A 72,089-nucleotide genomic window follows, 5' to 3' on the forward strand; every position below is an offset into this window, starting at 1 on the left:
TGCCAAAATAAGGGAGCAAAGAAAAACAGGAGCAGTATACAGGATACAAAAGAAGAGAGAAGCAGAGGGAATTCTCAGGATGAAAATGGTTAAATATGCTTAGTGAGCAAGTCATAAAGGTTAGAACAAAAAGATGGAGGTCCAGTATGGATTCTTCCAGGAAAAGAATAAAGAACCAATAAATTGTTTAATAGTTTTGACTGTGTGGAAATATTATGTGCAGAATATTTACAAAGTTATTATATGGTGTGGAAAAACAGCTGTAAGTTCAAAGAAAACAAAGAAAATGGAAAAAATAAGGTAATATTAACTTCAGGAACAGCAGAATGTTGATCAAGCAAGAAAATAAAATCAAAATACTCTACTCAGCACAAGAATGATCAATATTCACATAGTCATAATAAGAAAAGCACAGAAAAAGGATTTTTAAAGTTTTATTACAAAAATGTCAGACAGACACAAAATTACAAAGAATGGTATAATAAATCTCCATGTACATTTTACTCAACTTTCAACAATTATTAATCCTTTTAAAATTATAACGTCTTTAAAAAATAACCACATTCTCATCATTCTATTTCCCCAAATCAACAATAATTTCTTAATGTCAGTAGTTGCCCATTCAATATACACACTTCTCTCATTTTCCTAGAAGAGTTTTTTCTTTTTCTTTTTTTTATAATATTTTTGTTTGGGTCAGGACCCAAATGATCATTCATTGCAACTTACATTTCCCCTCCACGTCTTTTTTTTGTTTGTTTTTAATTTTTCTTTCCTTGCAATTTTTTAAAAATAGAAAACAGATTTTTTTTCCATAGAGTGACTCGCAGTTTAAATTTCACTAATTGCATCCCATGGCATTCCTGAACCTACTTGAAATACATAAAATATGTTTAAATCTATGCTTTCATAATGATATCTGCTGGAAGTACATTACCTAGGAGATCATCTTCCTATAAAAACAGTCCAACCTGAATCTGATTAAGCCTTAAAAATGTAGGGGCACTTGGGTGGCTCAGTCGGTTAAGTGGCTGACTTCCACTCAGGGCATGATCTTACCATTTGTGAGTTCAAGCCTCGCACCAGGCTCTCTGATGTCAGCACAGCTGCTGCTTCAGATCCCCTGTCTCCCCCTCACTCTGCCCTTTCCTTGCTCATGCACACTGTCTCTCAAAAATAAATAAACATTAAAAAAGTTGAAAGAAATCTATCTATAGATATATAAAATAATATATAAAGTATGTAAGGGAAAAGGACTAGAATTTTAATGTAACCAAATATGATAAAACCATATATGGAGAATAGAGGGGGCCATAGGACAGGGTTAAAAATCCTTGTTGGCCTGATTAAAAGCAATGGATAACATCAAGCTATGCAATGTAGGATACATATATCATTTAGACATTGGAAGATAAATATTAACCACTAAAATAGTTTAAAGGTACTGCCCCTGGTGACTAGGTAAAGCAGGGAGATGTCAGAGGTCAGAGTATCATGGGTTTTTGTTTTTTGGTTTTTGGGGTATTTTTCTTTTGCTTTGTAGCATTATTTGATTTTTTTAAAACCACATACCGCTTTGATGAAATAATTTTAAAATTAAAGAAATGAAGAACAAAACGGTAGAAACATCTAAATTGAGTGCCTTCTCCCAAAATTAGACATCTCCTCCCAACATAGTCAACAGATATTACTCACCATTTATCCTGTATACATTTTATGTGTGTCGCTGTTGTTATTTAGTAGATACTTTCTTTTTGTTTTCTAGTGTCTCCAACCTTTTGCGTGCAACGTTTATCTCATTACATCACTCCATTGCCCTGCAGACCTTAACTTCTCGAGAGTGTCCAGGCTTGGACAATGAATTTTAGAGTTACTCTCTAAATAACTTTTTTTTTTTCCTACTTGGACTTGTTCCAAATAGCTTCAGCTCCTTAGACATTTCGGAATAGAATTGGAAAAAAGCTCTTAAAATTCTTTTTTTTTTTTTAATTTATTTACGTTAAGAGGGAGAGAGTGCATGCTTGTGAACATACGCACACTTGGGAGGAGCAGAGAGAATCCCAAGCAGATTTTGCCTCCATCCCATGAACTCGTGAGATCATGACCTGAGTCAAAATCAAGAGTCAGTCACTTAACCGACTGGCCACACAGGCGCCCCAAGAATTGGAAACAGGCTCTTAACCATCAGTTATTGGAGAGGTTCACAGGTTATTGGAGAGAAGACAGCTGTTTTGTAATTTTAACTCAGTACTTCACCTCAAAATGATTAGCTTGGGGGTAGAGGGAATGGGTGGAGATTTCTCTAAATGAAGGTCATGTTTCATACTTGATCTCCTAGGCTAGCAGAAAAGTAAAATGGTCATAAAGGTATAAACTTTATTTTTAATATCTTTTCCAATTACATCTCATGAAAGTTCTTTTTCCATAATTATCAGAGATTCTTGGAAATCAAGTTACTGCTTTACATCAGTTCCTTCTTGATTGACTTATGAGGCCCAGAATCACAGTAAACGCTCATCTGCATAAAGCCAAAATGACTATGTAACCCACTCCTAACTCCTTTCAATTTTCACATAGAGATTCCCTCTTTTTCCTTCTGAACTTTTTAAACAGACAGAGCAGTCCCTTTTATTTACATTAAATATGTATAAACATTCTTCTAAAACTTGGGAAGCTATAAAGAAAGGTAAGTTATTATTTTATTATTTCCTCTCAAACACATATAATAAACACAGAAAACAAAGGTGGCATTTCATCATGCACTTTCCATGACCTATGCAAAAGGTTCATAGAGATTTTAGGGTGATCCATGTATTGAGAAATTTGTTAAAGATTAGATAATATTTTAATCATTTACTGTTATTAACTTTGTATTATTTATATCAATTTTGTATCTTTGCCATTTTGTAAAAAGTGTTAGAAAAAGAAGTTTATAGTTCAAGATGGAGAAAGAAAAAATATGCAACTTAGTCCCAGAAGATGTCATAAGTTGATGAGTTAATTCAGTGGAAATCTGATGTAGAACAGGATTTTTAGCAAACTGTGACTTTAAGAAAATTATTATGATCAAATAGCCAATAAAAATGGTAATGGATGGAATGTTTTTATTTGAAAATCTCCCTCTCACTCTCTCTGTGTTTATCAGGTACGTTTCGAGTTTATTTTTACGTATGTGGTTCCTGTTTACCAGCCATTTAAGAACTTGAGCTATAATTGTCCTACAAATGAAATGTGAATTTTATTTTTGTAAATTTTATTGTGCTGGCAATCTGATTTTTATTTTTAAAGTTCAAAAAATGTTCTTGTTTTATTTGAAAGGCCTTTACAGAACTTCTGTGCTTCTCTGAAAATGTAACCCTGTTCCTGTCACTTGGTTTAATGTTCCACACATGTTTTCTCACTTAAACTTTGCCTCATTTGGCTGTGGGTTTTTTTTTTTTTTGCTTTTTTTTTAATGTAGCCTTTGAAACCATCTCTAATGGAAAAATGCAGCTGTGAGCAAGATTTCCTAAAATGTACATGGAATTAATTTTCCAGGCATTTCTTGCAAGGGCCGTGATGTATCTACAGGAGAGATTTTTGCCAAAAGGAGTTTTAATGTAACTAAATGAAAGAAGGAAACCGCCAGAAAAGAGGTTAAAGAGGCAAGCAAAACCCTAATGCAGAAAGGAGAGGAGAAAAGTCATGGAGAAAAAGAGGAGGATTAGAAAAGCATGTGAATGATGGAGCAAGGAAGGAAAAAACTAACACTTCCTACAGGAGGGAAGAAGAAAAAGGAAGGAGAGTGGAAGAAAGTGGGGGTCTGGGGGGAACCTGGCTACAGAAGAGAAATGTTATCTCCTGGTTTCCATTAAAGCATTTGCTTCAGTGAATCAGTGTCTCAACTCTGCCACCAAAATCATTATTTTACATCAGATCAGTGATTTTATAGTCTATGAATTTCAACAAAATAATTTCAGCTTCACTGAAATTAAAAAATAACACTATTTATTAAATACTATTTAACATAATATTAAATATTATTAAAATAACAACATTTTAAGTATCACTGTTGAGATTTTTTTTTCACCAATAGCATCCCCTGGCAACATATTGTGTTTTTATTGACAGTATAAGGCTAAAACCTGAAACCACAATGTTTGAGTTTACTAATGCACAGCTGGTGAGCTTTTCGTGCACAGGGGATTGTAAAAATATAGAATTGTGTGGCTGACTTCAGACCATAAACACAAAGACTTTATTTTGTCGATTCTTTCTATCTCTGTTTTTTTTTGCCTTTTATTTACTCTAAGCTCTTAAGATAAATGGCAAAAATCTGAAAGTCACAGAAGAAACAAAATGTATTTTTAATATGCATGTGAGGGTAAAGTGATGTATTTTCCAGCATTGCTCCCAGGGAGACTATAAACTTCAAATGTATGTGTAGCACATTTTCCATAGTATAAAATATTTAACATATTAATATAATACAAAGAAATTAATAATTTGTAACTATGTGGGACTACTGGGTTCATTTATACAAGTTTATGATCACTTCACATAATACTCTGCTAATAGAGATGGTTTTACAAATGACCAAATTAACACAATTCCTTGGATGCAGTCTGAGCAAAGAAATTACCTATGTGCGTGGAAACTACATAATGGTTCCAGAAGGCATTATTTCAATATTGAAGGATTGGTCATATGGAACAGAGAATAAAGCAAGCAGTGTGACATGACCTGTTTAATGTTAGGCGAACACAAAATATTACATTTCTCAAATACTCCAAGTTTTTAAAAATCATCATAAAAGCCTGAAGAAAAAAAGATGAGAAAAAAGTTGAAAATTTGACTAAAATACAGCAGTATATGTTAATGTCAAAAGTAAAGCTACGATTCCATTATCTACACAGTGCAGATGAAATATACCCTTAATAATCCTAATGTAATTAAATTACTGTAAAATGTAATAATCTGCCACCCTTTACACTGTGAAAAAAATGTAGAGATTCTAAAATCAGTCTGATGACTTCATATAAAATAGTCAGGCTTGAAAACAACATTTCCTCTTCTTCTTTTCTGTTACCATGTTCTTCTTGAAACTTGACCCTGCAATTATATCTTTATGAGGTGAATCTGTGTGTGTGTGTGTGTGTGTGTGTGTGTGTTGTTTTTGTTTGACTAGTGTTTGGTTTAGTTGGTTGGTTAGCTTTTTTTTTTTTTCTATGACACACTAATTTTTATAATCTTATCAAAATGTGTGAAATATTCGTGGACGTGACTGAACCTTCTGAAGAAGATCTGATACTACAGATGAATTTACACTATAACCTGAGAAAACATTGAGGCACTAAACACTGTGCAGGGTCCTTTTAAAATATTTTTACATGGTAGAGAGAGTATAAGGGCCAGCACTTTGTCCACTATGTTGCTAACAGTCCTTGGAATCCTAGAACTGATTTGTCAGCCACTCTGTGTATCTTGAGACAATGTGAGCTAATAGAACTCTCTATTGGAAGACAGAACACAGGCTTTAATCTACCTCTGCCATGGCGGTTAATTCGTTTTCTTAGGAAAAGCAATAGGAATTTTTTTCCCCTTAAAAATAGTGGACAGATCAAGGAAAAAGAAAAGAGGAAAAGCGCTACTTGCATTAGAACCACATTTAGGGGCGCCTGGGTGGCTCGGTCGCTTAAGCACCGGACTCTTGATTTCGGCTCAAGGTCATGGTCTCATGGGTTCCTGAGTTCAAGCCCCGTGTTGGGCTCCCCTCTGCCAGTGCGGAGCCTGCTTGGGATTCTCTCTCTCTCCCTCTCTTTCTGCCCCTTCCTCACCTGCACTTGCTTTCTCTCTCAAAATAAACAAACAAACAAACATTAAAAAAAGAGAGACAACTGTATTTAATTTTCACTAGCTCATGGCAAGATTGGTGGTACTAAAATGCACCTTTTAATTGTAAAAGAAAATATCTTCTATTAAAAAAATATTTGAATGTCTTCAACAATGGGTTCCCTCCCCTCTGAGCACCCTCTGAATTCCTTAGTACTTGCCTCATGATACAGGAGCAACTTCATTCATTAGCTCATCTAATCATTCATTCTATTTCTCATTGAACTTGGAACCCTTCCCATGGCCTACAAGGTGGCACAGGACCTGTCCCCCCGCCCTTGCCTCTCTGACCTCCTCTCCCCATGGCTCACTTTACAATGAGTGAGGGAGCTCGCTGTTACTAGTGTGGGGGGCACACTCCTGCCTTACTCCCTTTGCCCTAGCTCCCGAGTGTCCCGAGTGTCCACTAGACTCACCTTCTCACAGTCCTTGCACAAATGCCACCTTCGCAAAGGGGCCTGTTCTGGCGCCTGAATTAGTAATACAGCTGGCCGTCCTACTTCATTACGTTTATTGTTTATTGCCCGTGGTCTCCCCTTCCCTCTTCCTGCGTGTAAACTGCTCGAAAATGGGAAATTGTGTCTAGAACGACGTCCGGCCCGTAGAAAGCGCTTAAATATTTGTGGGACGACTGAAGTTAATAAATAGGTGTCATGTGTCTGCTCTGTCTCAAGATGTGTGCTTAGTGCTGGGAATAAACTGAAGAACATGACACAGCCTCCAGCCCACAAGAAGTGGGATAATTCCCAGGACCGTCACCACAGATTCTGATTCAGTAGATTTGGGGGGCAGCCTAGACATTTGCCATTCTGCCAGCTACACCAGAGCTTTCAAACGTCCCCTGTTCTCACTGCGACCTCCTGGCAGGCAATGAAGTTGTCTTGTCATTGGCTCTTGGGCACCTAGTACAAAGCCGGCAACATGCTGGGTTGGAGTAAGTCTCCCTCAGTGATGAAAGGAACATTGTGATAAATAAGATGTACCGTCTGCCTTCCAGAAACTCATAACACTGATGGAATTTTCACCTGGCAATTGCTTACGCTCTTTTTCCCAAAAAGCACTTCTAACACGATGAGAAATGAGTGCTCTGCACACAGCACAGTTAAATGATGAAACAAGGAAGTGTGTGAATATGGAAATTCAGAGGAGGGAACACAGCTCAGACACATTCCGCTAAGACTTCCACTGCTCTGATCTTAAAAGCCATAGTTTAAAATCAGTATCAATGCTGTCTTTAAATATTATTTAAGAAGTCAATAAATGCAGTGCTTAGTACATGTGGAAAAAATGACGTTTTTGATAGCATTTCACTTTGATGAGGGGGGTGGGGCAGCAGTGGTTATACTGCAGACACAAGCAGTAAATGGACAGGCTGTTATTACCAGGTTCACAATACGCATATATGTCACTCCCAGATTCACCCCTGTCTGTCCGAGGTAATGTGCAGACGAGACTGCTCACAAGTGCTTGAATTGTCACCCAATGAGAACTCAAATTTCCCCTTTTATCACTTGATACCTGGGCCAGGAATTGTGTTGCTTTGCTTCAAAGTCACTTGGGCTATAGTTCAGAGAGGGAAAGGTTTCATGCACCACAATAAAATGTTACTCTAACACAACTTGTCATGGCAGTGCCTTCAGAACAAAGCCTGTGTTTATTATTGGCAGTGACAAGAAAGCCTTATTATTACGTAGCACAGATTCATTTAGCACATGGTTGATGAGCATAATACGCCGCCCAAAGACCAAGATCACGCAAGAATAGTATTATAAGCTAGATTCTGAGACACATAGCCATTCTCAGACGAAAAGTTAAGATAAGTAAAGCTAACTTTCAGTGGATTCAGGTCTCCTCCTATCCCTATCCATTCCTTTCTGACTTTAGACATCCAGTGCTCCCATCACTCACTCTCTCTCCTTTTTTCTGATCAACCCCTATTTTCTGGAAAGAGATTTGTATCGATAAATTATACCTCACTGTGACTTTGTCTATGGGTTGCTTATCCCAAGCATAACTTACCCCAACTGTATTTGCCTTGCAGGGTGTCTCCCTAATTGTGCAACTGGGAGTATTTTCCCTAAATTACGTGAATTTCAATATCTGGGCTTGGGAACGATGCAGGTTTTGAAGAGAATGGAAGAGTGAGTTATACTGTGTGCCCTGTGCTAGATATTTGGTATTCATTATTCACTTTAGTCATCATGGAGAATCCTATCAGATGGGTAATATTACCTTCTTTTTACAGAAGAGACCACTGAGACTTAATGAGGTTAATTTATTTGTCTAAGTCCACGGGACTCAACCCAGTTCTTTCTGGTTTCAGAAACTCATAAGCTCCTGCCACGTACCACTACAGCCACAGGGACATAAAGCTGTGGGTGACATATTCTGGTGGGAATCGGGAGAGAAAGCAAGAATAAAGAGGAAAAGGGAAACAGTGAAATGCATTACTGTGCACACCTGTAGCTAGAGTTATGAGATCAGAGTTATTAGATCATTTGGAAGTACTATTCTGAATGAAGTTGTTAAAGAGTGTCTGGAATTTATGATGGAAAAATGAGTATTTATCATGTATTAATTTCCTACTCCGGGCCTGGCACTTTTCATACACTATCTCTAATCCTGATAATAAGAGTTGTATTATTATCTTCATTTTGTCTTTTCAACTCACTGATTCCTTCTTCAGCCATAGCCATCTTACTCTTATCCCACATATTGTGAACTTTATTTCAACTGTTATATTTGGAATAGCTAATATTTCCCCCTTGTTCTTTTTTTTATAATATCGTGTGTTCTTATGCTTCAGATGGCATATACTGTTGAGCTGTTGAATTTCTTTTAGATAATTATATTCCTCAAGTGTTGAGTTATTTCTGCCTATGAATACATGTACATGAGGCTGTCAGCTCCTGTTGGTAGGTCAGATATATTTGGAAAAGGCCAATAGCCAGGGCCAAGTATAAGTTCTAGGGTGAGAACCTCAATCAGCTTTGGTAACTTCTACTGACTAATAAGTTTTTTTTAAGAAAAATGTTTTTATTAAGGCAAAGTCTACCAGTATACAATTATTAGAATGCCTAGTATTAAAAAAAAATAAAACATGAAAATATCAGTGCTGATGAAGATGCAGAGATTTGAACTTTTCATACATTCTTGAAGGAATACAACTGGTAGAATTACTTTGGAGGTTGGTTTGGCACTCTCTTATCAAGTTAAAAATGCTTTTATCATTTGACCCAGCAATTTCGCATTTAGTAATTTAGCCAAGGGAATTGAAAACTCATTTTACACAAATGCATATATTCAAATATTATAACAGTGTTGTTCATAATTGCACCAAACTGGAAATAACCCATTCTTCAACCAGGAAATGGATAAACAGCCTGTGATAGATGAACACAATGGAATGTTACTCAACAATACAAAGGAATATACTATGTGATATAATACCATGAATCGCAAATGAATTATGCTCTGCGAATGAGCTGGACCCCCAAAACTACATACTGAATAAGTACATGTCCATTTCATTCTTTAAGAAAATAAAAGGGAGCCTGGGTGGCTCAGTTGGTTGAGTTGCTGACTCTTGATTTCAGCTCAGGTCATGCATGATCTCACAAACTGTGAGATCAAGCCTTGCATCAGGGTCTGTACTGACAGCTTGTATGTACACATGCTCTCTCTCAAAAATAAATAAACTTTAAAATAAATGAACTTTAAAAAGGGTAAAAAAAAGAGATGGTTGCAGTGAGTTGGGGGTGAGAAAAGGGGTAGACTACACAATGCTGTTATGGGTTTGGGTTGATACCAAATCGCACTGAAATGTACATCAGAAAAGCGAATTTTACTGCATTTAAGTTAAAAATAAATACAAGTCCTTTTAAAAAGCAAAATCTACTGGAGCCCCTGGCTGGCTGAATTGGTAGAGATTGTGACTCTTGATGTCAGGGTCATGAGCTCAAGCCCCACATTAGGAGTGAAGGCTACTTACACACTATTTTTTTTTTTTAAAAAGGAAAAGTCTACTTTATTTGGATGACTATTACACTTACTTTTCAGATAATAAAAATGGGCTTAAAAATACTTTGAAATATTTTGTGTTTTAAATTTAAGAAAACGTCTCTTGGTTTTGCCAAAGTCACACCTGAACTATTTTCATTGGATTTATTTTAAATGTTTAATAAGCTACTAGTTTTATTCAGTTTTATGATTTTTTTGTATTGTGCCAAATCATGCTTGCGTGTGTGTGTGTGTGTGTGTGTGTTTTATGATCACTTTGTTTTCTTAACAAGTTCCTTTTGAAGAGAAAACTTTCAGTGCCATTAATGGATTCTTCCTTTCCCTCAGCTTATTAAATTTGATGGAGATGAATGAGCTCGAGTGCAGGTGGCCATAAAAAAGGTCAATTCCCACCCACCTGGGGTTGGCTGGCCCTTTATTCAAAATTACGGGCAGAAAATGTGAAGGTGATCTCATGCTCATAAAGGTGGGCCAGCATTCTCTAACACAGGTGTTAAAAAATAATTCAGACAATCAGAGAACTATTGAAACCACATCTGTCACCTTTAGTGTGCACAGCTGTACGAATATATATTGAAACTCTCAGGCCTTTTTTTGCAGTAACTTGCTTGAAATGATGGATGAACAAACCACGTTTAGAATTTTGGGTTCTAATAAACCTGCTGAAATGGACATTAAAATCCAGAAAGCAGATCCTTCTCTCACCTCAGTAGCCCGGGCCTTGCATAGCCCTTGGTAATTACTGGGTATCTAGTAAATACTTGAAAAAGGAATTAAATAAAACTTTCTAGGTCTACTAAATATGTGACTTTTCCCAGATCAATCACTTTTTTGTGTATCTTCTATAGTATAAAAATAATACCTGACGTCACAGGACATGGAGTATAAAAAATAAGCTGGTTGCTAATAGAAAAGCATGCTGAGATAATACAGAGGTTTTAAAAAACAAAATTGAATCTGTGGTGAAGAATTCTAACATTATAACTGACTTACTTTGGGGTTGTCACATTCTCTGAGTCCTTCATTTTATTTAAATGTATTTTCATAAGTTTTCAAAATGGTATTGTTACTTTGGATCTCAATGCATCCAACAGGTGATTCTTACAACATCTGTTTACAGAGCCATAACGTGTTTCAAAGAAAATGAAATAAGGCGCCATGAGATCTTGGGCTCTTTCTTTCACAACTCTCAAACTTCTCTTGGTAATGGAATCCTTGTTTCAACTTGGGTGGGAGGTAGAGAAAAGGAGAAGAAAGAGGCAGACAAAGAACAATAAGTTAATTATTTATAAATGTCTAAGTCTAAGCAATTCTCCGTATGGTGACTATTTCTCAACATCCTGATCCACCCACTGTCTATGCACTACTTGATTTTTTTCCTTTTGAGGGTTAGCTGACTTCTCGAAATATCCTAAATGTTCCAGGCTTAAAAGTAAAAATAAAAAGAATGACCACAGTGCATCTTGGGTGGAATCCACTTCAGTGCACGATGGCTGCCATGGCCATTGAGACATTGTTTATTATTTTTGTCTTGGGCTAGTAGAGTTTGGAGGAGGAGGGAGCTGCATATTATTTACAATCTTCAAGCCCATTGGTAAATGCTTCTCTTTTGCTTATATAAACATTACCTGGAAAATTAGAAAATCAATAATTTCAACTGGTAGATCCAACTGGGAATAACCGGGATGGCGGTTGGAACATTGTTCTTCATGAGGGTAGATGGTGATGGTGATGATGATAGAAATAATAATAATTATTGTAGCTCTCCTTTCTTGAGTACTTTTTATAAGCCAGGTACTCACTAGCATAATATATGCATTATAAAACTCATACTCAAAAGTTGCAAGAGTCAGGTATTTGAATGGGTCTCCCCAAACTCTGTGATGCTAGCTTTATGATCAGATCACTGTTCTTATCACCATGGCAGCCCCAAGCAGTGTCTCCCCTACCCCACAGCAGTCAGCCAACCCATTCAACCCTGGTGTGCCAAGGGACCTACAGCTTCCAAGGTTGAAGCAAACTGGCACAGGAGCCTTCCTTGGGGAACACCTCATGCAGTGGCGACCGTGGAAGCATACTGGTAACACTTAGATGCTATAGTTACCCAAAATAGTCAGAAAGCTTTGTCAGATAATTCACTTGAGCTCACCTACTCTTCATTTCTACTGATTCCTCCAGCTCCTTCCCTACAGGCAGGGGAAGTTCTCAAAAGGAACCTGACTGAGCATCACAGGTTTGTCCTTAGATGCATATGTTGTGTTCTGCTTCCTCCAGTTCCTCACTAGGGACACAGCCGCAATGGGGGTTGCTTAGTGCAAGGGAGGCACTGACACTAATGTCAAATCTCTCTGGCCCTAGAGCTGGTTTTCTTTTTATCCCCTATTTGCAGCATGATCCCTAAAGGGACTGAAAGAAGACTCAAAAAAGAGAAGAGGAGGAAGTCTAGGAAAGAAAAACTGTGGTAATTTCCATGGTCAATATATTCTTTTAAAACAGTGTCTAAATGAGGAACTCTTACTATGTTTTATTTGTAGTGCCTCGTGAACAGTCGGGCCCTCAGCACATGTTTGTTGAATGAATTATACCAGTTCTGAATGACCCAGTAACCAATTTTGAAGCCTATGGGTTTTCTGGATAGCTGCTTCTCGTAGTTGTCAATTTATATACATTATTCTACCATTTAGTGTATTTCACTGAGTCTAAAAGAAACTAAAGAGGATATAAATCCAATTTGATAAACTAATAAAAAATATAGTCCTCTTGCATTATTTGTCACTTTGAGTATTTTGGGGACGGGGCTGACATCTAGATAATAAGAATTTTTGCTTCAGGTGCTAATTTTCAGAAATATTAAGTTTGGTTTAAAAAGCATTTTCAAGCTAGTGCTTAATATTATGACCTAGTATTCAAAGATGAATAAGCCGTGTCCCCACCTGCTGGTGAGGTGAATAATCTGATGTGTGGAGGACACAAGGGTTAGATGGCCATTTCTGCCCATCTACCATATTTTATAAATTTCCTGTCTAGTTTCCCCTTCTTTTAGTTAGATCCAAATTGGGATTACTAACTGGACATTAGATCTTTAGTTTTGAGGCTAGAGTGATTTTTTAAGTGAAAATATGATTGTATTCCTTTTTACTTAAAAACTTTCCCAGCCCTACCTACTCTCCTTCAAAGCCCCAAACCTTCAGAGAAAACTCTCAGATACTTTCTCATCCCGTAAAGAGCCTCTGTGTTGGCACCTACCAAAATATATTAGCTATTTGTCAGCCTTTCCATTTAGATATTACCTTGTTAAAGGAAGGCATCGTATCTTTTATCCTTGTATTGTCAGCACCACGCTGGCAGGTAGAAGATACTTAAAAATGTTTGTCGAATAAAACATGGAATAAATAAAGAAAATATAACCCAGTGTGGATTATGAAAAGTCAGCCAAAGCAAAATGTTGATGTGAGCAGTTAATGTTGGTACATGCAAGTGGTAATTGATGAGGCAGAAGTATTTTTATTTTGGCAAAAGCTTTTTGGAAAATACTTGCCAGGGGTGTAGGATACTTTGAGAAAACTGCTTTATAGACTGAGTTGAAATATCAGTTATCAGGGAATAAAGTAATAGTCTGTGGTTAGGCTGAGTATATTCAGAGCCCAGTGGAAATGCATTGTAAGGCACATGTGTTTATTTCCCCATCAAATAAATTCTGGCTATTTTGATGGCAAGAGTATTACTGGCAATTCCTAATAGGCTTTTACAGATATTTAGAGGTATTAAACAATAGCATAGCTACATTTAATTTGCCATAAGAACACACGTTCAGCAAAATAATATCTACTATTATGGAGACTTCTCAAGTGTTTTTGTGCAGTTTAATTCACATATGAAATATTTTTACCCAGAGAAATATATCTTTAAAATATAATGTATTTAAAAATTTTTTGTTTTAAAACTAAAAAACAAATCAAGAAAATAGAATTTGCATAATTGGCCTGACTTAGTAGTTGCTTAAATTATACCTTTAGCAAGTATTTGATCTTATTAAAACTCATTAATTTGTTACTGGATGATGATTTTCACAACTATGATTCTATCAGTGTAATTAAGAGATTAAAGTATAAAATTTTAGAAGGATACAAAAAGTATAGCATAGAATAAACATTTGTGCTTTTTTTTGTCCTACAGAAACTTGGAGAAAACCTATTGTTGGCAAGATAGTTATAAAACCAGCAGTTGGTTCTTAGTTATTCTGAATTTTTCCCAGTGTGGGGCTGGAACTCATGACCTCAAGATCAAAAGTCTTGTGCTGTACTAACTGAGCCGGCCAGGCACCCCTATTCTGAATTTTTAAAAGAGATTTGGAGTGGGGTATTTTTATCAACAAGAAACATCAACCCACTGAGGCTCATAAAACAACACAAAACCAAAAAAAAAAAAAAAAAGAAATGGAAAGGGTAATATTTGAAATGTCTCAATTCAAGGACTACTAAGAACCAGACATATATCTACAGCAATGGATCAAATAATACCAAAGTTTGTTATGGCTCAGCCATCTTCTTTGACATTTTCCAAAATAAAAACTCTAGAATATTTTATCAAATATAATAGAAATTTAAGATGAGTTTTCTGGTGAAGACATTTAGTGGCAGTTTTTCAACTCTGGAGACATCTGAAAGCTGCTGGAAAAAACAAAGACTTACTATTGAAATTTCTAGATTTATAGTGAATTGGGATTTTTATGAATCTCTGCCAAACTTATAATTATTTCCCATCCATCACTATCCATTATTTCAAAATCTCTTTTTAGTTCAGCATCAATCTTTCCAGGAATGAGAAAGCAGGCCAAGAAAGATTCCTTTATTTTTTTATCGTCTTCAATGTGGACATATCCTTTCACTTGGGCGTGTGAAACATCGTGAATGCTGTTGGGAAGAAGGAATTACAGAGGCTGGGCTCAGCTCCATTTCCTCCCTTAGTACGAATGAAGCACTCCTGTAGAAGCAAGAAAAGACTCCTTGTCAACTGGACCTCCAGGTAAATAAACTAATGATGTTTACCAGGAGGAGGAAGTCTGATCGACAGGCTGTCTCTGGCTAAAAAATTATTTATAATAAATGAACCCATAACCAATGAGGCATGACTCCTTAGAGAAATTCACCTAAGCTATATACCACATCCTGAGGTATAACATGGAAATATTTCATGAATTTAATGTTCTTTGCAGTGTGAAGAACCCCACAAAGCCTCATGGTGGACCTTGTCTTTTGTTTTTATGTCCAGTGTGGTAAAACAGAACCATGGAGACACGTGAGAGGCTCCAGACCTCTCTGCTCAATCTGAGTCTCTTGATTGTCTCTTTCCTAAAACGCTATTAGTAAACGGTCTCCTGTGTGGCTCAGTTGGCTGAGCATCGGACTCTTGATTTCAGCTTGTGGGAATGAACCCCATGTTGGGCTCTTGCACTGACAGCACAGAACAGCTTGAGATTCTTGCTGTCTCTCTGCCCTTCCCCCCTCTCAAAATAAATTTTTAAAAGTTGTTATAAAGATTGATACTGGCTAAAAACCTCTGACTCTTGAGAGTGGGATCGACAAACTATCCTTTGCATTATTAGCTCAGCCATCACAAATAATTCCAACATACGTATTTTTTAATACCCACTACTATATTTTCATTGATGTGATTTTCCAGAAGATGATATTTGGTGACAAATATGAAATTATTTTCCCTTCAGAAGGAATAATATGTTAATTTTAACAAGATGTTTCTTCAAAATTGGGTTGCAATTTGAGAGTACATCTATCAACTCCAAAAATGTCCTCTGTTTGTAGATGACATCCACTCTGTGGCCACAGAAGGGAAGGTGCTATGTAACTGAAAACAGAATTATGTCAAAAAGATGATATGAAATGCCCCCTCATTTTTTGTCTCTTTATTCATTTCCTTATGATGGGTTTTAGCGACAACTGTTTTGGAGTTATCAGTACCATTGCTGTTGTTTTCCATTTTTGTAAGTGACGGAAGTGTTCATATACCTCAAATTCAGGGATTTGAGACTTTAATTTCCAGTGTGTTTTAAAGCTAATTATAAAGCTAGATGTTCCAGCTTTCTCTCAATATCTTCAAACAGTCTGTAATAAAAACAAAGCAAATAAATTTTTGATTTTGAATAAACCAAGTCCTCAATATACATTTTTTTGCCATTTGATAAAGATCTATATAGCCATGTCATGTGTTGACCATATCTTCTGCTATTTTTTTCCTTCTCATTGAACTGGAAAAGATCATCTTTAATCAAAAGAGGTTCAGTTCCTCTCTTAACCAAATTAATTCTCAAATCATCTGGAACCAGTACTGCCCAAGCAGAAATATCAGAATAAATTAAAATATCATTAACTGTCTCTTCTGCATCAAATTGTGGTCTTTGCTAGTGTCTCTGTTTCTCTTTGTCTCTTTCTGTCTTTCTGTCTCCGTGTGTGTGTGTGTGTGTGTGTGTCTATCTATATCTATCTATATCTATAGTTGATAGTGATTTTTTCTAGCATTTTCTTTCTCTTCCTCATTGTCAGTGTTTATAGAAGATGATTCATTGTTCTCTTTTAGTCCTGCTCTATCTGAATCTTGTGTTGTTTCTTGTATAGGTCCTTTATATGAATAAATTTTCATTTCTACAGAATTTTTGTTAACTATACACATCTTTGAAAGATATAATGATGTTGCAACAATGAATAGTATTTTCACTGGAGTTTAGTGAAATATTAAATTAATTCTGAGTTTTTATTTGACCTTATGAATCATCATTATTTGAATCTTTGCAGAAATCATTCTGGTGGGAGTTTTTTTCCTCAGGTGTGTCATTTTTTGGAGCTTTGAGGAAAAATTATTTATTCTTTTTTTAATTTTTGCCTCACCTCATTATTGGAAAATGCTCCAGAATGAAGGTATAAGAGTGGAAAGACTTTCCCAGACAAGCTGGGATGCTCATTATGAGGGCTGTGCATGTAATACAGACACATTTTTAGAAGTTAATCTCAACCTTTGAAGTACTGTGTGATCTAATAGGAAATATAGATCCAAGAAAATCAGCTTATATTTTGCCTCTGATGAATGGGATTTGTCTCTTCTGAGTTATCTTTTTACTTGTTTGAAGTTTATAGTGAAATTAATCAAACACAAACATATTTGCAAACATCTGGAATCAGAGTTGAACTATAAACAGTGAAACACCAACTTTTAGAGTGGCTCCTTCAAGAACAGCACCCAGACGGTGAGCAGTCATCTACGCAACAACTATGTGTGATAAAATGTATATTTGTATGGAAAAATGAATCAAACGTGAAGAACAATGCCAGGAAAAGTGACAAAAAGTGATGGTCTTTCACTGTCAGGAGAAATAAGAAAAGCAATGCTTGAATCCATCAATTGTTTTCACTAAGAACTAGACACTCATTCTAAATCAATAGATCAAATAAGGTGAATGTTCACATCTTTCAGCCATTTTCTCTGAGTTTTGCATAAAAGAAGTTCCAGAAGATTTTACCAAATATTATGTAAATTTATAATGAATGTCGTCATGAAGATAGTGGGGAGTTTTCAAGTGTGGTGATATTTGAAAGTTGAGAGAAGAAACAAAGATGTGGAGAGAAGTGAAATTTCCAACATATGTGGTGAATGGGCTTTTTATGAATTGATGCTAACCTTCTTATCATAGTCAGGTAGTAGAAGGGATGTAAAGGAAGGGAGAGAATGGATCTGAGAAATATGGGAACTGGACTCAACAGAACTTGGATGGGGGGAGAAAGGGAAGGATCCAGCATGACTCTTACTTTCTGACTCAGATGATTGGATGAATGTTAGACATTATCTGGGAAAGTACTGAATATAAGCAAGTCAAGGGCATGAAGGAGGTAACCCTGAAGTTGAAGTACCTTGAGACTTGAAAGTAGAAGAGTACACTAAACAGATGGACCTAAGATCCTAGAGTTTAGGAGAGAGGACTAGGTTACAGGTTCAGATGTTGGACTATTGTGGAAAAGAGGGAGTTGAACACATAGAAGTGCATGAGTTCATTGAGTGGTGAGAATAGGGACATGCATGGGACCCTGGGTAAAGGCAACACTTATGGGGTGGAAGGAGCAGGCCATGCAAGTAAGGATGATGTTCAAACAGATGCCAAAAGAAGAAGTGGCCAAAGATGATCAAGTGCCACAAGAGGTTAGAGAAGTGACACTGAGGAGGTGACTGTAAAACTGAACAGGGTATGAAGATGTAGGGACATCAGTGGCCACTACTCTTTCAAGAAGTTAGCCTCAAAGGGAAGGAGAGATTAATAATTAGAGTAGCAAACAGAGTTTGGATCAGGGATATTGGTTTGATAAGTTTTTTTTAATGTAAAAGACCTTCATCCTATTTATTTTCTGATTATGAAAGAAATACATGTTTCTTATAAATAATCCAAAAAGGTCTACATTAAAATGTGAAAGCCATTGATTAGTCCAACACCTAGTAACAGTGTTACAGTTACTAGAAACCACGCCTTTCCCTTTAGTTTTTGGTAGCTCTTTGAATTTCTCGGGTAACTTAACCAAAGAGGCAGAAAGAGGTTTGTTGAAGAGGAGTCTTTACCATGGTATCTCTTCTGCCAGATGTCAGTCAAACCTGACTCCAGAAACAAGAACTTTTACAAAGTTTTCAAAAGCACAAATAGTACAATGCTTTATCCACTACCTTTCAGTAACTGCCACTTTCTATCACCCTAAAATCAATAACAAAGGGCCAGTCCAAAGCAGTCTTGTCTCAGCTTTGAGTATTCAAGACTTAATTTGTATCTGGATTTGTATTGGAATTTATTCCTACCAGAGATCTATAAGAAATAACAGGAATACCAAAAGTCCTCGATAGGCCAAAACACACACACAAAGCCAACAAACAGAAACAAAAGAAACTTCCCGTGCCACATAGTAAATTTAATTATGTAGAGACATTAAACCCAGATTGAGAAACATTCTACAAAATAACCAAGAGATACTCTTCAAAATGTCAATGTCACAAAGGATAAAGAAAGACTCTGAAACTGTTCCAGATAAAGAAGGTAAATATTCATGCCATGTAACCAATAATATAACTCAAGATTTTCTTCAGCTTGAAGGAACATTATGGGGGAAAATGTAGAGATACGCATAAGACTAGATTAGATTGGATAAAAGGTGTATCAATGTTAATTTCCTGATTTTGATAATTACACTGTGATTACATAAGAGATTATATTTAGGGTTTGTTGTGAGTGTGCAGGTGTAGGATGGACCCTCGCCCACAATTTGGTTTAGACATTGAGATTTATGATGCCATACTCATCTAACAAAGGTATGAAAAGGTTTATTGCTTACACAGTTGACGGATCTTGGGAGAACAGGGCAAGCCACCCAAGCATGTCTGAGGGAGCAAAGGTAGGATACTGGCTCTGGGTTTTCATGGTGGTTAGGGAGTGGAGCAGACTGAAGATTTCCCCACACAGGTCGGGGCTTGCAGGGTCTGAATCTCCCCACAGCAGCTCAGGAAAGAGCAGGTCTTTCTCATCAGATTGTTCAGAGGGGAGGTGGTAGGGGGGTGAGGTTTAAATGCTGTCAGTAAACATCAGAAAATGGACACCGACTCTTTATCACAGGGTTAAAGCAGTATTGTTTTCTGCAGCTCACTCTCAGATCAGAAAAATACACACACGCACAGAGAGAGAGAGAGAGAGAGATGGCAAAATGAAGCAAATAGAAAGCAAATATAAAATGTGAACATTTGGGAAATTTGGATAAAGACTATATATAGTTTTTTTGTACTATTTTTGCAAGCTTCTGTGTCTGAAATTATGTCAAAATAAAAAGTTGGTTGTTTTTTTTTTTTTGAAGGGAACACTAGGCCACTTAAAACTTTTTTCTTGAGAAGAAAATTTCAGATTCCTACTAGAGAAGAAGCAGCAATGAGGCAAAGGAAACATTGTAAAAGTTTCTCTTCTCTGAGTACATTTCCTATTCTATTTTAATGAAAGACCTCCTAATGATTGTAAATATACCACAGTAGTAAACTTTGACTATATTTTCGTATATAATGTTCTAGATATTTTTCTTTGCCACTACACATTTCTAATATGTAAACTTTTATATCCTTTGACTCAAGAATTTTGCTTATAGAAATTTATCACAAGTAAAAACTATAAGTATACAAACATATATTGTCAGTATGTTTACACAACATTGCTTATAATAGCAAAGGGAAGAACACAGGAATAATCCAAATGTCCTTCACAAAAGAAATATAATGAGTTCCTCTGTGCATATGAGCTAACAGAAGTAGGGTGGCAATTAAAATACATATGCATTTTTAAAATGCAGCATGAATTGGAGTGTTCAATACTTACTTTAATGGAAATGAATGTAGTGGTCATCAGTTGTTTTAATTAATCCAGCATCAATTATCCATTCTTTGGTTAACTGCACTTTTAGACTGGCTTTGAAAAACTACCTCTCCACTAATGTATATGGTCTTGGTGAGTACTTATATACAAGTACTGACCAAGTGGTGGGTGCTGTTCCCAAGCTAGACCAGTATCTCTCTTCCTCTCTCTCTCTCTCTCTCTCTCTCCCTCACACACACACACATGCACAATATTTAGAACATACTCATCCACTACAATGATACACTAAAGAGAATAGAGCATCCGTCTGTTTTCCTTCCTACATCACTGGAAAGCATCTGGTTTGGGCTTAAAAAAAAATTGGCTCATCATTATTTCTCTGATTTTGTGTGCTTTCTGAATGCAATAATTCACTCCTTCATTTTTGCTTTGTTGGTAACAGTCCATATCTGTAGATTTCAACCAAGGAAAGCTAATAGATACAGAGACTGAACAAATGAATAAGCGAATGAACTAACCAACACCAAAGCAGAACGCATCAGGGATAATTAAAAAGTATGTGACATACTATAATGTAGTCATAGAGGCAAGCTCAAAGAACAGAGAGAGAACAAGTTAATTTCAAAGTAATAAAATCTAGCTAACATTTTTTCCAATCTCTTGACTGGATCAAGCTGCTTTTAAAGGCCTTTGGTTTTTATGGAATTAGAATGAGATCTTCCGGCAGAAGCTCATTTGCCAAATTAATTAGTAACTAGTAATCCAAAAGGTTAATGTGGAGTTGTTATTAATTTTATTTTAAGGATGATATTCTTCTGTAAAGGACAAAACCAATGCATATTCAGATAGCAATCACTGGCTTAAATATCCTAAGCAAGTGAAATATTAAATTGCTATAGCATTAAAAAACTTGAAATAATATTTGGATTCTCACATTTATTTTATTTTATTCATATTTTATTTCCTCAGAGAAACATAAAGTGCTAATTTTTAAATATTATAAAATTATAAAATTCCTGTAGTCACTAGATTTCCACTGTTCCTTAGAGCACAATAAATAGTGTTCAGAGGAGAATTACAGAAATTAACCAATTCCATTTGAAGTCCACTCATAAAAAAAAATCAAGTCCACTCTCACCAATGGTATCATTTTTGCACTCATGTCACTTTTTCCTAATTTTTAAATGGTTTTGGAATAGATGACCTCCTTTGAAAGATTTATCATTGTATCTCAGTTTACATTAGAATCATAATTTTAGAATGCCAGAGCAAAGAATTTAGAGATAAAAAAGTGTAGGCCAAACACATTTGTGGCTAGTAAATTACTAGTTGGATGTGTGGGCAGAATTATGGTATCTGAGATGCAACATATCCCCTCATTATCACACAATTCTTGGTTGAAAGCGTATGGGAAGGCGGGTCCGGTTTCAGCTGGAGAAACTTGTCAAGAACGGTGATGGGTAATGGGGAGACCAGCTTGAAGTATTGCCCTTGTAGGCACCTTCCGAGGCTGGGATGGCGGAAGATGAATGGCAACCCTCCACCCCGGAACTTGTTTCTGTCTCCTCTTACTGGCACGTTGGCAGAGGGGTCTTATGTGCAAGGTCGTGTTCCTTTCTCCACTGGATGCATTTCAACAGGTCCTGGAGAAAAAAAATCGAGGAGTCCAGTCTCTGGCAAGCCTTTGCTCTGGGTTCCACTGAGCGTTCTCCTGAGAACGTAACCATAGGGAGGATCAAAAGACCTGTCGATGATTATACTCTGCTCTGAGAAATATTTCTGTCACCATAATGCTCCGTTGTTAACTGGAAAGGGACATATTTTCTTATTGCTTTGGGGTGAGTAAACTTACTTTCACATCTCAAATCATCCTGGAATGCCACATTTCCATTGTGGGTTATGAGGTAGGTTTTGAAAAAAGAACTTTTCTGTGTGGTGTGGAAAGAGGATTTTCTAAGTTCAATTTTAAAAGGTGTCTCTCTTGTAGATGACATAGGCAATTCCAGTCATAATTTAATGCCTATATGCCCCGGTGAGTGTCAGTGACTTATCAGAGAATTGTGTGTGTGGCACATGTGTGAAAAGCCATGAGGATAATACAGAATCAAGAAATTGCCAGACTTTTCACTAAAAGTGGCTTGTGGCTATAATTTATTAAACTCTTGCTGTGAATATATTAGCTAATATGATACTCATTTGCTGTTTACTTTCAGCCTGCCCTCAGACTTGAGACTGGCACATTTGAGACTCCATGATCTACAGTTTGATTCAGGAGTCATTCCAAGTATGTTGCTATGGCTCAACAGACTCAATATGTTATGACTCCATAGTCAGGAATCTACTCTTTATAGTTTTGTTTCTTTAATAACACTAAGGGATGAAGGAAGAACTAGCTTTGTACCAACTCCTTCAAAATTTATCTGGCCAGCATTGGTGGTAGAGTGGTGAGCAGAGCTGCCTTCCAAAATTTATCTGGCCAGGATTTCAAATCCTGCTCATATTTAACCAATATTTTAAGAAATCAAAGGAAAATTGAGCCCTACAAACTTGTACATTCAAGAAAAATCAAAGACAAAAAATTAGCACCCTCTAATACTGTTTGATTTATACAGTCTTTAATGGGGGGAATGGGAAAGAGATGATTCATTAAATTATGTTCAACACCAGCCAAACATCATCATTATTAGTAAAAAATTGAGGGGTAGCGAATTGTAGTGAGACTGAATTAGACAGCCTAGAATAATACATGGAGCATAATGGGTTCTCCATACATATTTGTTGGATAAGCAAATAAATGAATTTCTCAATTACTTGTTTACTGGATAAATGCTTATTGAACATCTATTGTATGCCAAGCATTGCTCTAGATGAAACAGATAAAAATTCTTGACTTCGTGGGTTTTACAGTCTAATAAAGGGAAATAGATGATAAAATTAAAAATATCAGTTAATCATAAAACATGTTAGTGGTTTTAAGTTGAGACCGTAAAATAAAAATGAAAGTTTGTGGGACGAGTCCGTAATTTTAAGGAGGGAGGTCAGCAAAGGTTTGTTAGAAGAATTTTAAGAAAGTAATGCGGCAGGAGATGCTGTAGGAGATGTCAGAGTGGGACCAGATCACGGGGGAGCCACTCTTGCTTTTCCTCAGTGAAACGGGACATCATTGGAGGGGCCTGAGTACAAAATGATGTGTTTCCTAGGATCACGCTGGCTACTGCATTGGAAATAAACATACAGGGTGGGAAAAAGCAGTAGCAGGAAAATCACATGTAAGGAGCCTTGTCAGGGTGATAGCAGTGAAGGCAGTAAGAAGTTGTCAAATCTTGGGTATATTTTCAAAGTAGAGATGGTAGTATTTGCTGACATATTGGATATGGGATCCAGGAAAAAGAATAACTCTAGGGTTTGGGTCTATAAATGCAGTGTGGAGTTGCCATTGTCTGAGCAGATCTTGGTGGGCTGGCAATCACGAGTTGCGTTTTGGACGTTAAGTTTAAGATGCCATTAGACATTTAGGTCCAGATGTGCAATAGGCGGTCGGATATGTGTGTCTGGGGTTCCGGGGAGACATCTGGGCTGAAGTGACACATTTGTGAGTCATTAGTGATATTTAAAGTCATAAGAGTGAATAAAATCTTCAAAGATTTGAGTAGTGATAGGAAAGAGGAGATCTAAGGACTACATCGTGGCACACTCCAACTGCAAGAGACCTGAGTGATGAGGAGGAATGAAGAAGGGAGACAGAGAAAGAACAGCCAATGAGGCAGAGGACTAACCCAAGAGGCTGTGCTGCCCTGAGAGGTAAGTTCACCCACTTGGGATTTGTAGGAGTTGTAAACTTGGAGTTTATTCCAACATGAATAGTTACTTTGTCCAGGCACTGTGCTAGCCACTGTAGATTCAGAGATGAGTGAGACTTGAGTCCCCAGCCCCCTATCAGTGAGGAGGTATATGAATAAGGAGTTATCGTGCAATGGAAAACGTCTTGTAATGGAAATATGCATAGACTGCTTTTGGAGGTCAGAGGAGGGCATCTAAATCACATGGGTGGACTTGAGACCTTGAATCAAGAGAAAATTCCAGCTAAATGAGGAAAGTGGAAACCAGAATTCCTATGAACAATTTCCTCTCTCTCTCTCTTTCTCTCTCTCTCTCTCTCTCTGGTTTCTTTTGTTTGAATATCTGTTACTTTACTGGAGTTATTTTTTTGTTTGTTTTATTTAGTTGATGATAGTTTTCACCTCTGTCTTTTTTAAAATGTTTATTTATTTATTTTGAGAGAGAGTGTGAATAGGGGAGGGGCAGAGAGAGAGAGAGAGTGAGGGAAAATCCCAAGCAGGCTTCATGCTGTCAGTGCAGAGCCTGACGCGGGGCTCCATCCCACAACCCTGGGATCATGACCTGAGCAGAATCAAGAGCCAGATGCTTAACCCACTGAGCCACCCAGGCACCCCTTTTCTCTGAATTTTAATGTTTGACTTTTACTTTGAATATTTTGTTTCATTCAATTTAAACAACTGTATTTTGGATGATTTTACAACAATGACATATTCTTTATTTTGACCAATTTTTATACCTGAAAACTATTTTTAATATTCTCTTTTTCACCTTGCTTTTGAAAATAATTCTTCAGAAAGTCCCTTCAAGTCTAGTCCATTACTATAATAGAAACAAAAGACAGTTCTAAGCCTAAAACATTTAGATAATCTCAAGAAATATAGTGATTTTTATGAAAACGTTAAGGGACTAAATTCCAAGCTTGGAAATGGAAACAATACCAATGGGGAAAAAATCAACTATCACAATTTTCTTTTGTCAAATTTTTTTCTCAAAATCAGTCATCAGACACTTGCTGGATCTGTAGTTCAGACATTCCATGATCTGTATATTTTACATCTCGCTCAATTTTAGCTTACCCAGTGATTTTTTTTTTTTTTTTTTTTTTTTTTTTGGCTTTTAAAAACACACTTTGCAGAGAAACCTGCCACCAATAGGTGGCGTTAGGACTCTAGAAAAATATCAAATATATCTTGACCCAGGAAACAGTATCCTTTGACTCATTCAATATCCTCATTTTAACAGAATTTGCCAAGGCATTATCTAATATGTAGCTGGCGTCATCACTGTTGTTTTTGTTTTTATATCAGGCTGGTAACCATTAGCATATCTTGCAACAGAAATAAAATGATGGGGTAGATATTCTTATATCGACTCCTTACATGAATAATAAATTTACTCACAGCGTTCTTCCAAACAACTTCATTTTCAACAGACAAATGGAAAAAGAACGACCTAATATTTGAAATAATAAATATACAAGCTGTTGGGATATGATTTTATGAGAAGCAGTTGAGACTGAAGAAATCTGCTAGTCAACCATAGAGAAGAATATGACATTCTGAGAAGCCTAAAGTTATGTACAACCAACTTTGTTCATTATTGAATCTCTATTGAAATTTGTATGTAACGAAAACTTATTTGCAGAGTTGTCTGTGTTCTTTCGAGATTAAAGAAAAATAATGGTATTACAGAGAGCTAAAACCATGGCATTTAGAAATGACTGGGATGACTGAAGAGGAAGATAAATGTAGCTGAGAGTGGCAGTGCATGTGGATATAAATTAGGTTAGTAAATCAAAGCTATTGGACGATTGTTCTTTAAGCAATGCAACCATAAAAATATAATTTTACTCACTATAACATTTTACAGAGAACAACAAAATAGTGACGCTTAGCCAATCGACCTGCTGTTTAACAGAAATATTTTACAGCATAGAAGAGACAGTTGATTTATTGTAAAATCATTGAATAAATTGAGGAGTAGATTTTAAACCTCCTTCCAAACACTAACATGTTGCTCTGAGTTAATTTGCCAATCTCCATATTAACTAGGTGTTTGGAGATGCTTTTGAGGTGGGAAATCACCTCTGGCCTTTGACAGGAGAGATTCCAATTTGTTTTCCTTTTCCAGAGGGGAAAGCTGGTAACAAGAAGACTTAGCTATACTACATTTTCATATTATATTATTGTCATTACTGAATATAATACATTATTTTCAACTTTCCAAACTGTTATAAAAATTAGTAATTGGAGAAACAGCCACCTGGGCATGGGTTTAGATCACTCCATGTCCCTGGAATATAAATCTTTTGTATTGGTTAGGACTTTTGTGGTTGCATCTAATGAGGATAACACTAGCTAATTTAATCCAAAAGAGGAATTAATTAGAATCATGACTTGCAAGAACTGCTTGTGGTACAGATATGGATATGCCTCTTTTATTTTCCAGTGAAGCTCTCAGGCCACTCTTGCTCCCATTAATAGGAAATCCAGTATTTCTCTTTGAAGGCATTCTCTATCCTGGAAATTGGGCTTTCTCCGCCCAAAGGGGTCAGACCTGTTTCCAAATGCCAGGTAGAGGGAGAGTTGAGAAGTCTCGTCCATCCTGTATCATCACCCCAGTGATGATAACTGAAAAGTGACAGCTTGGGTCAATTGCCCATCTGACAACCTTTGTCTGTTTGCACCCACTCTCTTTGCATGTTGCATCATGCCTCTAAATTTGAGCCTTCCAGGTAAGATATTTATTTTCAAGTTATGCTTCTACGCTCCGCCATTTCTCCCCAGCAAAGCCACCTACTGGATTTATGTAGGTGTAAGGAAGCATCCCGCCCTACTCCATGCTACACCAGAATGTTGCATCTCAAGACATTGAAACTGTTCCCTGGGCAATAGTACAGACCCTCCCTTCCTCTTGGTGGTCTTTGGGATCTTTTCCTGCCAATGGGTCTCATGTGGGACCATCACAATCCATTAGAAATGTTCTAGCTATGCTAAACTGCAACAGGCGAGGATCTGCAATCTCATTCTCTTTCTTCATGGGGCATCTCATCTCATCAGCCTGCTTCTAGCCAGTGCTTAGTCCTGCACAGTAAAGGATAGCATCTAGGAGGAGCTACCTTGATTGGACCATGGGTATTCTATCCTTTTTTTTTCCAGGGCCTTACGTGTCTTGTCATCTTATATTTTCATAATTAAGAGGCAGTAATCAGTGTTTTGGGAAAAAATGAGAAAAGATCTGCCACCAAGTGACTTTCTATGTCTGAATAGACAAAGGAGTAGTGGCTGGCAGCTTCCTTATTTACAAACAAACAAACAAACAAACAAAAAACCAGCGTGTGTGTGTGTGTGTGTGTGTGTGTGTCCAGGTGCCCTTCTACTAATGGATAGAGGGTTGGTTCTGGGACCCAGAGTCAGAGATGCAGCCAAGCCTCTAGTATGCTGACAACCAGGCACTTAAATGACATCAAAATTCTCTTTGCATTTCTCCCACCCTCTCTGCAGACCAGGTTTTTCTGTTTGCTTTTTTTGTTCATTCTATGAGACATGGCAACTGGCATCTGATTTTTAATGTTTCTGGTCTGCTTACCCTGAAAGATGAATCAGATGAATCTCATTTTGGTACCAGTAAGTAAGGGACTGTGATTAGTCCAACTTAGGTCAGTTGCTCATCATTGTGGTCAAAGAATCAAGGACACATAGTGTTAAATGGTTGCCAGTCATTCATATTTAAAAAAATTTTTTTTTAATGTTTATTCATTTTTGAGAGAGAGAGAGAAATAGAATGTCTCAGAGAGAGGGAGTCACAGAATCCAAAGCAGGTTTCAAGCTCTGAGCCGTCAGCACAGAGCCTGACGTGGGGCTCGAACTCATGGACTGTGAGATCATGACCTGAGCCAAAGTCGGACGCTTAACCGACTGAGCCACCCAGGTGCTCCCAGTCACTCATATTTTAATGAAGGGACAGATTTGATTCCTAAGGCTGTCATGTTCAATTGTTCAGGTTGTGCACTACACATGAACATCACATCAGAACACTATGCACATCACAAATATCTTTATGTTGTAACGATGTCAGTATTGTTATTATAACTTCTGACTTCAAAGATGGACTATTTCCATATTTATATTGACAACTTTTTGATGGTGGTAGAGTCTTGTTCTACAAAAATAAACACATTATGACAATTTTATGACCAGTGGGAATAAAATGTGTTATTCTAAGACATAGTATATATTATATAGTTGTATATATGTATATACATATAATGTCATGCCACATTTACTTATCAAAGAGGAACAAGTTTAATAATTAACTTATCGAAGAGGAGCAGATCTTAATTGGTCTGACCAAATCTAAAATTTTTTTTTTAACATTTGTTTATTTTTGAGACAGAGAGAGAGAGAGCATGAACAGGGGAGAGTCAGAGAAAGAGGGAGACACAGAATCTGAAACAGGCTCCAGGTTCTGAGCTGTCAGCACAGAGCCTGACGTGGGGCTCGAACCCACAGACCGCGAGATCATGACCTGAGCCGAAGTCGGACACTTAACCGACTGAGCCACCCAGGCACCCCGGTCTGACCAAATCTAAAATGTGCTTTGATGCTAAATAAGATGCTGTTTTTACAACTGATATATTTAGTGGTCAGTAAATATCTAATTTTTAAAAAATTTCCTATTAATACTAGTACATGGCTAAATTCGGCATTCTATATTTTACTTCGTTTCATTTACCATTTATTTATTATAACAGATAGTATTGCTGAGTTATTGATTTAAATGTAAAGTACTTTTATTATTATATGAATCGCCATGCAATCAGCAGTATCCGTGTATCATTAATAATCTCTAAAGTAAATATTTCATATATCCCAATTAGAGATTAGCATGTAATGAGCTGCAACATAAATAAGAGCTCTTGATTATTTGTTGTTATGAAAAATTCATCAGTACAAGAATTAACTTCTAACAAAATTTTGCAACTAATTACGTAAATATATTTCAAATTGTTTTAAATGATAACATGCTAAACTATTATTACTCAAAAAAGTTTTAAAAAATGGTGACCATCAAAAGCAGCTAATATAAAAGAAAAAAAACTATTATAATCCTTGAATGAAATTTTGGAGAAAATATAGGGAAAGGTAGAAAAAAAAATGAAAAGTGCTCGAGAGTTCCTAATGTGAGCAGAATGCGACCACAGTTAGGGTTCAGATGAAGCATGGGTAAATTTCATGTCTCCATGAAAGTCATTACTGTAGAATTTCAAGAAAGACAAGAACAGAAATTCACAGAGAATATATTGCACCAAGCATACACTCTGTTGATCTAGGTACACAGCCTGGATAAGTAAGAAATTTTAGTTTTCCAAAAGGTAGTGCTAATAGGACATTCTCAGGAATTTATCACACATGAGTTTTTCACAATGGTAAAACACTCATTGCATTCTGTTTAGTTTATTATCTCTGATAATTATGTAATTTCTTTTTATATTTGAGACTCTTTGGGGGATGGAAAAACCAACTGAAGATTGGGACTGATTGTGCAATTACTGGCAGCACTTAGAGCATTTTCATAAATATGAACAAACTGAAATATCCATCAACAATAGTGGTGTTTTTAAATTGACATTGTTTGTATGGATATAATGATGAGTAACAGGATGGAGACATTATATACTAATGATAATTATACTAATGAAAGTTTGTATGAATATAATGATCAGTAACATGATGGAGACATTATATACTAATGATAATTATACTAATGATAAGTATTGATGTGCTGTTTTCAACTCATAAAACATGATTCAGTTTTTGGCAAGGTGCTGCCCACCATCTAGAAAATTATCCAAGAAACTTTGTGTGCACGACAATGGGAATTTTAATTTAGCAGAAACCAAAGCCAAAATTTCAAAGCATTATGGCAAAGCTTTTATGCAGAATACAAATATTGACAATAAATAATAATTTATTTGTAATATATATAATTATTTATTATAACATATAATTTTATATAATGGAATATAAAAGATTCTGAAGAAGGGAGATATATATGTATGTACATACACACATGTATGTAAAAAATGTAGATAAACAAATTTCAAAGACTGCGTAAAACAGGAATAAATTCTAGCTAAAAAAGTTTTAGAAGCCTAAAATTCTAAATTCTTTTTTTTTTTCTTAAGTAAGCTCCACACCCAATGTGGGCCTCAAATTCAGGACCCTGAGATTAAGAGTCACAGACTCTAATCGACTGAATCAGCCAGGCGCTCCTGTAAATTCTTTATTTAAAACATGTAAAATGTAATGATTTGCTAAAAAGATCCTTGAAAAAACTTCTAAGCATTCTAAGTTTTTTGTTCTGTAACAAAAAATGAAGCAGAAACTGTTTTCTATCACTTTTTTTTTCTTTTTTAACCTTATCCAAGGGCTATGTAATTACTACTCTTTGGCTTTGATAAAATATTGAAATATTTTGAAAACACATTTAACAAACACAAATTGAAACCATTGCAGAATCCACAATGAGAAATTCAAGTCATTTCCATTAGGCCATTAAAACTCAATTAGATGCAGTGTGTGCTCTTATAGAAACTGGTGGTGATATTAATAAAGATGTAAATTACAGAACACAAGCCAAAAGTTTTTCTATCTTTTTGATATTTATTTTCCAAGTAACATCTTGGCTCATTGTTTTAAGTAAAATGATGCATAAACCAAAATTCAATATACACAGTATCCTTGGAAGCATCAAAATGATTTAGAATTTTTGAGAAATTACAAGTGGTAGTATTTACAAAGTCTTTACCATTGATGCCCAAAACACTGGTGAGTATCATTACTTTCATGCCAATTTCTCCATATTTTGGAGTATTTGGAAAATACTCGAAAAATGACTATTTTGACCTCAAACCCCAGTTTTCAGTTCATGATTTACAACTAAATCTCAAAATTAATTTCTTTTTCAAAACTTTGTACATACCAATATTATTTTGAAACAATAGATTTAGGACCATAAAAAGTTTCATGGTCTTTTAATATTATTATGACATTTAATTTGAAGAATTATGATCAAACTAATCAAGGGCAAATAACAACTCAGACAGAGCAAGTGCCCTGCTGTGGTTTCTTCCTGATAGAAGAGACAATCTGATCAAACACAGGGGGATTAGGTTTGTAGGAAGAGGTCTTTGGATTAATAACCAAAGAATAACTCTTAGACAAGGTATTTAAAACATTGAGGATTTATTCATATAGAAGGAAACACAAACACTAGGGCAGAACTCATGAGGGTAATAGCCACAAAATTCCACTAGGAAAAGTGTTTAGTTCGTTTAAATAAAACCTTGGCATGTGAATTCAGGTTTGGTGGGCTGAATTCAGTTTTGGTGTAGGCCAGTTGTTGAACCTCAAATCCCTTTGTCTATTGTTTAAGAACAAGGCCACAAGAAAGACTGTTAAATCTAGTAACCATTTCTGTACATAAATAGTGTAAGTGAGCATTGAAGCAGTCATAAAGAGTTTTGCTTCCTATGAAAGTAAGACGTATAATTATTTTATAGGAAATTACACTGTATCTGGTAACTCTGAGTTCCTAATTATCGTGATTAAAATTTTAATTTTCTATAATTTTATGCTTACTACTTTGATTTGTAACATTTATGCTAAAGTCATTTTATATTTGTATTACTTATTATTATATATTTAAATATACTAACTTTAAAATTCTAAGTTTGAGATGCCTTTTCTAATTCACATTTAAAGTACTATTTGGGCTATCAGTGGTTCTGCTCATATATCCTCCATAGAAAAAAAACCTAAGCAAGTTTTAAAGAATTTTCATGGAAACAACCTAAGTATCCATTGATAGACTCTTTTATACCAATCCCAGCCAATGGTTAGGGGAAGGGGTCCCCACAACCCTAGGAAGGAGAACTATTGTGTAAATTGAAGATTAAATTTGATTTATGAGGAAGGATCAGTCTTTACTGGGACATCTTAAGTTTTAAAGTTTACACAAAAAAACATTCTTGCCTTTAGACTCTGCTTTGTTTCAAGTTTGCAAATATCTTGATACTTTTCAGCATTGTTGGAAGATGCAATTGACTCTTTGAAATTAGCTCACTTCCTGTCCAAGAGCTAAAGCCTAGGGTCTGACAATGTCAGTTATTCAATGACATTGACTTATTCAACGAAACATTTTATGAAGTTAAAACATTTTTTGTCTGTCAGAATAAAACCTGAAAAATCAGTTATGGTCTCATTCCAAAGTTTCCTTGACGCATGTCAAAGGTGAGTTACATAATTTTTTCCATTGACTTCTATTCTTGTTAAAATGCAAGAAATTGTACAGCTACTCCGTGTTTCCTCTGATATAAATTGGGATTGTGTTTGCATCAGGAGTGGCAGGTCTTGGATGCCGGGATGCATTCTGGAAACAGGCACATTAAGAATAGGGAGATGGGAGTGGTTCTGGTCTCGGCCTCCGCGCTGATCTATGGCGCCTGTGATGAGTCCTATCTTGCAGTGAGCGAACAAGTCTCCTCTGCCACTTGTCCCTAAAGCTGCTTCCATCCAGAGCCTGCTCTCCACATCCATCCCCTCCCTGCCCTGACAGACGTGGCTGTTCCAGCCCTTTGGTGACCTCGGGCTTCTTTCAGCCCTAATCTTTCACAATACATGAAGCCAACAGTTTCTCAGTAGGCCAGTTCTCATGCGACACCAATCTTCACTGAAACCTTTATGTTTGCCAGCACCCCACCCCCCAGGACTTTCCTCCTCAAAAGCAAAATGAGAAAAAGAAAGGGAAAAAGAAATGAAAAGAGAGAAAAAGAGGGAGGAAGAGAGGGAGATAACTTTCTCCGTTTCCCAGAAAATGCAGAGCAACAGCCATCCCAGTGAAAAACAACAGGGGTGACTCATTAAGTCTCAGTATGCTTACATTTTGTATAAGAGGAATTCACCATGGGGGAAGGATTACTGTAGGCCTTTGTGATTGCTACGGATCTAACACAATGATTCACACACAGCAATTGTCAAATCCTTGTGGATTAACCAGAAGGCAGGGAGAGCATCTCCCTTCCAAATCAGCATTCATAGGAACCCATAGTTCCATTTTTCTCTCCCAAACTGAATAGCCATTTCAATAGGGTATTGTCCTAATAACTGATTTCACAGCGCAGTTTAGAAGTAGTTTTAATATTTTTTATTCAACGAACTGAAATGCATACCCAGGTAGCAGTGTTGGTAAATGTGGGAGATGAAATAGAATGGAGAGAAGAGGAAGATGGGAAACAGAAACAGCATCACATCTCATTGCAGCAAATGCCTAATCCTAGCTGAAAATGGTACGCTCATGCTCACCCCTCACGAATTTCAAAAGCATAAGAAAATTAAATCTCTCTAAATGATAGATTTGAAAGGAGCGCTTTGGAAGGAGGCTGCAAAATTTTTGGTAAACATTTTTTATTGAATAAAAGTTTGTGTCCCATGTAAATGCTCATGTGGTAGTTTATCAAGGTTTTCTGAGAGTTAATTTATAGTATCCCAAATGTTCTGCTTTACCATTTTTCTTTAAATCTAAGGCCTATAAGGAGATGGACAGTGATTTAATTCATGCTTCTGATTTATCAGTGTTTGCAAAAGCTCTGTAAGCCACATTAACCCTTTTTCCTTCTTGCCTACACAGACATAAACACATTGCCTTAGCAGAATTCGACAGAACAGACATCATACCTAGAAATAGACTATTCTGAGGCCCGATGGATTCCAGTTTACTAAAACAGACACACACACGCACACACACACCCAGCAAATCTAGATTAGCAGTCTGCATTTGCATCATCTCTAAAGTGTTTAAAGTATTTGATACGGCAATAGAGCAATGGAGCTCTTTCCACATCGCTGAAGTAGAGAATTGATTCTGTTTCTTTGATTACCTCGGAACACTGTCCCACCATGGAGTTCTCTCCTATACCAAGTCACTCATTGCCTTTGTTTCCGCCTCTTGAGTTTCCTCCAGAAAGCAGAGCCCAAGACAAAAATTTATGTGCAGATAATTGCTTTTGGGAAGTAATCCCAGAGACAGAACAGGGAGACCAGGGAAGGAGACAAAGCCAATCCAAGAGTGTGTTCTCAAGCAATTCTCTGTTGCAGACAACTGGAATTCAATTCCACAAGGTCCTTCTAGTGAATCATATAGAGTATGTCTTAGAATTGTCTACTGGAGAAAGGGAATATTTATTTATTGGTTTCCATCCTTCATTGGTTTACGGCTGCCTTTTAGAGCATAAATTCTCTTAATCCACATATTGCCCACATATTGAGACACGTGTCCACAGATGTCCTAGGTCATAGTGTTAGAGAAGCCCAGAAGCTGATGACAGGTGACACGTGATACAGTAGAAGGGGGCAGCCGTCAGATTGTACCTGTGCACAACTGGTTACCACAGAAATGGCTGGAGTAAACAGTGGGCTAAAAGGTGTCTGATGTGCCCCCTTAGCATCTATTGAGAGTGCTACTACAAAGAAATTAGGGAGAAACAAACACAAACAGGCCATTACAACAATAGGGAGAGCGTTAGGGGTAAGAGAAGAAACAACTAACCTTCCCCATAAGGTTGGATCTGTTAAACGTGCTCTTGGACCCTGGCTGTAAAAACTGAGAGTAGTGGTGGTGTGGAGATAGGAGAGGAGACAAATTAGCAGAGATGATGCTTGCTGACAGGAAAGACAGTTTCAGCAGATGAACCTCAAATAGATTTGCAAAGAGGGAAAGTGAGACCACAGCAGCGGGGCTGGGTTTAAGTTGGTGATGGGAGTTAGGGTAGGGGACTGTGGGCAGCTGACGTTCATATGAGACACTAAAGAGGAAGAAATGGGGAAAAGGATTTTAGGAGGGTTTTCTGTTTGTGTACTGAAACCACATTTGGTGTCTTCAAGAAACTTTGGTAGAGATATAGTTTATTTTCCTCCATTTTATTTGCCCAACTATTGTTTTCTCTCTGTTTCTTTGCAACCCTGTCTGGATATTCCTTTGGGAAAGGAGGCCTTATTCCCCTAGGTGCTGGGATGGCCCTCATTGTCAGCTCCTTTCAGGGACTGCCTCAGTTCAGAGAGCCACCTTACCCAGCATGCCCCTTTCCCATAATGGCCCATATCCAGTGATTGATCAGCATAGGGTATAAAGGCCCAGTCCCATCACCCAACTGGGGACAACTCTAAGGGGACATCCCAGCTTTAAAATGCTCTGAAGGGTTGACTGGGTCCTCAGATGAAATGGCATCATAGCTCAACCTCTTCTACTGTTCAAAGTGCCTTATTGTAATATTAGTGCTGTCAACACATGCAAAACATATTAATTTACCTTAAACCTAATTTTTCTTCCACTGTTCTACCCCAACATGCTATAATAACTGTTAACGTCCTAGCAAAAGTAATCAAAATACTTCTTGTTTTCCATCTTTTCTTCATTTAGAAACACCTTGAATAGATCTTCCTTTGCTTCCAGCCTGGGCCTTTGTTCCCATCAGTCTGTCAGCCCACTGCCTCCTGCACATGCCACACCCAACACTGTTCTGTGCTCTTGCTTACAGAATTCTCTTCCCCAGTGCCTTTCCCTTCACCCAAATTTCTCCCTCAGTTTGTTGAAATTCTTGTTCTTTGTGGTCTCCTTCAAATTCTGTCTTCTCTATGATTCCTTGCCTTACTTTTACTTTCTTTGATCTTTCTCCTCTCTGAAATTACATGGTACCCATTCCCTATGTTGTACAATAGCACTTCCTCATTGCGTTTTTGGGGTTTAATTACTTACGTGTGCATCTCGCTTACTCAAGCTAGTTTACTGAAAACATTGGAGGTAGGTCCCAAGGTTTGTTCTCCTTTGTACTCACTACAGTGTCTCACTATACTAAGTGCAGTATCATTTATTAAGTACTTATTCTTTGCCAGGTACAGGGTTTAGCACTTTCCACATATTAACCAATTTATTTATTTTTTAACGTTTTTTTTTAATTCATTTTTTGGGGAGACAGAGAGATACATGGCGTGAGCAGGGGAGGGGCAGAGAGAGAAAGAGAGACACAGAATCGGAATCAGGCTCCAGGCTCTGAGCTGTCAGCAGAGAGCCCGGTGCAGAGTTTGAACCTGTGAACCATGAGATCGTGATCTGAGCTGAAGTCGGACGCTTTAACCAACTGAGTCACCCAGGTGTCCCAAACCAACTTATTTTTTACAAGCGCTTAGTGAGGTATATGCTATTATTATCATTGTTTTGCATTTGGGGCAACTGAGTCTTAGAGAGTTGGAGGGTCTGCTCAGATCACACAGTAGGAAACAGCGGAATTGGATCTATTTCAGTCTTGGTCCAGAACCACTCTACCACAAGCTTCCCATACATTCCAGAAAGCACAATGGATTGACTGATGTAGGTGATCTAAATTTCAAGGTATGGGATTTGTTTGCGAGGTCCCAGAGGCCCTCCCCTAGGATGCACCATTTGTTGTTTCAATGGCATGTTTAGTAGCAGCAATGAGAAAACAACTGTGAGCAATAATAGTAGCAAATCCATGACTTCTGGAAGTCTCTTCTCTGTACCAAGTTTGGCATGAAGTAATTTATTTACTCCCCAAATGTGATTTGGCCTGACTATATACATTTTAGTTATCATGAGGGGCATCGGAATATTAGTCCTGTCCTTCAAGGAGCTTACGTTACAAATAAAGGCAACGTGGCCTCGCAGGCATCTGTGTTCTGTGTACCTGAGGTTTCCTAGAGGAGGGGAGATACTAGAATCATGACTCATGTGTACAGTAATCACAGATGTAATTAAATTCATCAATGTTCTTTCACAGTTGCTGTTTTTGAGTATCAGAGCTTTCCAGAGATGAAAATGCAACAATCTGAAGAGAGTATTCAGAAGAAACACATCATGCTCAAATTACCATACATCTGTGGGCCACTTGAGTGTGTGGGATTTGTATCACCTCAGCCTACAAAACAGATCTTGTCCATGTCTAAACAATAGCAGCCATGGACAGAAAAAAAAGATCTCTGAGATCTCCATGTTACCTTAAAATTTTAGATAAATTCATTTTTCTCTGCGTGTTTATAATTTAAAATATTTAAAATGACTAGGCAAAAAACTAAAACAAATAAGCCCCAAATGAAAGTCATGCTCAAGTCGTTGTCTAACGGAAAATTTACTGTTGTACTGCAATTGATTTTGGAAAAACAAAACTGAAGAATTGAAGGCAACTCACACTGCATATAAGATTCAATGCCTGTGCAAATACTCTTCTTTACCATAGTGTCACAGTACTTTTAGATACACACGGATCTTAGTAGCAGCACGGCTTTTTAAAAATTTCATTCTTGTCAGTCATGCCAGCTACCAATGAGAAGACAGACCCAGAGTGTCACAATTAGGTGGCAGGCTGCAATATTTAAGGGCACTCTTGGTGGAAATTTTGATAATTGCATTTGATTTATTTATTGATTGATTGATTGCTTGGTTGATTTGCTAGGAGATTCCATCAGTAACCCGTATCAAGAATCGAAAGGGTATCTGATCCATTGATCAGTCTCTTTTTGTGTCTCACAAAATGATTCCTGAAATAACTGTTTTAGTGAAGAAATATGGCTGATATTATTGTTCTATACTTTATCTCTAACACTGCAATTTTCATCACAGGTAAGTGAACTGAGATTTTCAAGTAAGTTGAACTTCCACAATCAAGTCTTTTCATCTGAGTCTCATGTTTCCTTTACCTCCTCATGATCCTGTCATGGGCTGGGAAAACATTTACAATGTTGCCTTGAAGTTATTGATTGAGACTGTTATACCTTGGGCTGCAGGGGGGCTGGGGGAAACGGTACATAATGCAACTTTGTGAACAATCTTTATCACTAAGATCAACAATGTATTCAGATGTGCAGATTTTTGCCCCTTTTCTCCCTGTCATTTTGGCCAGGATCTTTCCCTCAGCTGAACCAGTGAACATCTCTACTGTGGTGGAAGCTTCCAGAATAATTTGTTTTAGTTCATGTTGGTCACAGAAGAAACCTGCAACTGTTGATTGTTTTGTGTTACTCTTACCTGCTCTCTTAATTTACCATTTACCAATCCACTCAATGCAGTAACTCAGTCTATTGACTGGATTCAGTAGCTAATTCTGTCTATTCTCGCTCTCTCTCTCCCTCTTGCTCTTGTGCTCTCTCTCTCTGTCTCACACACACAAACACATACACACACACACACATTAGTAAAAATGCAATTTCAATTCAGATATCTATCAGGTATGTTACAACATGTTTTTGATATAAAATGCACGTTAGCCTATTTGTGGATATCAAGGTCACATGGCAAGAAAGATGATCCAGGTTGATGACAATAAAAATTAATATTTCACTTTTACAAATTAGTTTGTAAACAATTTATAATTTGGATATATTATCTCAATCAACTTCAAAGGTTTTAGATTTTCTCTGACCCCTGTAAGCCAACAACATAATATCATTTTATAATTCTGGTAAATGTGAATGAGAGCTCTTATCAATATCTGTCTCAAGTTCCAGGGCTTTATGGAAACATAACACAGGATTCTCTGATGTTAACGTATATTTCTCGAGTGGCTGTGGCATAAACAGGCCCTATTCTCAGTGCTAAAGATACAGTAAAAATAAGATAGATACATCCTCTGCATTCAAGGAGAAGACGCCCATAAGGAGGACTACAGTGTTTTTTTTTCCATATTGAAAATGGTCATTTCAACCTAATGACAGAAATGTGCTTTGTTTAGAGTAAAGAAGTTGTTAACTATGGCTTAAGCTCACGGTTTACAGTGATTCTACCAACATTACAAATGTCAATCAAAAAGGAAACTGCTGAATAAAGTATGTTATGTCCATACTGTAGAAATACTACACAGTAGTTAAAAATGAATAATGTAGATCTACATGGACTGATACAGAAAGGTCTCAAAGACACATTGCTAAATGACAAAAGTAAGCTGCCAAAAATTCATAGGGCTGATGTCATTTATGACATCATTTATTCATGCTTCCTCATCCAGGTTTTCATTGACTTTGTTACAGATAATTAAAATAGGTAGAAATGACATTGTCCCTGAATGCTAATTATCAGTTGCCAATACACAGGAATAAAGAATTTCAAGACATTTTTGTTATTTATTTTTAGTGTCGATAGTTCCAGATTACCCATGACTTTATACATTTCCCCTAGGAATTAAGTGGGGCAAACTATGAAACAACCTTCCTCTCCCAAACCAGTAAGTCCTCATGGGAGCAAGTCATGGGGCTGAGGACAGGACGTCAGCCAGGCGGGAGGCACAGCTCGATTCCATCAGCACTTCTGGGAAGCATGCCCGTGGTCAGAGTCAAAGCCCAAGGCAGCAGGTACCTCCAGCTTGAACTTGTTTGAGAGTGCCCCAAGCATACAAGGGCAGAGCCCAGCCAACACGCGCTGATAAGGAGGGCAATCTTGTCTGGTGAAAATGAGTACTCTGCCTCAGCTCACATCTGACACAAAAAGGATTTCTTTTTCTTTAAAAACAAAAGTAAAATAAAAATATACCCTTCCATAGAAGCTCTGATTCCATTCCACCTCCCATCTTCCTCGCTCCAGGTAAGGTAGAATGGTAGTAAATTTAAACTTTCATTCCTTTTACTTGAAGCACCTGTATAGGGCAATCTCTGACATAGTCCTCAATGTTGCCAAGTGGTCAATCCTCAGTTTTTCTCTTATTTTGGTATCTCTGCGAAACATCTGAGATTTGTTGACATTTCCCTCATTCTTTTTTTTTATGTTTATTTATAGAGAGAGAGAGAGAGAGAGAGAGAGAGAACATGCCTGTATGCTCGAGGTAGGCAGAGAGAGGGAGAAAGAATCCCAAGGAGGTTCTGTGCTCAGCACAGAGCCCGTCACAGGGCTCAGTCACACAACTGTGCGATCATGACCTGAACCAAGATAAACAGTAGGATGTTCAACTGACTGAGTCATCCAGGCACCCTGACGTTTTCTTCATTCTTACACCACTTGGTTACTTGTCTCCAGGGACCTACAGCCTCCTGCTTTACCCCTGTGTCTATTTGCCACATCATCTCAGACTCCTTTGCTGGCTTTCCCTTCCTCTTCCTGGCCTTGAACTGCCCCCCCCCCCAAACCCCCAGGGTTCCATCCTCTCTGTCACAGCTGGAGTCCTAGGAGATTTCTGTAATCTCTGAGCTTTGAATACCTCCTATGCAATGATAATGCCCACATCTGCAGCCCTGCCTCTCCCTGACGTGCCAGTTGCCTTTCTAACCTGACTGTTCAACACCCCTGCTCAGAAGTCTAAGCAGAAAGTTGAATTACAGATCAATTTCTCCTCAACCCTCCTAAGCATTCAGCCTCATCATCATGGTCCAAGGCCCTGTCACCTCTTTTATAGGTTCCTCCCAACTATCATCCTTCTCTTATTCTTACTCATACCAGCACCGGGTGGGTAGTTGTTACAAAGTAGCCAGTGTGGTTCCAGCAAATGTAAATCAGATCTTATTAAAACCTAGCAATGGCTTCCCATTGTGCTCAGAATAACATTTAGAGCCATTTCTCTGGCCAAGAGGCCCCACATGATCTAGCCCCTGCCTGTTGCTCCCCTCTTATGTCCCTCCACTGTCCTTTTAACTCTTCCAACCCAACTGTCTGCACAGTCCCTAAACACGTTGTTATTCCCATCCTAAGGTCTATGGATTTGCCACTTCCTTTTCTTGGGACACTTTTCCCTACACCTTCACATGGCCAACTCCCCTCACTTTAGGCTGTCATTCAAGCGTCATCTTCTCAGGGAAGCTTTCCCTATATTCCTTACCTATTCATTATTCACCCTTTATTCTATCTTACATTACTCCATAGAACTTAACTGCATACAAAATTGTGCATGTTTGTTTATTCCTTTATAAGAGTGTAAATTCTATAGGAGCAGGGACTTTTACTTTGTTTTTGTTTTGTTTTTCACTCGTATCCTTAGCACCCAGAACAGAGCTATGTGTGTAGTTGTGGCTCCGTGAATATTTGTTGCGTGAACAAATGAATGAGATGACCTATCTCAGCTTCCAGACGCTGTCTAAGCTCTCTTTACAGAAATAAACAAAGGGAAGTTGATGGACATTTGTTGTCATGTTCATTAAAAGGAACCCGATCTGAAGAAAAAAAATCTTTCTATCACAATTAGGAAAAAAAGAAATATATAGGTAATGCCTTTAATTCATACAGTTATCAAAATATTAGAAATAAGGAGAGCATGAAAGGGAAAGATAGAATTCAGAAAGGTATGTTTTAGCTGTTTGGGATGTTATGTGGTTCCATATGAATTTTAGAATTGTTTTTTCTATTTCTGTAAAAAATACCATTGGAACTTTGATAGAGGTTGCATCGAATCTGTAGGTTGTTTTGAGTAAGATGGATATTTTAAGAAAATTATTTCTTCTAATTCATGAACATGAAATATCTTTCCATATATTTGTGTCATCAATTTCTTTCATTCATGTTTTTTAGTTTTCAGTGTACAGATCTCTCACTTCCTTGGTTAGATCTATTCCTAAGTATTTTTAAGATGCAATTGTAAATGGGATTATTTTCTTAATATTTTTTGATAGTTCATTGTTAGTGCATAGAAACATAACTTATTTTTGAATGGTGAATATTCTTAATGTATACTCAAAATTTGCTGAAAGAGCAGATCTTAAATGTTCTCATTTATGGTAAATATGTGAGGTGATGGATATGCTAATAAACTTGATTGTGGTAATCATTCCACGATGTGTATGTATACCAAAACATCACATTGTATACTATAAATACATACACTTTGCATTTGTCAATTACCTCAATAAAGCTGGGGAAGGGGTAGAAAAAACACGTTTAAAATTTTTTCCCCTGTTTTCCTGAAGATATGATTTTTCACGAATCCCGACTTTCCAAAGGGGACGGTGATCCGGCTCTCAACCCTAGTTAGGTCCAAGGCTGTTTTCCTTTCCTCTTATGAACATAGAAGCTCTAACCTAACTGGTTTCTCACATGCCTTCTGGGAAAACAAGCAGCTTCCTCACCACTATCCACTCTTTCAACTTGTGCTCTCGCTTTTTTGTGTGAATTTGGAGCGATTCACTCAGGGTTCATCCGTTTCTCTACAAGGATAATTTTAAAATATTTTTTCTGACATGTATTTGTGCGTGTGTGTAATGGCACAGAGGCATTAAGGTCTCCGAATGTTACAGAATCAAAAACTGGTATGTTATTTCTCTAATCAAATAAAATGTAACAAGTGTACTTTTAGGGTAAAATACATTAGCCCTTTGTTAAAGGGGGAAAAAAGACATACTGGCATCCTACTTAATGTTCATCCGTGACAGAATTGCCTTCACTGACAGGTATTCTGATCCTTTGAGAAAGCCTTGTTGCAGGATAAGGGGATTTGTGGGATTGTATGGCAGACGCCCAGATCAAAGAGCGGGTGGAGGAATGAGACTTGGAACAGCCCCAGAGAGTCTTGGTAGCAGCACTGATAAACTGATAAACGCCGTCTCTCAGACAGCGTCTCCGACATTGAATGAACTCCAACCATTTTCCATTGCTTTATGAATTTGCGTATTTCAGAGAGGGAGCATCTAATTGGCTTCTCTTAGGTTAATTGGCAAAGAGTGATAACTATTTCCAAGCATCCGTGTTCCCTTCTTCCCACAACAGAACTCAGTTTCAGGGTAACCAGCTAGACCACGTTTCTTTGGCAGTGAGGTGAACAGAAACGATTTCCTCAGTTTTCAGGTTCTCTTAAAGATAAAGGCATGTTCCCTAGGACTTGCTTTTCCTTCCTCCACATGGGGAAACAAGGACATGTGGGATGTTAGCCCTGACTGGCGTTGACAGACCAGATGATGACAGTAGTCCTGGGGGTGGCACAATATGGAAGCATGGAGACCCTGGAACCGTGTTCTGGAGCAAAGCTGGTCTGCCGATCTGAAATGACTACTATCATGAGAGAGAAATAAATTCCTGCCGCATTTATTTAGAGGCTTCTTTGTTACATCTGCTTATACTTTGCCCTGACATGACTATGCCTTTGCTAGGGGGCATAAGACACCATGTTAGCTGACTGTCCTTAAAATGAATTGGGATGCCAGAACCGGCCCCCCGAAGTGGAATCAATTCTGGGCAGCCAAAGCAACAAACGTTCAGTACAGATTTCATGGGGTACCAAACATATTTTACAGCTTCTATAGAAAAAAGGTTATTATTTATTTATTTATTTATTTAGAGAGCAGAAGAGGGAGGGAGAGAGAGAGAGGGAGTTCCAGAGTCTGCACTGACAGTGCAGAGCCCAGCATGGGCTTCAAATGCATGAACCACAGGATTATGACCTGAGCTGAAATCAACAGTTGGTTACTCAACTGACTGAGCCACCAAGACCCCCAAGAAACAGGCAATTAAAAATTTTTTTTTTCAACGTTTTTTATTTATTTTTGGGACAGAGAGAGACAGAGCATGAACGGGGGAGGGGCAGAGAGAGAGGGAGACACAGAATCGGAAACAGGCTCCAGGCTCCGAGCCATCAGCCCAGAGCCCGACGTGGGGCTCGAACTCCCGGACCGCGAGATCGTGACCTGGCTGAAGTCGGACGCTTAACCGACTGCGCCACCCAGGCGCCCCAGAAACAGGCAATTTAAACTTATTGCTGTGTTTGGTCTAAGAATATTCTGAGGATTTTGTCCAGTACATCACCCCCTACATTAAAATGTCCCCTCCCCCCCTTTTTTTGAGAGAGAGGGAGAGAGAGAAAAAGAGGGAGCAGGAGCATGAGTAAGGGAGAGGGGCAGAGGAAGAGAGAGAGAGAGAGAGAGAGAGAATCTAAAGCACTCTCCATGCCCAGCACAGAGCCCAACATGGGGTTCAATCTCTGGACCATGAGATCATGACCTGAGCCAAAATCAGGGTAGGACTGAGTCACCCAGGCGCCCCTTAAGTTTCTCTTAAAATACTTTATTTACAGGGCCAGCTGGGTGGCTCAGTCAGGTAGGCATCCGACTTCGGCTCAGGTCATGATCCCACGAGCCCCATTTGACTCTGTTGCTGATAGCTCAGAGCCTGGAGCCTGCTTCAGATTGTCTCTCTCTCTCTCTCTCTCTCTCTCTCTCTCTCTCAAAAATGAACAAACATTTAAAAAATTAAAAAAAATACTTTATTTAAAGCTAAATGTTTGGAAAAGCTTTTGTACCCCTGGGGTAGTGATGTGATTCTGATTTTGACAGAAAAACTACATGCATGTACATGTTTCCTTCTTTGTTTGGTACTAGGAAGTTTAGAGTCAAATTACAGCTCAGATAATGTGTATATCGCTCTTCACAGCCTGCAAAGTATTTCCTTTTTTGGTTTTTGATCTCACTTTCTTAATCTACTTTTATTTCCTGGATTTTGACTTTTGAACTTTCATATTTTGGGATTTTACTTTATATGACTTAATTGTCATATAGACTCACCTACTCTATAAACTGGTGGGCCATAAATAAACGAGAAAGTAATTCAACAAACAGAACGTTCATAATTCTGAAAGATACATGTTCAACTTCTATTTTATCAGGAAACTCTTACCTCTCTTTTATTTATCCTGGCCAAGTTCCTATTCTCCTTTCGAAGTTTCTGCAGATTTTCTCTAATCTCCTTTCCCTCATTCTCCCAACCAAGCCCTTAACATCTTTAATTGTGGCCACTTAGACTTATGTTTAGGACACACAGTAGGATCTGGGTTTTATGGGACCTAAAACTCATAGAACACAGGGGACCCTTCTTTACTAAATGCACACCAAGGAATTAAAGTGAATATTTACTTAGAATGAGAAATCATAACAACCCATACATTTTTTAAAGAAGAAACTGAAAAATACCATAAACAATAAATTTGGGGCAGGAAAGCTAATGTTATTATTGAACTGCCCTATATACCTGCATAATACTCATTTTCCTACATTTTTTTGGCTACATATTCTTCAATCATATCTTCATATACCAACAAATTTATAGTGTTATTTTCTCTATATATACAGAATATAAAATACATCAGCCTATTTTATAATTGGTATTTAAGAAAGCTACTTGTATCTTTATAACTTATTAGGAATGTCATTTCAACTTTTAGAATGATTGTTACATTGAGATCATATCAATGACCAATAAATATCAATATATAAAACATAATTGCAGGGGATTTTATTCTAGTGACTAATCTTAAATATTTTGGGGATCTTTGACACTTCTTTAACAGTTCACTCTTTAAACCCTCTTTGTAGTTTTTTTTTATCAGTGCCCGCGTTTCATGTTCAATCAACATGAAATTAAATAATCTTCTAATGTGTTCATTAATTCACATATTTTCATCAATTCCACTAATAAACAGGCAAAGAGTCCCCAGTTTAACTTGAAATTTGTATCTTCCTCTTAATGGATGATTGCTTTTGATACTGTGGAAAAATTTTTGTTATAAATTGCTTCCTAATGTAAGAATAGTTTCTATTGATTTCATTATTTATCTTTATCACTTTTGTTTCATATTTCATTACTTTTGTGATTCTTTCATCTTGGTGTTTTAAAATAACTAAATTTAAAGATAATACAAGGAGGATGTCTCATATATGTTACAGTAATATGCAATTTCTCACTTATTTTTTATAACATCCCAAAATATCTTTTCAGATTTTAGTTAGCAGTTCTTCCTCCCTCCCTTCCTTCCTTCCTTCCTTCCTTCCTTCCTTCCTTCCTTCCTTCCTTCCTTCCTCTTTCTCTATTTGTCTCTTTCTTTCTTTCTTTCTTTTTCTTTCTTTCCTTCTTTCTTTGGAGGCTTCATGCCCAGCACAGAAGCCAATGTGGGTCTTGAACTCACTACCTGAGATCAAGACTTGAGCTGAGATCGAGAATCCAATGCTTAACCAGCTGAGCCACCCAGGTGCCCCAGCAGCACTTTTTGAGCTTATCAGACACACCCTTACTATAAAAAATGATGTTTTTATAATATGATATTGGGGACTGCTTAGTATATTTTTTGACACAAGAGAATGTCTTTTTTGACTGGCATTTGATGAACAGTAAATGTTCAGCTTGGAGTGCTATATACCTAACGATTGCATCATTTTCTCCCAGACTAGCATGTTGACTCCTTACATTTCAGACCTGAGTTCTCTACTGTTATCCCATACTTCCAGGGCTGAGCGCTGCCATTCATATTGCCATGTGGCAGCTGGCCCCGCAGCCTGGTCCACAAAGCAGTGTAAGTCAGCACGGCAGGTGCTAGCCCCATTCTTGGAAGCTAGGTGTTCTTTCTCCAGGCAGGTGGTAAGAAGTCAAGAGTGGCAGCCAAGTGCATAAATACATTTTACAATATTCAAACTAAAGGTTTGCCTCCAACACAACTACCCTAAGCCTGATCTCCAAAATGTCTGAGGTTCCTCCAGTGCCACCTGACAACAGAAAGTCAACAAAAATCAGAGTGACAACAAAAGTCAGAGTGAAGGGGTGCCTGGGTGGCTCAGTCGGTTGGGCATCCGACTTTGGCTCAGGTCATGATCTCACCACGGCTGTGAGTTCGAGCCCCGTGTTGGGCTCTGTGCTGACAGCTCAGAGCCTGGAGCCTGTTTCAGATTCTGTGTCTCCCTCTCTCTCTCTGACCCTCCCCCATTCATGCTCTGTCTCTCTCTGTCTCAAAAGTAAATAAATGTTAAAAAAAAAATTAAAAAAAAAAGTCAGAGTGAAGACAGACTGAAGCCTTCACTCAATGTGTTCAGTGTTTGCAAATTTACAAAAACATATGGCCGTGCAAACACATTACTCACACCCTTGTAGGAATGCCCTGAAGCTTAAGCTTTATTTTTTTCATGGTAAATCATCTTCTGCTTGAGTATAGTTTGAAACTTGAACAGAGAAATAAACCATATCATAGAGGCCTTTTATTGAAAGGCCATTCTTAGAAAATTGCCTTAAATACTAATATTAGCAGTAATTATTTCAATAAGAATATATTCTTGAATGGAAAAATTCAAGGTAAAATTATCTTTTAAAATAACGTTCCCTTGATTTTGTAAGTAATACATGCAAATGATACAAAATTGCACTTTGAATCACATCCTTTAGAGAGAACCACTGCCAAAATTTTAGTATGTTTCCTTGCAGTATCTCAAGTGTATTTTTAAATAGTTAATATCTACAAACAGTAATGTGCTATTTAAAAATAGTATGATATAAGTTATATATCCATATGAAAAATTTATATCCGTAATATCCATATGAACTAACTTCTTTCTTTTTCTTTTTCTTTTTCTTTTTTTTAGGTTTATTTATTTATTTATTTTGAGAGAGAGAGGAGAGAGAGAGAGAGAGAGAGCACACATGCGCCAGCAGGGTAGGGGTAGAGAGAGAGGGAGAGAGAGAATCCCAAGCAGGCTCTGTGCTGCCAGTGCTGAGCCTGGTGCAGGACTCGATCTCATGCACAGCGAGATCATGACCTGAGCTGAGATCAAAATTTGGGCCCTTAACTGACTGAGCCACCCAGGTGCCCCTCTTTCTTTTTCAGTTTGTATTTTCTAGCTCTGTCCACTGAAAAGGCCTAGAAACAATAAAAAAAAAACCCAATGAAAATGAACACACCTAGCACTCAGACACTTATGTCTGAATTTCACAGCCTTTATTTCTTCATGTAAGTTTTCTACCCTTTTCTCTCTTCTCCTTCTGGGACCCCTATAATTCAGATGTTATCCTGCTTGATGTTGTCCCACAAGTCCGTTAAGCTAACTACACTTTTTTAAATTCTTTTTTAATTTTTGTTGTTCTCTTTGTGTAAGTCCCACTACCCTGTCTCCCAGGTCACTGATCCATTTTTCCACTTCAGCTGGTCTTCTGTTGTACTACTCTCATGTGTTTTTCAGTTCAGTTGTTGTGTTCTTCAGCTCTCTGACTTCTGTTTGGTACTTCCTTATATTTTTGTATTTGTTGAAGTTCTCACCCTGTTCACCACCTTTTCTCCTGACTATGACCAGATAGTATGGTATTGGACTAAAAACAGACACCTAGATTAATGAAACAGAATAGTAAGTCCAGAAATAAATCCGCAGATATATGATCAATTAAGTTATGACAAAGGAGTCAAGACTATACAAGGGGAAGAGGACAGCCTCTTTGATAAATAGTGTTGGGAAAACCAGCCAGCCACTTGCAAAAGAGTGAAACTAGACGCTATCTAATACCGTACCCCAAAATTAACTCTAATGGGTTAAAGACTTGAATGTAAGACCTGAAACCATGAAATTCCTAGAAGATAACATAGGTGGTAAACTGCTTGACATTGGTCTTAGCAATGCTTTTTGGGTCTGACTCCAAAGGCAAGGGAAACAAAATAAAAAAATAAGCAAATGGGACCACACAAAACTACAAAGCTTCTGAACAGTGAAGGAAACCAAACAAATGAAAAGGCAATCTATTGACTGGGACAAGATATTTGCAAATCATATTTCCAATAAGAGATTAATATCCAAAATAGGTAAAGGACTCATATAACTCAACAACAACAAAAGACAATCTGATTTAAAAATGGACATAGGATCTGAATTTTTTTCAGAGAAGATATGCAGATGGTCAACAGGCACATGGAAACTGTTCAACATCACTAATCATCAAGGACTGTAAATTGGTGCAACCACCATGGAAAACAGTATGGATATTCCTCAAAAAATTAAGATGGAACTACCATACAGTTCAACTATTCCACTTCTCGGTGTTTATCCCAAGATATGAAAACACTATTTCAAAAACATATATACATCCTATGTTTATCGCAGCATTATTTATAATAGTCAAGACACGGAAAGAACCTAAGTGTCCATTGATGGATGAATGGATACAGAAGAGGTGGTGTATATATACAATAGAATACTACCCAACCACAAAAATGGAGGAAATTTTGCCCTTTGTAAAACATGGATGGACCTTGAGGGTATTACATTAAGTGAAATAAGTCAAATGGAGAAAGACAAATACCATATGATTTCACTTACATGTGAAATCTGAAAAACAGAACAACGACAAAGAAACAAAACAAAACAAAACAAAACTCAGAGACACAGAGAACCGATTGGTGGTTACCAGAAGGGAAAGGGGGTGAGGTAGAAGGATAGGCAAAATGGCAGAAGGAGCTCAATTGTATGGTGATGAATGGTAACTAGACATGGTGGTGATCACTTTGCAATATATACAAATACTGAATTACAAGGTTGTACAACTGAAACTTACATGGTGTTATATAGCAGTTTTACTTCAATAACAAATAAGTAAGTAAGTAAATAAATAAATAAATAAATAAAATTGGACATTTATTTTGTCTTGAGGATAAATTGTATTTCAAGCGAACAAAATAGCCCTAGTTGATGGGAGAAAGATTTTACTGAAGAATTTCAGCTAATAATTTTTTTAAACATAAAAATTAGGAAATTACCATCTTTGCAATCCCCTAATGAAAAAATTAACACATGCAATTATCATTTATGGGTATAGACATTAGATCAAAAACTGATGTGGAGCATCACACGAGAGGGGACAGATTGTCAGCCACCTGAAATCACTGATCAGTCTCAGCCTCACTAAAATATTTCAGGTTTTTAATGTGATGCAAGTTGAAGCAGACAGCAATGTCAAAAACAAAAACAAAAACGTTCTTGCCAAAAATGTTAAACCTAATACTAATCAAGACTCTAGAAATAACTTGCATTTAGAGAAAATATGGAGGATGGAGGGACAAATTAGGTGATCTCTTGAGGAATCATGCAGGTTAATCCAGACAGTGGAACATTCTACATGGCAATAATTTAGTTTCTTCTGCAAAACTAAATTTTACAAAGGGGGGAGAGAAGATGAGGAGGAAGTGAGTACATTGAAGCGGATTAAAGGGATACATCAATTAAATGTAATGTATGAATCTTGTTTGGATCCTGTTTCAAACAAACCAACTACAAAAACACATTTTTAATATAACAGAAATTTATTTATGTACTTAGCTGATCTCAAGGAATTGTTTTTACTTTCTTACACATGATAATTGCATTGAGGTTATATTTATTTTTATTAAGTATTTTTTAAAGTTTATTTATTTATTTCAAAGCGGGGGAGGGGCAGAGAGAAGGAGGGGGAGAATCCCAGGCAGGCTCGAATTCACAAACCATGAGATCACGACCTGAGCCAAAGTTGATGCTTAACCGACTGAGCCACTCAGGTACCCCCGCAGTTATATTCTTTAACTGAACAAATGTTTAGTTGTATAATGGAGGATGCAGGGGTGAAAGGACGTGATATCTAGAATTTGCTTTTACATTTTTTGGTAAAGAGAAAAAAAAAACCAACTAGATGAAGCAAATTGATCATTTTTCAAATTTGGTTGATGGTTCAACTATCTTCATAAATTGAAAATGTGTACTCCATATCATTGGCTTAAAACACCATAAAATTTTGTTTTAAAATGAATTATTATTTTTATATTCAAGTAACTACATTTTTGCTGTATAATATTAAAGTAAAAAAGAAACAAAATAGTTTGAAATCTGCTCACTGAGAAGTAGCCATTGTTAATATTTGAGTCTAATATTTACATAAGTAAAATAATACTGTAATAAAGTTTCTAACCTGCTAGTATCCAGTCAATCAATATCATCATACATGCACAATATGGAATTATTCCCCAAAACCTGATTTTAAAAAAGTTTACTTAATATCTTGAATTGCTATTACTTACATATTACCCAATATCTAATAGACTAACTAAACATTACCTGTGATATCTGTTGTTGCATTTGTTTGGCACATACTTTGATTGGCCAAATTCATATTTTCTCATCTATTTCTCTTTGTCAACTATTACAACAGTCAGCAAATAAATTTAACAAGCATTTATTGAATGCTTACTATGTGCCAGATAGGATTCACTGATAAATTAGATATTGTTGCAGTCCACAAATAATAAGAATCTATTAAGTAGTATGGATATATGAATTTAAGATCTACAATAAAATGTGATATGTGCTCTAATGGACATGTGTGGAGATGATACGGAGCACAGAAGAGGCAGCCATTAACTCTTCCTGGGAAAGTATAAAAAGACTAATATGATTAGCAGTTATTCATGCTCAATTTTGAAAGACGATCAGGGTTTGGGGTGGGAATCAGTGAAATGGCATTCAAAATGAAGACAGTAGCAGGGCGCCTGTGTGGCTCAGTCAGTTAAGCATCTGACTTTGGCCCAGGTCATTATCTCATAGTTTGTGGGGTCTTTGGCCCTTCCCTGCTTTGTGCTCTCTCTCTCTCTCTCTCTCTCTCTCTCAAAAGTAGTAAATAAACATTTAAAACAAATTTTGTTTAAATGAATCTAGTAGAAACAAGGAAGACAGGATGGCGTAAACACTAGTTGTATAGGCAGCACAGTACGAGTTCACGGTGAAAGTTGTGCAGTTAGTGGGGTGACAGTGATGGGACATGGAAAAGGAGGTAATGGGCATTTACGAGAGGCAAGACTAAAAAGTAGGCACAGCCAGATCAAGCCTATAATATAAAAGTTTGATAAAAACTTGCAATTGTTACACAAGCCTATGTAATACACTAATGCACAAAAGCTAACTTCCAACTATTTTCTCAGGTATTAATGTTGTTTTTCCCCCCTGATCTTTAAAATAAAGACTAGGGTGCCCAGGGGGCTCAGTCAGTTAGGCATCTGTGTCTGACTCTTGGTTCCAGCTCAGGTTATGATCTTTTGCCTTCGAGAGCTGGAGTCCATGACAGGCTCTGTGCTGACAGCTGGAGCCTGCTTAGGAGTCTCTATCTCCCTCTCTCTCTGCCCCTCCTCCACTCACTCCGTCTCTGTCTCTCTCAAAACAAATAAATAAACTTACAAAAACAATTTTTTTTTTTAAATTTTAAAATAAAGACATTAGAGTATTTTACTTCTGCTCCTCAGGAGGAAGACAGGAATAGATTCAAGAACATAATCAAGTAAGCCAGACACAGACAATCCAATAAACGCACACACGAGATTGTTAATGTTCTGTAATGAGAGTTGGGCCGGTTTTCATAGCCAGTGTCCGTTTGGTGGCAGCTAAGGAACTCCCAGAACCGTTAAAGCAAAGCAAGCTGGTAGGAGCTCACTTCAGAATCTCAGAACAGATTTCGGATGTCAGTTTTGTTATAAAACCGAATATTGTTCTTTAGGCTAAAAGCACTCAGTTAAAGAAAGGATTAAATTGCATCGAAAGGAAGAATTCACTGGTGACATCCAAATTTAGAAAGGATTTTTTTTTGTTTTCTATTTTATTGTTTTTACACCTGTTTCTTTGATAACAGGGATGGTCTATTTATTTAGACCTACTAAAGTATTCTGAGGACCACAGAGGCACAAAGGGAATCTGATGTACTTTGGTTTGTTATCCAAGTTTCCCCAAGTTCAACTTCTTGGAACAATAAGTGAATTGGAACAATCAGTGAATATTGGCATTTTCTCTACCTCCATTTTTTTGGAATTTGGGAAGAGATGTTGGAAACCTAGAATTTCACTTATTTAGTATCTAATTTCTTTACATGTTCAATCTTAAAGAGCTGTCTTTTATCCCTCATTCTTTTTGAAAGAAATGACAAGAATATTTTTGTTCCAAGTTGATGGAATGTTAAATTGTCAGTTCCGGCTTTCTCCTTTTTTTTCAGCTTTGAAACACATTGCACAGGTCATCCATTTAAATGACAGATAGAGGTCTCATTTCCAGAGACGAAACCATATTCCTGCAAAACTAAAGTATATATTGCGGGGAAAAAATATGATACAGACCTTCTTGACACCAAGTACGTAGAGATGCAGCTCATACCTTGGAACTACTCCTTGCCTTTGCGTTGGTATGATCATGCTGTCATGCAAACCATCCACACGGATTCCTTTTGCTCCAGCAATTGCAAAATAAATTGTTGTCAGACACTGGAAATCTTTTGATATGCCCTCTTAATAGGAAAAATAATCAGAGATCACATATTTCTGAAATAGCAGCATTGAGCAAGGTAAACTATGTGAAGAAAAACAAATGGAAAAATTCACTGCAAAACAATTTTCATAAAGCAGAGGAGTTGTCAGCTACATCTGGTTCTAAATATGGGCGAAGTTTCTCCTTTATAGAAGTTTCATAAGAGTTTCCAAAGTTCAAAAAGCTGAAGTACAGAAAATGATTTTTTTTTCACTTTTAGTGTAGCTTATTTTGCAGGTAAGATACTGACACTCGTGAATAAACCAAAGATGATTGAAATTTTTAAGCTTTTCCTTTTGTGCACCTGGCAATCAAACAGTAGAGAAATGTGTCAAATCTCCTGCATGTCATTTTAGGAGGCATCTACGCAACAATTAGAAATAAACATCAGATTAACTGACAGCTTTGTGCAGCCACTCTGAAACTTTATTTGCCTCATAAAATAAATTTGAAAGTCTGGGAAATCATAACATTCTCAATAAAGACGAAGACATTGGTGCTAAGTGCTCTTTCCCTGTGACATGTGTGTGTGCACGCCCACACACACTTCAGGATGCTCTCCTTATCTCCCTTCACACTGTTGTTCTACACAAGCCAAGGTCAGCTCTGCTCAACGCCATGGGCCGCATTCCAGAGTAAACCTCTCAGGACTGGTGCCCGAAAAGGAAAAACCCACCTGTTACTAGGATACCAAGGTTCTTTATCTTCTGACACTAGTAAATTGGAGGCAAGTCGAAGATGCCCTTGTAATGCAAGAAAGTTGTTTGAAGGGCAAACCGCTTCCATAGACGACATTTCATTGCACCCTGGCTTAAAGAACATTTCCCATAGTAAATGCCTGGGTAGAATCTTCCAAAAAGTAAGAATCAATGAAATGTTGATTAGAAACAGTGGAGAAATTTAATTTAAAAGAGCCCCATGAAAGTTTGTGTCATACCACCAAAGCAGCATACTCCCGTGCCTGCTTTCATTTTCATGGTGCAAGGCGTCGGCTGAGCTAAATGAGAAAAATGTTTGAATATGGTCAAAAGCCTGGAAATGACTTTGTACTTTGCACGTGCTCTGTTATTGTACCTATCAGGGACGAGCTACACGAATACTATACAAACATCATTGTGAAATTACCCTCCAGACTTGTCTTCCCTGTCCCAAATTATACAATTTCCCTTAACATATTCCCATAATTCCCATTTCTCAACTCTTTCATTATTTGTATTGTATTACGACTTCTCCAGCTTTTCTATGTCACCTTGATTTGCTGCATTGATCAAAATTTGGTCATATAGTTATTGATATTTAAGCTTGTGCAAGTGGTACAGAGCTATCATGGTGATTTTCATATGACATCCTGATGTGCACATAATATTCATATTTTCTCCTTATTGTAGCATTTTTGTGAAGCATCTAGGGAGTTTCTATATAATTAATTTGAACATCAGTATAATTGAGAGTCGTAAGACATAGTTTTAACTGGTTATCTTGTTACTGCAGTAAGGTACTATTATAATAACGTAAAAGCAATTGTACATTTTCTGCAATATTTCAAAGATGGGAATCACTGGTATTGCAAATGCATCACGTCGTGTTGCGTTCTTTTCAGAGAAGTAAGAAAACATGTTGTGGGTGGTTTTATCCGTAAGAGTGCACTCAGTCATCTTTGCCCAGTAGCTGTCGTTCTGTCCCCAACCTTATCCTCTGAGCAGTCCATTACCAAGAGACTGCCAGTTAAAGGACTAAAGACCAGGTCATTTATGTCAGCAGAGTGTTTTTGTAAAATTAACACATTGTACTTGTCATAGGGCTATTGTAATGGAAATCTATTCTTCTGCAGGTGACTCCAGAGACCACGAATCATTTTCCCTGCCTGAAGACATGTTTTCAAGAAAAAAGCTAAGAGAGGGTTGTTATGGAGGTGACATTGCTGACAAAGTGAAGCTAAAATACATGAAACAGAACCATAGTCAAGCTTACCTTGTTTCTAAAAGTGACAGCTACAGTCATTAAAGAGATATTGTGATAAAAGGAAGAAGAAAATCCTTGACTTTTCCATACTCTTTACCTTAGAACTTTCAAAAGATTGAGCTACAAGACTTTGGATCCTACATAGGCAAGGGTCTTTTAGGGGTTAGTGTGTTTTCTAGTGACTATGATGTGAGGTTGTGGAAAAGCCCTTTCCTCGGATTCAGGAGACCTGTGTTCTGAGTACAGCTGTGCCATTAGTTGGCTGTGTGACCCTGTAAATGCCACTTAATCATTATAGGCTTCAAGTCCTTTATTTGTATAATGAAGGGATTGGATCACTATTCTCACCATACTGTAAGAAACCTATTTTTGTTGTCCAATCTGCTGGTTTCCACCCATTAGTATTAGAACATATTGACATTTGTTCACAAGATAATTGAACACAATTATAACATAATTGAAAGGTACATTCTGTGAGGCAAAATTGGGAGTGCTGGTGCATTTGAGGGCTTTGGTACAGATTTTATAAACACCCTCTCAATCTGACTTAAAAAATGCAATGTCCTGATTGCTGCGAGTGAACAAGTATTCCTATTTCATTTCCACAAATTTGGCCTGTAAAGCACGGTACAAAATAAATGTATTTCCAGCCAGTACTGGGGGGAAGATACTATCTTGGGGCATTTCATCAGCAATCCCCTGCTAATTGGCCGTTACTATGTCTGTATTTAGAAAAAATAGACATAATTATATTTAATACAACAGATAAAATATGGACAGCATTATCAAGCAAGAGCAGTTACTGCAATCTGCATTCTTACACATTTTACCACCGACAAACGTTCAGATTAGTTGAACAAAACAGAACAAAATCATACGTTACCCTGACACCATCCACACACCACATTGCTTGTGATTCCCACTATTAGACCTCGTACCAAAGAGTAATAATAATTGACGTTACCATTTGTGACCAATATAGATTGAAAGAGGAGGTTAATCATTGTTAATAACTAACAGTAATGTTAGAACCACTCAGAAGCTGTTTGCGGGTAGCAGAAAACTGAAATCAGGTTATGCAAAAAGGCAAAAGATAATGTTGTAAGACTACAACTTGTGTCTTATAATTGCTTTGCTTCCTTGACTCCTGTCTATGCTTGACCATTTTCCTAGGTTACCAATCCAATGGGAGAATCACCAGTTCATTTTAATCTATTCACAAAGGCAGCTTAATCTTTTTTGTTTTGTTTTGTTTTACTATAAATTAGTATTTTACTTTTCTGATTATTAATACATTCTTATAAAGCATTTAAAAAATAAAAACTAATAACTGATAGAAACTAATAAAGTATAAGCGTTTATAATAAGTATTTATACATAATATAAGTTTCCTCTAATTAGGAGGAGGATTAGGGATGGAATGAAACTCAGGAATATCTGTCACAGGATAAGATAATGTGTTCAACAAAAAAGTGAGGCATTTTTTGGTTAAAAAAATCCAAAACTGTGAGGAAGAGTGGAATACATACCTATTTTCCAAATGTGGTAATTCAAATGGCGAACAAGCATTTCAGAAATATAAAGACAACCATGAGGAGAGTGAGCCGTAGCATATCAAATATCTGGAAAATAATCTTGGTTTTCCATTTTATTTCCTCACAGAACACACATTTAAACACTCTAGGGTCAACAAAGTAGAGTGCAACACAGTGAGACAGTCCCTCCAGTACTCTGAAACTAGACCTAATAATAAGTAAAAGTAACAAAACGAATCAAGCCTACATGTGAATAAAATACATACCAAAAATTGGCTTTTTAAACACTTACATGAGAGAAGTATGAATAACTTATGACCACAATGTTCCTTTCTTATTTTTTTTTAAAAACACTCTTTTAAGTGGGGAAGGAGAAAGGCCCTTCTTAATATAGAGAAGAAATCTCTTTTAAACCCAAAGTAAATATTATAATTAACCATGGAGTGCCAGAGACATTATTACTGCAATCTATTAAAGAATAAAACAAAGATTAGGCTGCTGAATTTGAAGTGAGAACTTAAAGTAAACATTGAATTCGTGTTAATCTCCACTCCTTTTATCCTCATTCAATAATAATCAGCATTAAAGAATTATCTGTTAGGCTCCAGTGCTATGCAAGTAAATTGCTGAGATGTCAGAGACTTTCGTGATAAGTAAACAGTTGCTGTATTTAGAGAGTTCTCAGTCTAGAGAGGAGATAGACAAGGATACATGCAATTTTGGATGGTTATGACAACCACTATCATAAAGGTTAAGAACTGATGGCTGGGGATGCATTTAAAAAGGGATCACAGCGCAGGAAAGGGTGGCCTCTATACTAAGGCCTAACAAACAAGTAGGACTCGGGAGAATACACTGAACAGGGAGTATAAAAGGAAAGTATAAACAGGGAAGGAAAGTATAAGATATTGAACAGCGAAAAACGTTGACATGCAAGATAGAATGGTGTGTTTAAAGAACTGCAAATATTCAGGATAATTTTTAAGGGAGTTATTTAAATAGCCTCCAATAAGTCAAACCCCACTAATTTTGGATTTTAATGTGTTTTGAAGATAGCCAAAATAGTATATAATTGCATCATTTATGGCTATGAGTTGGCATTAATTATTATTGCAGGAAAAAAATCTTCCATATCGTTACTCTGACTTGACTCCAGTCACAGCAGGGACATCAGACGTACCAATCCTTGCTTGTCTATTGTTTTTAATAAGTGATTTACTCAAAAGTGTTTATATTTAATATCTGCCCTAGAACTCCAGAGAATTTCCAGCTTTCTCAAAACCACAGAGTAACCACATAGAATTGTTTTGGGAAACCTTACACAATTCATTACTTATAGTAGAAGGGCTTGATTAGGTCATGTCTGGAAACCAGACAGGGTTCTCGTCAAATCTGAAAGTCATCTTCATAAGGTTGTTAATTTCCCCTCATTTTTACATCTTTCAAACCCTTAATAACCCTCTGGAATTTTTCAAGTGCTCTACTGGGATGAAACATTTTGTCTACAAATAAGTTATCATATTTTATCTCAGGAAGGTATTATGATTTACCTTTAACATGAGCTTTATCTTTTGTTTGCAGACAGAAGTTGAGTTTGCATGAAAGTAGAGTGGTGTAGTGGCCTTAACCAGAAAGCTTGCAATCTTTGACAACTGACTCAGGAACTAACCCCAGTGACGCAGCAGCTATGTCTAGAACATACTGAGGAGTCAGTAAATACATAGTAAATAAATAAATGAATGTTGATGAAGCTGCATTCACCTTAATGACTAGATGGTCATTTAATTCATTTGGAATATATATGCCAGCTAACACAAGCATACTGACCAGCTAGAGAGATTTTGAAGATTCTAAAGCTGATTTATTTAGCAGGGCAATGTAATTTGTCTACTGCAGAAGAAGCTTGGGAAATTCATTTAAAAGGAAGTATTTCTTTTTTTTTCTTTCTTTCTTTTTTTTTTTTTTTTTAGTGTTTATTTTTGAGAGAGAGAGAAAGAGCACACATGAGTGCAGATCAGAGAGACAGGGAGACAAAAGATCCAAAGCAGGCTCTGTGCTGACAGCAGAACCCGAGGCCGGGCTGGAACTCACAAACCATGAGATCACGACCTGAGCCAAAATCAAGAGTTGGATGTTTAAATGACTGAGCCACCCAGGCACCCCAGGGTGAAATACAGTAGCCTGATAGTTTAACAAACGTTAATCTACACCTCAGGAACTTTCACTTCTTTGATATGCCCTTCGTAGAGCATTCACAGAAGGTTATTTTTCCCAGACACATCATCAAACTCAGATCATCCTCTATTTAAACAGAGTTGCTATTGTTCCACTGGGACTTCACTCAGAGTTTAGGTGGGTGACATGATGGGGTAACAGAACAGCTAAAATTCTAAACTTATAACAACCAGAGGAGATAGCTCATGATGTTACACTGGTGAGCTAAAGATACCCATGACTGTCACATGGGGGTGGATTCTTTTTTCAAAAAATTTTGGAAATGACTTATGCCTCTAAAAAATTTGAGTTTTGAAACCACACCCCACACATTACAGATAAACAGAGGCACAAGAAGTAAGAAGATGTAACTAGTAAAGCAAACTGGGTTAGAGAGAGAGAGAAGAGATAAAAACTCCATTTGGTTGTTCATTCATTCACTCATTCATTTACACATATATCAAATATTGAGTGCCTACCACGTGCCAAGTGCTGTTCTATTCTCTTATAATAGAGAAGTGGATGAAAAAGATAAAATATTTCTGTCTACTTGCATTTTACATTCTTGTAGAAGATAATAAAAATTAATAAATAAAAATAAACAAAACAGACCGTCAGAATATGACAAATGCTATAGAGAAAAAATTATTCAGAAAAGTAAGACTAGAGATTGGGGAGTTGGAGAAAGTTGGATGTTATGATTTAAAAATTTTTTTTAATATAGGGATGCCTGGGTGGCTCGGTCAGTTAAGTGTCTGACTTCAGCTCTGGTCATGATCTCGCAGTTCTTGAGTTCAAGCCCCGCGTCGGGCTCTGTGCTGTTGGCTCAGAGCCTGGAGCCTGCTTCGGGTTCTGTGTCTCCCCCTATAAGACTCATGACCGATCTCTCTACTGAAACTTGGCAGGCCAGAAAGGAATGGCAGGAGATCTTCAATGTGATTAACAGAAAAAATATGCAGCCAAAAATCCTTTATCCAGCAAGTCTGTCATTTAGAAGAGAAAGAGAGATAAACGTCTTCCCAAACAAACAAAAACTGAAGGAATTCGTCACCACTAAACCAGCCCTACAAGAGATCCTAAGGGGGATCCTGTGAGACAAAGTACCAGAGACATCGCTACAAGCATGAAACCTACGGACATCACAATGACTCTAAACCCATATCTTTCTATAATAACACTGAATATAAATGAACTAAATGCACCAACCAAAAGACATAGGGTATCAGAAAGGATAAAAAACAAGACCCATCTATTTGCTGTCTATAAGAGACTCATTTTAGACTTGAGGACACCTTCAGATTGAGAGTGAGGGGATGGAGAACTATTTATCATGCCACTGGAAGTCAAAAGAAAGCTGGAGTAGCCATACTTATATCAGACAAACTAGACTTTAAATTAAAGGCTGTAACAAGAGATGAAGAAGGGCATTATATAATAATCACAGGGTCTATCCATCAGGAAGAGCTAACAATTATAAATGTCTATGCACTGAATACAGGAGCCCCCAAATATATAGAACAATTACTCACAAACACAAGCAACCTTATTGATAAGAATGTGGTAATTGCTGGGGACTTTAACACCCCACTTACAGAAATGGATAGATCATCTAGACACACAGTCAATAAAGAAACAAGGGCCCTGGATGATACATTGGATCGGATGGACTTGACAGGTATATTTAGAACTCTGCATCCCAAAGCAACAGAATATACTTTCTTCTCGAGTGCACATGGAACATTCTCCAAGATAGATCACATACTGGGTCACAAAACAGCCCTTTGTAAGTATACAAGAATTGAAATCATACCATACATACTTTCAGACCACAATGCTATGAAGCTTGAAATCAACCACAGGAAAAAGTCCGGAAAACCTCCAAAAGCATGGAGGTTAAAGAACACCCTACTAAAGAATGAGTGGGCCAACCAGGCAATTAGAGAAGAAATTAAACAATATATGGAAACAAATGAAAATGAAAATACAACAATCCAAACACTTTGGGATGCAGCAAAGGCAGTCCTGAGAGGAAAATACATTGCAATCCAGGCCTATTTCAAGAAACAAGAAAAATCCCAAATACAAAATCTAACGGGTTCTGTGTCTCCAGCTCTCCCTGCCCCTCCCCCACTTACACTCTGTCTCTTGAAAATAAACAAAAACTTCAAAAGAATTTCTTTTAATTTTTTAAAATATTTATTTATTTTGGGGTGGGAGGGGCAGAGAAAGAAGGAAACACAGAATCAGAAGCAGGATCTAGGCTCCAAGCTGTCAACACAGAGCCCAGTGGGGGAGTTCAGACCCACGAACCACGAGATCATGACCTGAGTTGAAGTTGGATGCTTAACCAACTGAGCCACCCAGGCACCCCGGATATTATGATTTTAAAATGTCAGGTCTGGAAAGTCCTTTCAGAGAGGATTAATTTAAGCAAAATTGGAAGCAGGTGAGAGGGAGCATTAAGGCTATCTGGGGAAGAAAGAACAGTGCTGGCAGAGCAAGAAGGTCTTTTTTATTTAACAAGAAATTGGCTTCATTATTTTATTTAGCATATTGAAGAAAAACCAATGTTCCTTAGAAATATACGTGATGAGGACTTGCAAGTGTAATCTCTAAGCAGTTTTAGAAATTTTGAACAGGTCATATGAAACATCCTACAGCAAGGAAACAACTGGTTGACAAAGACAAGCACTGACTTAAAAGAGCATAGAGACGGTGGACTATGCAGGGAAGTTCTTACAAAAGATGATGTGGGAGGCGCCTGGATGGCTCAGTCAGTTAGTTAAGTGTCCAACTTTGCCTCAGGTCATGATCTCAGGGTCCATGGGTTCGAGCCTTGGGTGGGGCTCTGTGCTGACAGCTCAGAGCCTGGAGCCTGCTTCCGATTCTGTGTCTCCCTCTCTCTCTGCCCCTCTCCCACTCACGCTCTGTCTCTGACCATCTCTCAAAAATGAAGACACGTTAAAAAATTAAAAAGAAAAGAAAAGAAAAGAAAAGATGATGTGGAATGAAATTCTTTAGCTGCATCGGGGGCAGAGCTTCATCAGGGCCTCGGTTAATACCAAAACCACCTAGTCAGGAATGTGTAGTTTATTCTGATCAACAGTTATTGAATGTTTGTGATGTGTCATCCAATGTACCAACTGCTTTCCAAGCACCGTTTCATAGAATCCTCACTTTAAATGATCGGTCGGACTTTTATCTTCATTTTATGAAGAATAAAGTTAAGGCATAGAGAGATCAAATGATTTGCCTACAAAGCTAGTAAATTGTGGAGAAAGCACATGGACCCAGGCAGCTTTGTGATAGGTAGAGAAAAATGTATTCATGCTCAACTATATAGAAAAATAACATAAGGCACCTGGGTGGCTCAGTCAGTTAAACGTCCGCCTTCAGCTCAGGTCATGATCTCACAGTTCATGAGTTCAAGCCCCGCCTCGGGCTCTGTGCTGACAGCTCAGAGCCTGGAACCTGCTTTGGATTCTGTGTCCCCCTCTCTTTCTCAAAAGAAACTCATGCTCTGTCCCTTTTTTTCTCAAAAATAAGCATTAAAATTTTTAAAAAATAAAGATAAATAACATGAAATTCTTACGCCTTCTCGTGTTTTTAATTAAATGTTTTTAAAGAAACACGCCAAGAATAAGAATATAAGGTATCTTCCAGACCTGACCACAGACATACAAGAAAGGTGTAAGTCCCAACCACCCCGTGCTACCAAGATAAACACTCTCTCTCATAGGAAGCTTCCCTTTAGCACCGTGGATCTCTGCCTGTGCTGTTGTTCACTACACTTGAATGTGGACGTTTGCCGTTGGCTCAAGAAACTGAAGGAAATAAAGGAAACCAAGACGAACCTCTTCCTTATTGCTGTAGAAGACCAGCATACAGGTAATTACATCTAAAACACAAGTAAGAACAACAAGGTCTCTGAGAAGAGGGACAGTAGACTTTTGTTTGGGAATTTGTGAATTTGCCAAAAGCAAATTACAAACACCTGCTATGTATTACTGTCACACCCCTTTAGCAAGCTTCATCTGACTTTTCTTCCCTCTCTAATCCTTTTTCAGGTACCATTATTTCCTGAAGACCATTTGAATAAAATCTGGGAACAATGGGGAGACTTTGGAAGTAAAAACACCATTTTCTCATATCAGGTGTTTTAAAACCTGATATAAGTTCTCTTTTTTAAAAAGGGAGATGTTAATAATAAAAGATAGCTTGTTTCAAGAACTATTTCCAAGTATTAATAAATGGATATTGGAATATTTTCTGGGAAAATATTATCATAAGGGTCCCTATGTCATTGACAAGACAAATAATGAAATTAATGTCTTATCTATTTTGGATTTCTCCCAAAGCTCCTATACTGTATTTCATAAGTAATTCTCAATCTATATGTCTATATGTCTATATGTCTATATGTCTATTATGTCTCAATCTAATATATCTATATGTCTATATATCAATTCTCTTGAATTATCTAGCCAACTGCCTCTTATTTTTACCTTATTTTGCAAAGTAAAGACTTGGTATTTTAGTTGCTTCAAAATGTACACGTTTACTGAAAGCTATTATTTGTAAGACGTTGTTCACTACTTCTTTTAACTAGCGAATCTTAATTATTTAGGTCAACAAACTGGGTAGTTCCTCATGAGCCTAAAATATCCATATCTTTGTCTCTGTATGTGAATACTAACTGGCAGTGACCTCAGTGAAAATCAGTTTTGAAAAGGCCCTAATGTATATAACGCTTACCATTTCCAAAAAGCCAAGGCTTCTGAACAATGGGAATATCACAGGGAAAAGGATCCAAGATTTTCAGACTAAAATCGCCTCTCTTTAGTGACAGGATGAAATCACTAAGTTTTAGAACCTTTACTCCCTTACTCAAATTGACCTTCTCTAACTACTAAATTAAGCATATCAATCTCGGGCCCTTCAGAGCCATCACTGATTTCATGGACAATAGCGTGAAACTAAGCATGTGCAATCCTTATGAAGTTGTAACATTGTAGAAAGATGTCTCTCTGTTTTCTCTAAGACTAATAAATCCCACCTTACTATTCTTTTTATTAACAATACAGTTTAAATTTTTTATTTATTTTTAGTTGCTGCTTACTCTGTTTTAAAATTCCAGTGTAGTTAGCAGACAGTGTTATATTATTTCAGGTGTGCAATATAGTGATTCAACACTTGCATACAACATGCGGTGCTCATCACAAGTAGACTCCTTAATCCCCATCACCTATTTCACCCATCCCCCCACTCCACTCCCCTCTTGTAACCATCAGTTTGTTCTCTTAGGTTAAGAGTCTGTTTCCTGGTTTCTCTTTCTCTTTCTCTCTCTCTCCTTTTTTCAAACCTTTGTCATTTGTTTTGTTCTTAAATTCCACATATGAGTGAAATCATATGGTGTTTGCCTTTCTCTAATTTACTTTGCTGAGCATTATACTCTGTCATCCATGTTGTTGCAAATACACCTTGCTATTCTCCACACACTGTATCTTCAGACTTTATTAAGCATGCCATAATTATGTAATTTAGACTGAAGTCTCACCAGACTAAAGGATCTATCCTTCTGACGGCCTCTTTCATTAACTTTTAAATGTTTATTCATTTTTGAGAGAGAGAGAGAGGGAGAGAGAGAATGAGAGAGAGGGAGAGACATGGAGCAGGGGCAGAGAGAGGGGGGACAGGATCCAAAGGGAGCCCTGCACTGACAGCAGAGAGTCTGTTGGGGGCTTGGGCTCAGGAACCATGAGATCATGACCTGAACAGAAGTCAGATGCTTAACCGACTGAGCCACCCACGTGCTCCCATGATGGTCTCTTTCATTTTAAAGATCTAAATTTGCATGCACCTGCTGAATGCTTCCATATTGCTACATATCCTTTGATGTTTGAGCTTCTGTCTGTTTTCACATTCAAGACTCAGAGAACTTTTGTGAATATTTTTCTTTGTATCTACTAGAATATTGAATGGTGGCACAGTATTCACTTAATTTCTCTATATCCATTTGTATAGGGATTTTTCACCTATAATATTCAGCAACTTCAATGCCCCAAGTTCGTGATTACAGCCATGGTGTTATGATTGTAACATATAATTTTATGATTAAAAAAAGCACTTGACTGATGACAGTGGGACTTCTTTTTGCTCATGAGTGATCTTTGACTTCATAGTAGCAGGCTTAATATTTTCCCTCTTTCAAACTGCTTGGTAGTCATCATCCTACTTTGGGCTCATTGTGAGGGGTGGATAAGGTATGCTTCATTACAGACTGCAGCCTCAAAGCCTATCTCTTCACTTCAAGAAAGTTTCAACTAATATTTTCAACTTTTAAGCCCAACTTATATTTTTGCTTTCTTTTTGTTTAACGTCCAAGTCAACATTTGTTCAAGGTGGTAGAAATTCTATTCAACTCATTTTCCCCACTAAATATGTCAGCCAATCTTTGACTTGTTCTTCAATTATTCCCCATCCTTGAAAGGCTTAGCGACAATGCTGGCAGTATATCCAGTTGTCATTCCCCCACAAGGCTTAGAAGTCTGTTGCACAAAGGACATCTCATGCAGGTACCAATATAGAAACTGTGTTGAACTCTCAGAGAGCAGGCACTATGGCTATGTTTACAAACACAGTACTCAAACAGCAAGTTAATTTTTAGAGATTTGATCAACTAACCAGTTGCTTAGTTCATAGTCTGTCAAATAATCATGGCACATAGTCGCTTCAAATTGACTACATGGACAGTTTTTTCATAATGTATATAGCCAGAATTTTAAATTAAATTAACTATAAAATCCTATGATAATGCATTAGTGAAAATAGGCTAACTGATACCACAATCCCCAAATGTCAGTAACTTAGCACAGTGAAAAGAAAAGGACCCAAGCTCCTGTCTTCTTAAGCTCTCCCTTTTCTGTGTCCATGGGCTCCTCCGTATCTAACTGGAAGGTAAGGAAAGAGCACAAGAATTATGCATGGGAGCATTTTAAAGTCCAGACCTGGAAAGGCATTACATCACTTCTGCACACATTCTCCTGTCTGGAGTTAGGCCACGTGCACCAACTAATTACAAGGCAGCTGGGAACTGTGGTATAGCTGTGTACCCAAGAGGAAAGGAAACTAGTCTGGTAAATGCTTAGAACTATCTGGTACCAATGGCACCACACAAATACGGGACTTTCTTAAATCTTCCTTATTCAAGCAATTGGGATAGTAGTGGAAATGACTGGTGTCAGATGAATCTATGAAAATCGCAGGTTGGAATATGGAGTAAAGGATGCCCACACTTCAGACTCACTCCCAATATACTTAGAGAGATGTGTTAGACGAGTTGTTTTCCTTGTTCTCTGCCTCTAACAGAGTTTTAACATTTGCCCAGTTCTCTTCTTCACAACCAAATATCTGCCATAAAACTTTGTTGTGGAGACACTGGGATCTTCATTTCCGTCCCCCCACCCCCACCCCCCATCTCTCTGAAGTCTGAGGGAGAGGTAGTATTATCTTTATTTAAAAGAACAGCTATTCACTGAAGTTGGTAACATGAAAACGATTAGATTAGGAATGCAAATCTGGAACTTCAGTCTTCTGACACTTAGTTTAGGTCTTTTTCCTTAAACATGGCTCCTCTTTTCAGCACTTATACCCCAAGAACAAGGGAAGTAAAAAGAAATAAACAGCAAGTTGGCTAGTCCATTATGCCCCTATTTTCTAGATCTAGGACATAAATGTGATGACTTTTTACTGGCTAAATTAAGATTGGAAACATAGCTGTCATTCTTTTCGTCTTTAAACTGCTTTATCATGGTGGTTATAGTTCTATAGGACTGTGTGGTTTCCCTCAAAACCTTCTTACCTGCAACAGAGGTAATTTTCAGAATCATCAAGAAAGAACGCTCTTAGTATTTTGTTCAATTCAGTCTTAAGGACTGTAAATAGTTTGGACTAGCACTCAAATTTAAGATTCTACTTTATTTCTTTGAGTATTGCCCATTTATGGCTGGGAAGAGAAAACACAGAGTGTTCAAACCTAATACTGCATAAAACGTTTTGAAAGGATTACAGTAAGTCTATCCAGTGGATCTCACATCAAAATCTCTCTAGATATAAAAGCATTTACTTTTTTAATTTTTAAGGGCCAAATATTCATCTTGCAATAAAAGCCAGAAAGCAAATAGATTCTTAGTTGGGTGAAAATAAAGATGCCTACCACCAATGGGGGAATGGAATTGAAAAGGGGATCGGGAGAAAATATCTCCAGGGCCACCCACTGTGAGAGAGTTTCAGCTGGATCCAATAGCAGGAGTCTAAAACCAACATGACAAGAAACAGAAAAAGGAATGAAAACTTGGACTGCATTCTTGCCCACACACACACAACTGTAATGGAAAGAATCACCAAACTAATTGCCATCTGATAGTCTGTGTATTGAGGGAATCAGCAAATGCTTTCTTGCTTATGTTTGGTTTGAATACTGTTTTCTACCCACAACATAAAATTATGAACATATTAGTCAAAAAAATTGTGCTATTTGTATTCATAAAGAAATGCTAGGAAGTATGGAAATAAATAAAAGCAGTAAATAAACATCAGTGGAAAGGTTACATTTCTTTTGCTATTATAAAAATTATATACACTATATTAAAAAATGAAAGCTATAATGCAGAAAATCTTTCTTAGTCATTAAAGATCTGTCGTATCTCTTTTTTTTACTACTTTAAGCAAAAAAGAAAAAAAGACACCAGATTTACTGACTTATCTGTAGTAATAAATCTCATGTTTAAACACTGGTAATTGATTACTATAATGGTGAATAATGTAATGGATTTGTTGTATTAAATTGTAAATATAGTTTTATTTGCTTTGTGTTTCTCCCCGCAAAATACATAGCAAAACCTCAATATATCGTTGTTGTAATCAATACAAATATAATCATAAGAATAACAATTGTTGCTGCCTCTGATTATCATTCTCTTTTCAGCCTAATGTTTTTCAAGCCAGTTCATCATTTGGAGACCTGTGTGTGCCAAGATAACATATCTAAAAGTTGTTACGCTCATATGAATTCTATTAACATGTTAAAAGTTTTATTTAAAAATTTTTTTAATTTCAAAATATTGGCCTTAGGAATAAGGAAGCTACTATAAGTTTGTTGTAAAAAATATTTGGTACATTATATATCCACTGACTGTAACTTGTTTCAGTTGGAAATGAAAAAGAAAAATATCATCTCAAGAATTGATGCTGAATGATGATGGGAATGGCAGAGTAAGAACCTCTAAAAATCCTCTCTTTCATAAAAGCAGTAAGAATACTGGCCAAAAAAATGTCCAAATTAACTTTTAAATGTGTTTTTTAAGTGTTCATTTATTTTTGAAGGAGAGAGGGACAGAGTGTAAGCAGGGGAGAGGCAGAAGAGAGGGAGACACAGAATCCAAAGCAGGCTCCAGGCTCTGAGCTGTCAGCACAGAGTCCAATATGGGGCTTGAACTCACAAACCATGGGATCATGACCTGAGCCGAAGTCAGATGCTTAACTGAGTGAGTCACCCAGACTCACTGGTCCAAATTAACTTTTAAAGAACTCTGAAAATTAATCAAAGGCTTGCAACAATCTGGGGAGCCTGTATTTAGGAAAGATGGCTAAATCTCAGTAAGAAAACCTTTGTGGCACTTACCTTGTCCTAGTCTCACTCACCTTCCCCAGTTCCTTAAGAGTCTTAGCCAACAACCCTGCAATCATGGTGAAAGGCAGCAGCCTAAAAGACGCTGGAGGGAAAAAAATGGGTCGGAGCTCCTCCACGGCCTCCCTCCCAGATAACCATCATTTGGACTCTGGCAGTTCCCTAAAAATTCCTTTCACAAAACTTGTCTTTATTTGAGCTGACTCAGAGCTCTCTCAGGGTGAAGGGATGTTTTCCCTGGGACATTTGTCAGAAACAATCAGCAACAATTGTTTAACTTCACAACTGCTTGAAGCAGTGCTAGCCGCTTGGGCAAATAACTCCAGAAACAATACACTAGTGGAACACCTGGGGGAAGGAAATATCCAGAGGAGGTTTTAAAAAGTTTGGATATATCCCTGAGAATGAAAGCAACATGCATGAGTTGGGCTCTGTACACGCCCGGGAAAAACCTGAAAAAGTCCTAATATCTCACCTCTGGCTGACTTTGCAGCTAAGTGCATTCAGGAAGTGAAGACTAAGACAGAGTTGTAACTGCCTGCCTGAGCATGTAAAGTGAGCCCCCAAACCTACACTGAACAATTCCTCAAAGGTTATGAGACTTATGGTTCCATGCATTTAAAAAAAATCTCAGTCCAGTCGTTAGCTGACTACGAAACTAAATGAGCAAAGATATCAATGGCACTGTGTGCATGTGTGGGATGTGTGTGTGTGTGTGTGTGTGCACGTGTCAAGAAAAGGTAATGAATAAAAGGTTGCTTTCTCATTGATTAGAAGAATGTATGTAACCAGACATCTATCAGCAGTATGGTAACTGATGGATTAGTTTCAAAGTGAAAGATTTCTGGTGCTGTTTTAAAAAAAGTGTTTTTTAAATGTTTTATTTATTTTTGAGACAGAGAGAGACAGAGCATGAGCAGGGGAGGGGTGGAGAGAGAGGGAGACACAGAATCCAAAGCAGGCTTCAGGCCGTCAGCACAGAGCCCGACGCAGGGCTTGAACTCACAGACCGCGAGATCATGACCTGAGCCAAAGTCAGACGCTTAACCGACTGAGCCACCTAGGTACCCTTCTGGTGCTGTTTTAAAAAAAGATCTGCTGTGATCAGTTTCCCATCAGGTACCACATTCACAAGGTCCATGAGCTCATACAAAAAATGAATGGTGAAGAGTAGTAACTGCCAAAATTTTACATTGAATCACCTAGTTGTATTAGGAAAGTTTTTTTTCATTTGCTTTAACGATTTCTCCTAAATAATACTCTCTCCAGCAACACTTGACTAATATATTCATTGTAATTATTTCTGTACCTTTTTTACCCACTTAGTAGCTATTTAAAAAAATCAGGTAACTTGACTGGGTGCCTGGGTGGCTCAGTCAGTTGAGCATCTGACTTTGGCTCAGGTCATGATCTCACAGGTGGTGAGTTTGAGCCCCGCGTCGGGCTCTGTGCTGACAGCTCAGAACCTGGAGCCTGTTCTGGATTCTGTGTCTCCTCTCTGCTCCTTCCCGGCCTACACTCTGTCTCTGTCTCTCTCTCTCTCTCTTCCTAAAAAATAAATAAACATTAAACAAATTTTAAAAATCAGATAACTTGAGTTAACAGAAGATTTTACTATGAACCTAAAATTGCTCTAAAAATTTTTTTAAAAACACCCTAAAACCAACTTTTTACTATTAGTTATTTTATAGAAAAACATAAATTAATTGGTTTTAATTGGTTAATACCTATGCAATCCTTTAAGTGTAAGTCTATTTTGCAATCTCTACCAAATGATAGAGTTATCACAGTTAGGGAGCCATCTGGTTTCTCTAAGTTCACAAGAGCATATTCTTTTTCTCAAACGTATAGTAGTTATCTTCTGCTATATTTCAAATTATCCAGACTTAGCCAATTAAAAGAACGATTTAGCTGGTTTATAGTTTCTTAATGTGGTTGCAGCCAAGCCATCAGGTTTACAGTCATCTCAAGGCTTAAGACTGAAGACTCTACTTTGAATTTCGCTCATAGGGTTATTAGCAGGGTTCTGTGAAAGAACCTGTGAATGAAAAGACAAGCCCAGTGAATGAAAAGACAAGCCACGGACTAGGAGAAAATATTCACAAAAGACATATCTGATAAAGGATGTTATCCAAAATATATAAACTCTTAAAACTCAACCTTGAGGAAATAAACAACTCAATTTAAAAATAGACCAAAGACCTCACCAGATACCTCAACAAAAAGATACATAGCATATGAATAAGTATACGAATAAGCATATGAAAAGATGCTCCATGTTGTATGTCAACAGAGAAATTCAAATTAAAACAATAATGGGGTTGTCCTTTCCTTCCTCACATACCATTTGCAAGGAAGCTTTTGGTTCCTTGATTCCCTAGCCTCTCTCCTGGGTTATCTGAATAATCTCTGAAATGGCAGTTAGCTTTTTGCAGTACAAGTGGTGTGTGAGAGAGAGAGAGACCCAAGATGTAAGACAGCCTTTCTGTAATTTTATCTTAGAAGGACATCCCATTCCTTCTGCCGTATTCTATTTATTAGAAGTGAACAAGTAAGTCCAACCCACTCCCAACAGGCAGGCATTCATGAGAGAATGAATGAATACCAGGGGCAGGATCATTGATGGCCAACCTAGATGCTGCCTACCACAATATGCCAATGTCACCTTAGGTTGAGAGGAAGTCAAGCCACACAGAACCGTATTCTTGAGAGAAAATAACTTCTGAGTTTCCACTTTGAGCAACTGGATAGATAGTAGTGTGATTTAGTAAGCAAGAGGACACTGGTAAAAGACAGTGTGAGGAAAGAGAACATGAGTTCAGTTATGGGTATGGTTAAGTTGGTTAAGTTTGTGGTTAATTTGAGACTGCCAGCTGGAGATGTTGAGCTGGCACTTTGTTGGGTGTGATGGAGCTCAGAGGGAAGTTTGGAATGGAGACACTCACTTGAAAGCCTTTAAAGATACGGGTGTGGACAAAACCATGAGGGAGAAAATATAAAATAAGATGAGGAAAGGAACAAATTCAAAGCCTTGAACAACTCAAGATTAAAAGCCAAGTGATGGACAGCAATATAGCAAAGGACATTGAGAGGAGTTAGTTCCAGAGGTAAAAGAGAATGGGGGGAGTCTGGTGATACAGAAGCCCAGGATAGAGTGTTTCAAAAAGGACAGAGCACTCTACACATTTTAAATGCTGCTGCAGGGGTCAAATAACAGGAAAATAGAAAAACGTCCATTAGCTTAGTGATGAAGGAGTGAGAGAGAAGCACAGACTGAAGTGAGGTGAGGATCGGTGATCAGTGATACAGACAATTTTTTAAGGCTTTGTAAAGAAAGGGAAAAATACAGCAACCGTCAAAAGGAAAGTAGAGTCCAAGGATGGTGATTTCCTTTTAATATGAAAGGGAATTACATTTGTTTAAATGGTGATGGGAAGGGTGCAGTAGAAAGAAAGAACAAGAAATAACAACAACAACAAATA

This window comes from Prionailurus bengalensis, chromosome B4 (genome assembly GCF_016509475.1).
Source record: "Prionailurus bengalensis isolate Pbe53 chromosome B4, Fcat_Pben_1.1_paternal_pri, whole genome shotgun sequence".
In the NCBI taxonomy this organism is placed as follows: Eukaryota; Metazoa; Chordata; class Mammalia; order Carnivora; family Felidae; genus Prionailurus; species Prionailurus bengalensis.